General features: G+C 39.9%; 4 protein-coding genes across 4 annotated transcripts; 3 read left to right on the top strand and 1 right to left on the bottom strand.

Moving 5' to 3' along the window:
• The first annotated feature begins 19,307 nt into the window (after nt 1-19,307).
• Nucleotides 19,308-21,906, top strand: irx4b (iroquois homeobox 4b). Its single transcript, XM_074687392.1, has 6 exons — nt 19,308-19,597; nt 19,853-20,026; nt 20,322-20,434; nt 20,632-20,788; nt 20,954-21,107; nt 21,216-21,906. The coding sequence occupies exons 1-6, from the start codon at nt 19,553-19,555 to the stop codon at nt 21,764-21,766; spliced, it is 1,194 nt and encodes a 397-aa protein (XP_074543493.1). The 5' UTR covers nt 19,308-19,552; the 3' UTR covers nt 21,767-21,906.
• A 6,774-nt stretch (nt 21,907-28,680) lies between these two features.
• Nucleotides 28,681-32,424, bottom strand: ndufs6 (NADH:ubiquinone oxidoreductase subunit S6). The gene is made up of 4 exons (XM_074687698.1): nt 32,236-32,424; nt 31,880-31,933; nt 31,300-31,422; nt 28,681-28,836 (listed from the first exon to the last, which is right to left on the bottom strand). Exons 1-4 carry the CDS (start codon nt 32,377-32,379, stop codon nt 28,768-28,770), a joined length of 390 nt encoding a protein of 129 aa, XP_074543799.1. The 5' UTR covers nt 32,380-32,424; the 3' UTR covers nt 28,681-28,767.
• Nucleotides 32,425-34,428: 2,004 nt separating this feature from the next.
• On the top strand, nt 34,429-34,800 carry mrpl36 (mitochondrial ribosomal protein L36). The gene has a single exon (XM_074687317.1). The coding sequence runs from the start codon at nt 34,429-34,431 to the stop codon at nt 34,798-34,800; it is 372 nt and encodes a 123-aa protein (XP_074543418.1).
• A 2,782-nt stretch (nt 34,801-37,582) lies between these two features.
• Nucleotides 37,583-63,071, top strand: lpcat1 (lysophosphatidylcholine acyltransferase 1). The gene is made up of 14 exons (XM_074686870.1): nt 37,583-37,812; nt 51,275-51,414; nt 51,852-52,066; nt 53,028-53,140; nt 53,304-53,364; nt 56,258-56,316; nt 58,229-58,263; nt 58,377-58,431; nt 58,563-58,645; nt 58,739-58,864; nt 61,042-61,198; nt 61,293-61,391; nt 61,467-61,608; nt 61,952-63,071. Exons 1-14 carry the CDS (start codon nt 37,726-37,728, stop codon nt 62,086-62,088), a joined length of 1,509 nt encoding a protein of 502 aa, XP_074542971.1. The 5' UTR covers nt 37,583-37,725; the 3' UTR covers nt 62,089-63,071.
• Nucleotides 63,072-72,089: the final 9,018 nt, after the last annotated feature.

Genomic DNA, 72,089 nt, shown 5'->3' with positions numbered 1-72,089 from the left:
TCGGCTAAACAAAGAAGAATAATGGAACATTTTACTTAAACGGTCAGAACCAAACGTCTAGTTGAGGAGATGCTAAAACAATCAGGGACTCCAGATTTGTGGACCTGGATAAAACTCAATGCTGCCACCTCACTATGAGAAAAAGTAAAGCAGTAATGTTCTTAATGCAGTCTTCATCCCAGCTGCAATTTATATTTTCTTGAGAATCCACATCTGAGGAAGAAATGAGGGAACACATGCCTTTAAAGAGTTATATTTTGATTAAAAACAAAAGAATCTCATCTGCTGATGGCTGCTGCCTTGTTAGAGCCCAAACAAAGACCTTATTAAAAATAAATGAAATAAAAGCTGACATGTAATAACTGACCCAAAATGTAATGACTTTTTGCAAAGAATGTAACAACTTGTTACATTTTGGGTTGTTTTTATAATTCTATACTTCTAATTTTATACTTCTGCTCTAACTTGCCTCAAAGAAAAAAAAAATCTCTCAATTCTGGACATTTTTGAAAATCAGATGAAGCGAAATGTGAAAAACACTCTTCTCCTTGATTTGGAATAAATAATGAAATTTAAAATTCAGAGAAGTATTCTGAAATATTTCCTAAGGTGAACATGGATTTACTCAATATATTTACAACATTGAGAGCACCATCAAACAGCAGTAAAATATAGTATAGAGTAACTGTTGTTTTACTGTCTTAAAGTTCAAATCAATATAAACTCACGCTGTATGACAGATAATGTACCATGGATATTACAGCCGACTGATTAGAAACAAGTAGTCAGCACAATTAATTTACATTAAATTAAGCATCAAAGAAATTTTGAATATTGCTATTTTTTTCCTTTTCATTTTTTCCCTTGTGTTCTTTTTTTAAAATTTTTCTTTAATTGATAGAATAGTTGGAAAGAGACAGGAAACATGGGGGAAAGAGCATAGGTAAAGACTTGCAGAAAAGAGGATGAGGCGGGGAGATGAACCATGGACTGCTGCGAAGACGACTACATCCTTGTACATGGGGTGCATACTTATACCATTAGGCCACCGTGGTCCCACTACTTTGTTTTCTTGCTGAGAATTAGAGACAAAGTATCTATTTTTTGAACATAATGTATCACTGTTATACTTTGTTTTTGCATGGATGGATGAAAAAAAAGATTCAATTTTTTTAGAAGTGCTTTCAGATGGACGTCATCTTACTCGTTCTTTATTTACACTAGTAGTATGAAAGTTGGTATAGGTGGCCTTAAAACAGGGTGGTATCTACATGATCGTAGATTACAACAAAAAACGTTGGACTGTTACTTAACATTGGAAAAATCAAAATAAGGGGTGGACAAAAAAATGAGTCTTGTTTTCGCTGCACTCTAAATTCTGCATCTTCCTTTTTCCTAAACTTTACTTTCTTAACTCATCCCACCATTTATCCGATCGTACATCTTTTCAAAAACTGAGGAAGAGTCAGAAAACAAGAGAGACGGCACCAACTTGAGTCTAAAGAGAGCAAATGAGAGAGAGAGAGAGGAAGAGAGATGATGCAGTGAGAGCTGTCATTGATGTGAGAACAGCATGGAGGGACGCCAGACACTTGAGGCCATTTTCACTTCCTCTGCCAACTCCGACAGACTGCCATCAGCACCGCTGAGGAGAATATTAGCCACTCTTTCTCATATACACACTTCAGTTTTTCTACACTTCATCCCAGCCAGATCACACTACTGTTCTTCCAAGTAGCCAAACAATATGTTATTCTTTCAAAGTTGGATAACAGTGAGCTTAGCATGATGGGGCTGAAAATGACATCAAATGGCTGTTTTATCAGTAACACAGTGTGCCCAAAACATGTTTTGTTATGAAAGGAGTGGAAAAAGTGAACAGATCCAAAATATGATTAGTGTCTCTGGCGGATGCTGCAGCAAACTTCTTCAGAGTTTCAAGTTTTTTGCTTCATGTTGGTTATTTGTCAACTAAGTGCCCACAAAGTTTTCAAAACCAGAACTAGTGCAGGGAGTGAAAAAGCCATAAGTGTGGAAAGTAACCACGGCTAATGCTCCTAAATATCACTCTTTCTGTGGAGTGTATAGAGTTGTTTCAACCCCTCAAGCTCTCAGTGTGAAAAGAGTCTTTATTGGTGCTTTGGTATTCTGATATGGACCCTTTGGTGAGCTCTAATCCCTATTAAAGAAGTAGATTATGGAAGGGATTTGTCTTTGATTCTCCTGTCCCACTGCTCTTTTCTGTCAGCGCCTCCCTCCCTCACTATCTCTCCCTCCTTCTTTCCTTTCTGCTCCTCGGCCTGTCTCGATGGCATGGTCAGGGAGTGAACAATGATTGCCTCCATGTGTCATCCCCCTCACACTCCCACCTTCAGCCATCCTCCTGTGATTACGGCCACATGTATGAGGACCCATGGTTGCCTGAAAAGATTTGTTTAAGGCCCCCACTGGATGAGAGAGGCCCGGGCTCCAAAGCCTGGCCCTCGTGCAAAGATCTTTTCCCTTTCCAGGCACTCGGCATGGGGGTGAGCTCCCTGCCAGCTCTCCCCCTACACACACACACACACACACACACACACACTCTCATCCCACTGTCCTCACCTCCTACCCCTCTCTGCTTCCCCGCCACACAGAGATAATCAGGCTTATGTAAAGACGACTTGCTCTTTTGACAGTCATCAACTCATCAGTGATCCAATCAAGCCCAAATCCACCATTGTGCAACGCTGAAAGTGTCTCAAATCCGCTTGTGCAGTAAAGAGAGGCTGGGCTCTTTATCCTGCCAATCACTCCTGACATTCCTGCCCCTGTTGCCATGGCCTGGGGTCAAAGGTTGAGAAAACACAGAGCATGAGCTGACTCACAGAGAATGGTGGGGCGCTAGAGGAGGATCTCCCTGTGCTACAGCCCCATTGGTCAGCCAACACAGGGGGTAAATGTAGACAAGTTAGGACTCTATAGGCCTGCTGAGAGGGCCAGCCGGACAGAAAGAGATGTGGGCAGAGGAGGAGAAAGAAAGAGATGATTAGGCAGAGAAAGGGGCAGAGGAAGAGAAAGAGGGCAGCCGAGGTGTGTGTGGAGAAAGGAGGCAAAAAGAGGGTTAGGGAGGGACAGTGTTTGATCACCAAATAGGCTTTACAGAGCCTGACCTTGAGGGGCATGGGGAAGAAAAAGCCTGACACACAGTGAAAGGCTGTGGAGAGAAATAATGAACATGCAAGTTAATATTTTAGAAGTTCAACATAATTTTCTGCATTTGAAACATGCAAATCGAGAAGCAAAACAACCAACTCTGACAATTCCCGTACCTCTGGAGCTGAAGCTCAAGCTGCCAGGAAGGTAAAAAGTTCAGATGTGTGCACATGCTCGCTGCCAGGCTGTAATTTGAAATGGAAATGTACCTCCCAGCGCAATGCAGCTAATGCATGTCACTGCAGGATAAGCGGGGCACTGGGTTAAATCTGTTGCAATGATGTCAAAAGAATAATTTCTGTACGCAATGTGTACGTAAGTGAGCAAATGTTTAGCCTACAGGAGATATCATAGGGAATTTAGCCCATTCTCTTTTACTCAGGGATTAGTGGAATTAAGCGATTGCACAAAAGCAAAGTATCAAAACTCATGGGTAATTCAACAAGCTCGCTATTCTGAGTTTGCAAAGTGCTGCTTCTTAGCCGGCGTTTATTGTGCTGCTGCAGCTGCAGCTACCGTACAAATAGCAAACATTGTCAGCGCCTTTTAAAGGAGACAAATTTAATATACAAGGAAAATACACACAACAAATACTATGAAAGGGTGGGAGTGATAAATCCTTTCTCTTGTTGTCGGCCCATTCATGGTAATAATCTGAGGAAAGAAGCAGATTAGGACAGAGGGAGGGTTCGTGGCTGAGTGTTCGCATCGCTGCCTCCTTTCAGCCATTTTGAAACAATGTTTGTCCTCTGGTTTGTTATAGAGTAGCAACTTAGCATAGTGTACTGCTGTGAGGGACCTGAGGGGGCGGAGGACTTGCTGTGTCTTTGTGCAGCATCTCTTTTTCACTAACACACCGGTGTAATGGACAATGCAGAGTATTACTGAATATATTCATTTGGGACATTTGCTATTTCTGTGATGTGTGAGGAGTCAATGAAATTTCTTCTTTAAATTGCAGAAAATAAACTCATTTAGTTAACAACGTATAGTGCAGTATCCAGGCAAATATGTTTGTAGACCTTTGAAAACTTTGGCATGATTACATCATGTACAACCCAACAGACGCCATTCTTCAAAGGCAGAATCCAGAAATGGAGGAATAAAGCAGGGATGGCCAACCTGTGGCTCGCGAGCTGCATGTGGCTCTTTGCCTTTCAGTGTGTGACTCTTTGATCCGTTCTTAAATTGAAATTAAATAAAAAAATATTGTTATGAGTAAAGGTGTGCCGATCCATCTAAAATATTGGTATATTGATGCCAACGTTGGATTGAGCATTGATCAGTACTTGGGTGATGAGATTGATACTTAAGTTTCAGTTTCTCTTCTCTACATGTGGTCCCCTCAATCGCTCATATGCTTAAAGCTATCTATCAAGATAGATAGATAGGTAGATAGATAGATAGATAGATAGATAGAGCTTTGTCTCTTTTGCAGTAAAAACATAAATTTGTCTTTGACAAGGCTCCAAGAATGAATTTAAACACACAAACACAATAAATTTTGCTTTGAAAATCATAAATTAATTTATTTTCATTTTATGTCATCTCGTTTATGTGTGAGAGGAAGTGTGTTTGTAAGACCATGTGTGTGGTGTGGCTCTTTGTAGTACCACGGTAATTTTTGTGGCTCTTGGTCTCTGACTGGTTGGCCACTCCTGGAATAAAGGCTTACCCCTGGGTGCGATACTGGCAGGCAGGACAACAAGTAGCAGCTACTAGATAAAACGCAGGTAAGCAGATTTAGGTCTCAAAATACACAGTTCATAACGGTGGCAAAAGGTGTATGTCTGGTTGGAGTAGAGGAACTGAGCTTGGGAGATTATGCTGACAAGAAGTGTGAACAGCAGAGTAGATGAAGAAAGGAAGAAAGCGAAAGAGAATGAGTTTAAGGAGTGCAAGGACATACTTACAAAACTGACTGTGGAAAATTTGAAATATGTCTGTTCAAAAACTTTTGTATCCTACCCATGAGAGCTATGATTTCTTTTAATAATAGTAATTAAAATAGACTAAAGATAATAATGATAAAAAACCTTTAGGGTTGTTTTGAGTGTGTCATAAGACAAATTAACCAATTAATCAATTAACTAATTAACCAGAGCAAATTCACCACAAATGTCATTTTCAACACACTTAATGTAAAAAAGCAGGTCTGGATCAATGTCCCTTTCTCCCTTAATTTCATTTTAAAATTAATTCATATTCATAATCATCACAGCAGTGTTAACAGTGGTAAGAAAAGTCATCTTCCTTTAACAGACAAACCTTGAGCAGAACCAGATTAATGTTGGACAGACAGCTGAGACCCTGATGGGATTAGATGAGAATACAGAAAGAGAAGGAAATTGATAGAAATACCAAAATCAAATACACTACAGGTCATTCAGACACATAGTTACAGCGGTGATAATAATGGTAAAAGTAGGCACACTTTTTACAGGAACAGCAAATCAAATGCTCACAGTCTTTATATTCAACATGTTAATGTTAATACTTATAGTTATGTTAACGCTAATAAGGGCAGGACTAGTAATATCAGTTAGATTAGTCAGAGTCGAACTGTTCTGACATTAGCATTTGCATTGTAGCAGTGATGATGGTGGTGAGACTGATAATAGCAGCTGAAGTCTGCAGGTCTACAGCATCAGGCTGTCTACAGCTACGATCCAGAGGAACCTACGAGACAGGAGAACTCAGAGACTCTTAAGATAGATGTGTAGTTAGCAGATAAAAGCAGTTAAGAGACAAAAGATCCTCTGTGCTACAACAAAGATTAAGTTTTTGGTCCCAGAGTTTTCTCATCAAATTCATGTATCTTTAACATGGGGCAATAAAGGTAGATCTGTAACATTCCGAACCCCTCAGCTGAGTTTTTCTGTGAAGTGATAAACAGAGTGCAATGACTTGATCACTGATTCTTTGAAACAAGTGACGGTGATGCTTTGTTTGCCTGTGGTGTTTTACTATTACTGTTCAGACGTAACTACAGTAACATTAGCTTGACCTTTGACAAGGTAACTTGTCTGCAAACTGAGGCAAATCACAAAGGAGTTCAAAGTTTATCTAAAATAATTCTTTCTTTCTTTCTTTCTTTCTTTCTTTCTTTCTTTCTTTCTTTCTTTCTTTCTTTCTTTCTTTCTTTCTTTCTTTCTTAAAATTAGTTAACAATAATCATCCTAAGACTTTCTTCTTATTAATATTAAGTTAGAAAAAAGCTTTTCTATTACATATATTCAGGTTACTGCAGGTCCTGTTCACGGAGGCAGACATAACAAATGGCGATTTTTAGTTTACGGTGGATTTGGGGGGGACCAGAAAGAGCGAAATGCAGGTTTCAATTTGAGCCTGGCTGCTGATCCTGAAGTCTACCTGAAAGTCAGGCAGAGAGGACAAGAAGAGGCAGTTGTTGTTTTTACAGAAGAAGAAGACAGCGGTTGTTGTTGTTGATGTTGAAGAAGAAAAAGAGAGAATTTATTTTTGCTGTTTTGCATTAAAGAATTCATGTTGAGAGTATTTTATGATGAACACTCACAAACATACGTTTAAATCCATCACTTTTTTGTCCAAAAATTCTAGTAAAATTATCTGATAATTGGAGAAGTAAATGAAATAGATGTGTTCAATGTCTTGAAGTGAATGTGTTTCTGGTTATAAACACATTATTTTACCCACAAAAGGCGAAACTTTCTGCCTGGTAGATAAAAGGAGATGGTGTTATAATTTATAAAGATGATGGATGTTTTAGTGTACAGTTATCTACTGTGGAGAAGGAAAAAAAATGCTCTGTCTCTTCCTGGATTTATAATGAGATGACTCATGGGTCACATATCTTCACAGTGTAATTACACATGAGATGCATGCATGTGCATTTACACACACACACACACACACACACACACACACACACACACACACACACACACACACACACACACACACACACACACACACACACACACACACACACACACACACACACAGAGTAATGTGAATCCTCATTCATCTGCCCAAGTCGTTTAGGGTAATAGAGCTTAATGGAGTATATTAACCCTGTCCAGCTTGTGCCCCCCCATTAGATGTTTTTGTGCAGTGTGTGCGTGTGTGTGTGTGTGTGTGTGTGTGTGTGTGTGTGTGTGTGTGTGTGCAATTGGGCAGGGGAAACCTGCCAACTGTTTATCTGCAAGGGACACACATAGAGGGACCAGCGCACACACGGTGGGGGAGCAGAGATCTGGTTTCCCACTGTCACAGATGCTTACCCGCCTCTCCATTAGAGACGTGATTGGAGTGGACACAGAAAACCAGCAGCCCCACTCCCACAGGAGCAATCTGAGGAAATTATTGCCCAGCTCTTCTCAGGGGAGCGTCAACGCTCAGAGAGAAGGACTTAATCTACTTCTATCACACAGAATTCACTGTCAAATGCATGGCACGTGCTTTTGAACATTTGACGTGTATTAATGCTTTGTGAAATGGCGTGTGATGATCATGGATAAGTCATGGCACACAGTGAGGGCATCTCTGAATGTGGAATCAGGGGATCAGACACTTGGGGGTGTTTATGAAGTAAGTGTCAAACTGATGACCGCTGGTGGATAAATACTGTCAGGCTTTGGGTCTGTGTTGTACTATTTTTTCTGTGACGAATGAGGAGGAAGTTCATGGTGTAAAACATTCAGAATGTAGAATCAATCCAAGTTTTGATCAAGGTGATACTGCAGAACAGAACAGGCTCAGTTGAGAGTAACAAAAACTAAGGTGGTGAAGAAAGAAAATTTGACAAAGCAAAAAGAAAAGGGAGGGGTCCAGAGATGAGGGAACTCCACCTACAAATCTGCAGGAGGAAGATCTGTCATTTATCAGACACAGAAAATAAGAGTGACCTCTTCACCCAGGTCAATAACAACTGCAGGTTGAGCCCTCAGTGCCCTCAGGCCAACAGTCTATTACCACCATGGACACACACAAACACACCCATTATAAGCTTGTAGTTCCCTAAATCACCAGAGGATGGCACCTAAACTCTAAGCAGTGGACTGCAGCATTCACAGGGCGTTCACTTATAGCTCTGAATTTCTTTTTATGGTTTGCCCCAACAGAGACTATTACTCTGAGGTTGAATTAGGCCACCCCTCTCAGAATAAATATTCACTTTGAAACCTCAGGTGGCTTATTGAAGAAATTCCATTTTCCTTCCTCTTTCTGACCAAAACTAGCAATTAAAGTGCAAAAATGTAAATATTAATGAACTGATATGCTTAGAAAGCCTCTTATGAGCCTGTTTATTCTGTTATTTGGCTCAAATCATCAACACTAACTGATAACTAACAGTGTAAACAAAAGCAGGTAAATTAAAAGTACATAGTAGCACTTTTAGTATAGTATTTTAGATACATGTTAATTATATATACATTTTACATTTAGCAATCTTTTTCTCTTTTTTTTTTGTTAGCAATCTTTTCACCTGTAGCCTGTCATTACATTTTGAGGCTCATTTGTTGGTCATCGACACCAATCAAGTTGTGTTTGCGGTGATGATTTTACTTTGTGTTGTTGTTGTTGTTCCTGTGTGTGTGCAGAGATCTCACATGCAACCATGGTACCATTGTTCACTCGCAAGATTTCAGCTGTTAGCAGCCTGTAGCATGTCAGTGCTAACCAGTGCTAGGGCCAATGTTCCCCATGAGCTGAAGAAAAGGAGGCGAGGACGACAAGCTGGTACTGTGGTGTGAGCTACACAGTTCAGATCAGTCTCGGGTTGGTCCGTCGAAGACTATATCTAGATGTCAGAGCAACGTGCAAAACAGGTACAAATTTTGACATCTAAATTTGACTTTTTTTGGATGTTGTAATGACGTTCGACATTTGGACATCATTTGCAGACCAAATCTAGACGTCAAAGAGATGTTCAGAATGGATCCAAACATTTTTTAATCTGACCTCCATACGACATCCATAAAAGACGTAATAAAATCTTTCATTCTGCACCTTCAGGAGAAGAGATGACATCTACCCGTCCTTCCATTCGTCATAATGGGGAATGCAAGACATGTCTCTAACAGGATGGAAGAGATAGCAATGCTAACCATCAGAAAAAAATACCAGAGAGCAGAGTAGCATCATGCTTTTCACAGAGACATGGCTAAAGGGGCTATCACTGGACATAAACAACACGTTGGAAGAATTTCCCCTGCTGTGAGCGGAAAGGATTGAGGAGACAGAGACTGATCAGACTGCTGAAGAAGTCCAGTTCAGTCCTGAACCCTGTGGAGGTGAAGGCTGGCTGAACTGGACCATGATGGACACACTGTCATCTCTGAGGGACATTTTGTTTGGTTCTTTCTCCAGTTGACAGGTATTATATTTATTGATTTATATATACTCTTGAATGTTTTGCACTATATACTTTTGTACTGCTGCTGTGACTTTGAATTTCCCTTCAGGGATTATTAAGGTACATTCTATTTTATTCTATTCTATGTAAACAAGTGCCTCAAAATTGCTCTTTAACATAAGTTTCACCTCATTTCATTCTTTCTCGTCATAGGACTTTATCCAACTAAAGAATGGTCAACAAACCTCCTGCATGAGTTTATTTACGAATCGCTCACTGCGCACATGAGCTACTCCAGACAACATGTCATACATTTATCTGTCAAGGAATTCCAAGTAGTAGAAATAAAGAAACATTATGCTGGAGTGCTTAGGGAAGAACAAAGTTGTTTTTTACACTTTTTACTCCAGTGTGAATTACTCATCATCAAAACATCTTTCAGTAGTCATTCCTCCATTTAATTGAAGCCTACAGTGTTGGCTTGAAATGTGCATTCCTGTCATTTTCAAACTGATTGTAACAGAGAGATGATCAACTATCAAAGACACTGACATATTGTGACATTCAATACCATCCAGGAGATGTTTGTCACACACTATGGGGTTCTTTGTCACCATGTTATTTTAATGGGGAAAATGTTATAGGAAGGGTAAAAAGGCAGAACTAAATTTAAAGCTTAATTGAATTGACTAGTTGACAAATACACAACACCAAAAGTCCTCTCAACTTAAGTTCAGCTCTCCTACTCCAGGGAAGACTATGTAGGAGAGTGCTGGCCACATTTCCTTTAATTTCCATACCACAACTTGAAACACAGCGCCCTCTGGTAGCAATATATAAAAAGTGTGACAACCAACCCATGTGTCAACTAACCCCGGTCTACCCTTGCGGTCACTTCTAATAATACAATAAAATGTCAACAACTTGGATGTTTTTTTTTTTAATTTTTTTTTACATAAAGTAAGAAGAGCAAGAGATGAGGGGAAAAGAGGAAAGGCAACCAAACAGGAAGAGAAGGTAGGAGAGGAGAGGAGAAGAGATGGGAGGAGAGGAGAGAAGGGGACAAACAAGCATAATTATAAAATATTTAAAGCAGCTATAGTCAATGCTTTGTTACAAATGTTCAGTGAAAAGTGACAGAGTTCAAATGGAAGACTGGTCTGAGGAGTCTGCAACAAGAACAGTTAATATCTGCAGCTGTCTCTGTCTTTACCGTGGATTACAGCCTAAATTTCTACGGTCCACACTGGGATGTGAGTGTCCTGATTTACATTTTTAGCTCTCATAGTGTTGTTTCAAGCTACAAAAAAAAAAAAAAGGAATTATCATAAATTATCTGCTCAGCACCAAACAGAAAACAGCCATGGTTAGGACTATACAGGTAAATAAGAGTGGTAAACAGTGGGCTCAAAGAGGGAAAGTGCTTCACATTGTAATAGGTGTAGTTTTCTCAGTTGGTCATAAAGCTTTTTTCATTATCGGGTAAAATAATTGATTGGTCTTGTAAAACAGTTACCAACTATTAAGGAAACAGGCAGAAATAAAAGAGTTAAATTGAAGATTGATGGATAAAGACAAAGCAGGATGGACACTGATAAAGATTTGGTAACAGGAGGATAGAGGATCAGTCAGGGAGTTAGGATGGGTTAAAGTGTTTGTTAAAGCCTCTATCGCTCCCTGTGGACTGAGGCTTGAAGAGCTGAATTATGTATGTGCGCTCCTGGAGTAATGAAGTGGAAGTGATGGGGAGGAATACGGCTAGCCTCTCAGGGCTCAAAGCAAACTGTATTCACTCTTAAGAGCTGCTGGTAGCCTAAACCTGTCTCCCTCTCTGGCTCCGTCTGTCTCTGTCCACTTCTTCCCTACACACAAACTGCACAGCAGCTAAGAGGCTAAGCTTGTTTCTCTTCCCGTATCCTACATCATTGATGAGGAGGGCCAGGGCATTTATAGTAACCCACTCAGAGTTAAGCAGCTCCAGATCCTTCATGAAGCTCTTATGAGAGTGGAGCGGAGGAACAGTGGATGGCTGCTGCTCAGTGGTCAGACAGACACTTGGTGTTGGCAGCCTTGTTTGTGGATCAGACCGAGCTTGGTTTGCACTTGTTCTCAGTCGATGCAAACTTGTGCTTAACAAGAAGCAGCCGCAGAAGGCCGTGCCTTGTGGTAAAAGGAAGGGACTATGTTTGAATCAAAATGTTCTACCTGCAGGCGGGTAGAACAACAGCCCTGATCTGCCCCGTTAGCTGTGCCGTTAGTGTGTGAAGGGAATCAGTGTTTGCTCCAGTGTAGAATCATAGTTTTAATGTCAGCATTATCAAATCTCTGTTCAAGCAGTTGCATTTCCATCCATCCATCCATCCATCCATCCATCCATCCATCCATCCATCCATCCATCCATCCACCCACCCATATCCCACCTCTTATCAGGGTCTGAGGGGCAGGAATGTCATTGGTGAAGACCAGTGTCTCTGGTTGGGCAAACTCCCATGCCCCCTCTAACACTCTTGGCAAGGGAATAGAGCTGATCTAGTCTTCCACATCCAGGACAAAAACTCAAAATCCGTATTGTTCCCCTGGAATCAGTGGTTTCACCACCTGTCATACTCTCCTATGGTCGGAGATCAGCCAATACAACCACTAAGTAGATCATGGATCTGCGACCTAGGGTGTCCTGGTGCCAGGTGCACTTGGTGTTAGGTATTGATATACCATGACTAGCACAGAAGTCCAACAACTGAACACTTCTCTGGTTCTCCCAATAACACCCTTGCAGGTCACACTGTACTGCCAACGTTGAAGACCACCCAGGACAATGGAGTCCCCAGTTCAGGCGCTTCCCAGCACCTGTCCCAAGGACTTTAAAAAGGGTGGGTACTCTGAACTGCTGTGTAGTGCATAAGAACATACAACAGTCAGGACCCATTCTCCAACCCCGAAGGAGCGAAGAAACACTTCTACGGTATGACGTAGCTTATTTGGTCCGCTGCTGAGAAACAATAGACAAACAACTACAGGAACACAAGAAACAGCTGTGATAATGGCGTAAGGCGACTGCTGCCGTTTTTGTAAAGTTAACTTAAGAATCAAAGGAAAATTAACAAGTATGAAAGTCTGCTGATGTCACGTCTTCTCGTCACTTCCCCTGCTCTCACAGCTCCTGCCTCTCTTCCCTGATTGGGCCAGTCAGAATTTAGCCAAGTGAATGGCTGTTTTCCAAACCGCCTACTACACTAGCACTGCCTACTATTTTGGCTGATATTTAGTATGTGAAAACTTGCAAAATCTGCAGAATGCTAAAAATCCCTGGATGTCCTACTGATCCAGGAAAATTTATTTTATGCAATGGACCAATCTATCTGGCAAACTGTTTCCCACAATGCACAGTGCTAATGCTGTTTGTCTATACGGGTGGCAGGTTTTAGTGAATTACTGCCATCTACTGGAATGAGTCAGCAATATAATTACAACACAACACTAGCGTTAGACCGTCCATGAGATAGAAGTGAAGTGATGTGGAGAAACACCAGTAAATCTGGTCACTTCCAGTTGTAAATAGGTGTTTACTTTTACAAGTTCATTAGCCCATATAAACCACTAATTCACTTTTTAAACCATAAATGGATTATATAGAAGTGGTTTTTCCATCAACTGTAAAAATAAAAAATCCTTTCAGATTTATTTTCAGTAAACTATATAACTTTTGGGGGGCTGCACGGTGGCGCAATGGTTAGCGCTGCAGCCCCACAGCAAGAAGGTCACCGGTTCAAATCCCCACCTTGGCCGGTGGGCCTTTCTGTGTGGAGTTTGCATGTTCTCCCCGTGCATGCGTGGGTTCTCACCGGGTACTCCGGCTTCCTCCCACAGTCCAAAAACATGCTCATCAGGTTAATTGGTCACACCAAATTGTCCCTAGGTGTGAGTGTGTGCGTGCATGGTTGTCTGTCTATGTGTCAGCCCTGCGATTGACTGGCGACCAGTCCAGGGTGTACCCCGCCTCTCGCCCAATGATTGCTGGGATAGGCTCCAGCCACCCGCGACCCTAAAACAGGCTAAGCGGTATAGAAAATGGATGGATGGATGGATATATAACTTTTGGTGTAAGATTAGAAATCAAGAATGATGATTCTGTGTGACATGATTAACAAAATAACTAAATGCCAAGATCTGCCATTTGCTTGTTTTGTACATTTATATTAAAGGCAAAAAACCAAACATCATCTGTAGTTCCACCTTCTGAAACTGTAAACGAGTAGTTACAAAACAGACCCAACAGATCAGTCATACCTCATACTACAAGCAGAAGCAGTAGGTAGTATGTAGTGCCTACTACATAATATATTCACATATAGTATGTAGAAGGTGGTTTGGAAAACAGCCTGAATCAGGCAGGTCCATCCTCTGCATGTCCAGGCTCTGCAAGGTTAGGACTGCAGCACACCAGCAGAGAGCTGGGGAGCTATTAGTAAGCCCACACCTGCCGTCCACCTCTCATCTGGAGTAACTCCAGCAAAGAAGAGAATCCAGAACATCCCGAGAAGGTTAAATCCAAAACCTGAGCTGTGCTGAGGTGAGCCTGACTATATCTAGCTGGTATCTCTCCACCTCCCGCACCAGCTCCTTCCCTACCAGAGAGACGACGTTCTATGTCCCAAAAGCTTGTTTCTGTTAATGTTAGTTTCTGCTGCGTGGATTCAGCATACTCAAATCTCCAAGAACTGAAACTAGAGTTTGCTGGCACTTTAGCATCCATATGAGCAATGTATAATGATGGATCATCAGAAGCTGTCTCATTAAATAAAGTAGGTTTAGCTCACCTAGGAAGAACTTAGTTTTTCCTTGCTTTTTAGGGATTAAATGAATGTTAAAAGAAGGTGCTGGCAAGAGATGTAACTGACTATTTTTGCTGTTTCCATTCGTAATTACTCCGTTCAGCTAATGGGATCATGGCTTAATACTGAGAGAAAGAGCCAGTTAAGAAAAAAAGGAAATGTGCTTTTTCTTCACGCACTCTTTCTGCACCACCTACTGAGATGTTTCTTGAAGATGAAACAGCCAAACTAAGATGAAGACTCAAAAAGCATCCAAATGTTAAATAGTGATTAAAATTGCATAAGTTTCAGACTTAGAAGCAGGAAATATTTAAATGCCGTGCAATGTGATTGAAAGAAGTTGTGATTGGAGTTGTTTGGCCCTCTGTTACGAACACTTTCTGCTCCTTCTCTCTTGCATTAACAAGCTTTTATCTTTAACCTCTCTCCTCACCTCATGCACAAAAGCTTGGGGGTATGCAGGAACGGAAGGAGCGGATAAGAATGGGCTTTCTTTTTTCTTCTTCAGGAGCATCTTGAATGAATGATTGATGTTAAGGGAGCAAGATCAGAAAGATATAATCATGGTCTAACGAACTGCCAGCCTTAAGAAGTATATACTGGAGGAATGCCATAAATTTACAAACACACCATATATTAATATGTAAGTAGTCTATTGAATATTCAGGAGGAGGAAATAACACCTCTCCACCTCCATGAGCACGTTTTATATTCTGCTTTGAGTTACAGAAGCTTGGAAGTTAAACCCTGACTCATGTCAGCTCTTTCATCCGTACCTCACACATTACTCTGCTCACAAACATTGAGAAAACTATTATATACTGTCGTGTTCATGGTCACTGACTGAATGAGTTGCCATTCTTTGTGAGTGATATGGGTGATATGTGGGGTTGTGCAGTGTCAGTGTCGGTAGATATTTTTGCTTCAAAGCTCTGATCACAGATGAGCAGGAGGCTGTAGGTCTGTGTTGGGGATGTGAGCACCTTTCACGGTGGATTGGAATAAAGTGGAATGTCAATCATGAGCTGGTGGGCCTGAGATGCTTTCTGGTGATGCAGCTCTGTTGTTCTAACCCTACTCCAGGGGCTCTGGGAATATTTTTCTCTTTTACCTCACCACATCCCTTAGCTTCATTCCAGTCCTCTTGTCTATTAATGATTTCCTCTGCAGCCAGAGTTTGTCCCTTCATGCTGCCCATCGTGTCCTAAACTGGGTGGTAATCTAACACACCAAGTTTGTTATCCTTGATTTTTCTCACAGATTTGTTTCGTTTTCGTTTTCTTTTTCTTTTTATACCCAGCACATTTATTACTTATTTAAAATTATCTGCCTCATGTCTTCTGATTTACAAGGGTGTGCAACAAACAGACATTACTTACTGCAGCATACCACAGTATAATGCTATGCTAATGCTAAGTTTATATTATGCAACCCCCCCCCCCCCCAAAAAAAAAATAAATAAAAAAAAATGTCATATTTGGTGCTATTGATATTTGAAAGAACATGAAATCATATTGTTTAAGTGTGTGTGTTCAAATGTCTGCATTCATGGTAGTGAGGATACCTAAGTGCCCATTGTATATGGGAAAGCACAATTAATGCAGAATGACATGTGCATGTTGCAGCTATCAAATTTCTAATATATAGATAAAAAAAAAAAACTTAATAAATGATAAAAACTTACAAGAACACCCTTGTTTTCTTCAATTTCTTGTTCATTTTACTGCCTGGTACAAGTTAAGGTACATTTGTTAAGACAAATTTAATGATAACAAAAAAAGATCATAAGAGTTTAATTCAAGAACTGATAACTCGCCATTTTCCATCTCTTTCTTGATATTAACCAAATTCACTTAGGTTCTTACATTAACAGCTATGGCATTGCACTGTCAAAAACATAGCTTTCAGGCATTCCATGTTTTTTCTTTCTGTTTTAGTCACATGAAACAAACAGGAGTTAGCACTTGATCGCAGAACCATTGTTTTAAATGACTGCAGCCATGCGTCTGAGCGTTCTCTCCACCAGCTTCTGCAATGCTGTTACAGCAGACCAATCATGTTGCTAAAATTCAAACAGATCTGCTTTATTTTGGGGGCTTGGTGTTCTCTGTTTTGAGTTTGATGATGTTCCATAGGTTTTTAAGTGGATTAAGATTTGGTTACTGAGCTGGCCAAGGCGTGGTTTGAACATTTTTGAACATCCAGGCTTTAGCTGACCTTGCTGTGTTGCAAGGGGCAGTGTCTTGTTGGAAACTGCAGAGTTTCCAGCTGATGGAAACCACTTCTGAGATGTGCTAAAGCTTGAATGTAAGCAGGAAACCACTCTTTGCCTTTGCATGTGCAGTGCTTATGAAATGAAATGGCCTCTTATATACCCTGGGAGTACAATAAAGCTTAAGCATGTCAAATAGGACATAAAATTTGGACTTTATATATTTCTAGATGCTTTTCCTCAGCTTCCTGAGCAGATCAAGACCGGGTTGATGAACAGCACAAGGAATTCCCAACACAACATTAAATTATAGTACGAACTGAGTTTATGTTGTATCCAGTAAAAAGTTGTTCAACAACGGAAATAAGTGTTAAAAAGATCTGCGCTCCATTCCTATTCTGCAAAAAAGATGCAGATTTGAAGGTAGTTCCAATTCGGCCGAGGACAGAGGAGACAGCAGGAAAGAGCTTAGTGACTTGACCTAAGACTTGGAGCGTGGTCACATTGGCCCTCCAAATCGTGCCGTGCTTGAGCACGATTGCCCCCCCGCAGTGCTGTTCCCCAGCTGGAGAGTATGGCCAGCAGTCACACTACCCCTACGTGAACCAGACTTTAGCGGGTATCACATACGCACACGGCCTGCCTACGTCATCGTGAAGCATCTGTTTACATGAAGCACGACCTCATCAGAGTCAGCACAATGAGACACAGAGAGCACTGCTACAACTTTAGAGACTTCTAGACTTGTGGTGAGCCGTTTTCGCCCGACACAGCCCTCTAACACCCCCGCTTTGTTTAAAATGATTGTCGAGAGATGCGCTCGCGGTGATTATACGTAATGGATCGCACACGCTGTCTGCGTGCTTGTGCTCGTGCATGAAGTAAACCATGCCCAAGCCCACCTCTCTGAAGTGTGCTGAAGCACGGAAGCGAATCGTGCTCAAGCACGGCACAGTTGCGGTCACACTGGCCCTTCCAAACGTGCTTTGGGGCTGAAGCGTGCTTAGGCATGGCATGATTGGCCAGTGTGACCGCGTCCTTAAGTATACCACTTGGTTATGCCTGACCCTGTCACTTTCACCCATTTTTTAGGCTGGCTGTATTAGCAAAGTGATTTGAAATCAGTGAGGAAAAAAGGCATCATATTTTGAATCCACCATAAGTCATGGGATTTTATCTGCATTGTGGCCAAACAAAATATAGTCTTGGTCAAGTGAACACTTTTTTCTCTCTTTTTCCTTTTTTTTCCGTCGAGACTACGGGCAGCTGCTTTCAGTCTTGAAAATGACCATTGGGGTAAGGAAAAAGGAACATAAAATAAAAACTCTCCACATGTCACCGCCATACCTGGTCTCCCCTATTTGTCGTCTGATAAGTTTCTGAGCATTATCATTCCTCAGTCACTGACTTGGAAGCAGACAAAGCTGAACACAAAATATTGACCACTTGGAGTCATTTGACTCCTCAAGTTCATGGGAACAGGCTTCACTTGTCGTGGCAGTTCTAATTTTAGTTTTTTTTTTTTTTTCAGATTTTGGACCACTTGAGAAAGTTTTGCAAAGTCAGTGCTTTTGTCATCTTAAAGCTGGTCATGCCTGGTGTAAAAGCTTTCTGGTTTAAAGAGTTCTGAGCAAAAATCTCCTTCCTTTCTTTCTCAAAATCCAATCACTGATCTTGATTTTTCTCACTGGCTTATTGTCTCAATAGATTAATTGTTAATGGAGCAGCAGTGTTTTTAAAATTTACTTCTTAAACAAGGGAACTTATTTGAAAAAAAGAAGGTTTATAGACAATAAATATGTCAATAAAGAAAATTAGAGATTAAAAACTCCACATGTCAAGTTCATGTGGCTCATTGCTGACCTCTGAAGCATGAATAACATTTCTGTTCAGCCCCTGACTCCTCTGCTCTCTCCTCCTTTCAGCACCTTTAAATTAGGCCTGACATTTCTGCACAAATGTATGTAATTTCATTTCATTTAAGATCACAGACTCCTCTCACGACCCTTTATCTAGACCCCAGCCTCCTATAAGAAAAAAATGACTACTTAAAGGAGAAAACATTTTCACTATGCAAGGGTAACGACTTCATTAAAAACATGACAAGCTATTCAGTTGGTAAAGGTGCTTACTCAAGGGAATGCAGAGTGTTTATTCTTTGATTAATTTGCTCGGAGGAGACCTGAAACCTCCCCACTCATGAATGCGTGGATGACAGGGAGATTTCTCCGTGGTGACAAGTTATCTAAACTACAGGGCAAAACGATTATGCTAATATCAGGTTGTAGTCATCAATCATCTCGTGTCAATGGGGTGCCAAGGCATCACGTTCCCTGTCCCCCTCTGGCCATAGCACTGTGCGTGTGCGTGTGCGTGTGAGTGTGTGAGAGTGTGTGTGAGTGTGTGTGCCTTGAAAGGAAAATTGATCTCATTCTCATTACGCCTGGGGATTGCTGTGGGTGCGTGGGGAGTTGCACTTGCGCTTGGGTGGAGCTGTTCTCCCGGAGAAGAGAGCTGCGAGAAAACTAGGAGGGTATCCATTGGGCGGGTTTCTTCATCTTGATCTGAGAAGCGGGACACACACGTTGAGTCCGAGCTGACGTCACACACGGACGCACCTTAAAACCAAAGAGCGCACCACAAGGAGATGCGTGGCTCGATCGGGCACACATACACTCACTTTGGATTGATAGACCGCGGGGATACAGTCTCAGATGAAGCAGGTTAACAAGGCGGAGCTATGTGGGATGCGAGGAACTACCTTTAAAGAGTGTTAACTGCGCGCATATCATGAAAGTGCTGAGTAAAAAAAGCTGTTCCTCTCTTTGATTTAGCTGGTGGATTATAATTTCAAATAGAAAAAAATAAATAATTGAAGTTGGCTGAAAACTTTGAGGTGCTGTCGGTGGAAGAAGTTCAGCACGGATGCTGTTGGAAGAGTCTGCGCTCCCGCTTCCGTCTCTCTGATCTCTTTGAATCATGGCTTACACCCAGCTGGGATACTCCTACCCCACCACACCCCAGGTACAGTCAGTGTTTTAGTCTGTTAAGTTTTTGGACAAAGATATGTATAAAGTTTTTCCTTTTTTTTCCCCAAAACAACATAATATCTGAGCTCCTAACAATTAAAATTTGTATGAATTTGGTCTCAAGACTTATGTTTGAAACAAGTCTTGATGGGCAATGATAAAATAACTTTATACCGGTGGAAAATTTGTAGCAGAAACCTTATTCATTTATTTATTGGTAATGATATAATGTTTGATTTTCTTGCCAAAGTTTTTGATGGCCTCCAGCTCTCTGTCTGGCTGTTTGGAGCCGGGAACACCTCCGTCACACCCGGGCCATCAGCTCAACTCAAGCCCCGGCTCTGGAGTCTTCAGCGGCCCGTATACAAAGAGCCAAAGTTACGCTAATACCTGCGCAAGCGACGCCACTGCTCTTTATAGCAGGGTGAGTTTCAATTTTTTTTTTTAGCTTATTTGTTTTATATTTTTCCATCTGCAGCAAAATGCTTAATTTCTTGTCTTTATCAAATGTGAATCCTCAAAATCGAAAATTGCTCATGTCATGAAATGTCATTCAGCAGAATTTATCATTTTGGTGATGGGCCTGAACGTTTCAGATTTCTTTTTAAGTTAATTTTAATCATGTAAAGTTAGTTTTGCAGTGCAGTGTGCCATCAGACAAGACTGTTTGAGGGGTTTTTACACAGCTAGTATTCATACCAGTTATTTGTCATTTTCAGGGACCATCAGATCACAAGAGCGGAGCTGCATCAGTGCCTGTGAGAACACCTCAGACCCCTGCCTACTATCCCTATGAATACAGCTTCGAACAGTATCCCTACGACAGATACGGGTATGCACAGATTTAGCTTTCAAATTAAACTCTATTTTTGTATTCAAAACTTTCAGATATACATTTATTCTCTATTTTGCACTTACACGTTTCGACACTAGTAATACATTAATTCAAATAAAATGACTCTTAAAGGGAAAAGGCCTTTAGCATGAGTCCCTATCCTCGTACTATTTGACAGCCTTTTACTTCCACAGGTATTCCTGCTCCGATGGCGCTTCTCGTCGTAAAAATGCAACCAGAGAGACCACCAGCACGCTTAAAGCTTGGCTCCAGGAGCACCAGAAGAATCCTTATCCCACAAAAGGAGAGAAGATCATGCTTGCGATCATTACCAGGATGACGCTCACACAGGTAAGATTTCATCAAGTCAAGTGGCCAAGTGAAAATGCATCACTCCTTGTGATATCTTTATTTATTCAGAGATGTCTCACACACCTTCCATATAGATATAGTTTTTTCCTCATCCTGATTGTTCAGTTTGATGTTGATTTCTGAGCTCCTTGCTTCCTCCCTCAGGTTTCAACTTGGTTCGCCAATGCACGCAGGAGGCTGAAGAAGGAGAACAAGGTGACATGGTCACCGCGGGCTTGTAAAAGCTCCGATGACCGAGGCTGTGATGATGACAGCGACGAGGCAGAGAAGCCTCTAAAAGCAGACAAAGACCATCCAGGTAAGCAGTGTTTAAATGAATCATATCAGCACTTTTTGCTTGTTTCCATGTTTGCTCCAAGTATGACTGATGTAACTGACGTAGTGTGATCTGCATCCCTCTCTGCAGACCTGCAGAGTGACCTGGAGGACTTTGATCTGCTGGAATCAGACGGCTCTGACTGTGAACGGAAGCCACAGTTTCGACCCAAGGACAAGAATGCAAACCCAAGCACAGACCCCTCACGTGGACACTTCACACACAACCCTGATACGCTGCTCAGAAAAGAGGGATCATCTTCAGACTGCTCTGAACTCTCACCGGGCCAGCAGCAAAAACATGACCTTTATCCCAATCCAGACCCCAGAAGTACAGACACTAAGCCCAAAATCTGGTCCATCGCTCACACTGCTGTGTCTTTGGACGGCAGGTTGGATCCAGAATACCCTCCCTGCATGCTGGCATCCTCTGGCTCTGGGTATCCATCAAACATGGCGCTGACCAAAGCAGACAGACAACAAGAATCACCCGTAGCATCACTCAAAGAATGGGTGGACGGAGTTTTCCATGGTCCTTCTTTCCATCAGGTCAAACCAGCTGACGTGTGGAAAGGTCTGAATGACTCTGACAGCAGAACAAAGGGACAGTCCTTTGAAGTGACCAGGGCGATGCCTTTGTAGTCCAACAGACACGCTCAGAGGAAGGTTTAAGAGACTGCTTGGTTCGGGACACAAAGTCAATATGTGTGTTATGGCTTGACCAGTTGACTGTTCACGATGGTCCAGCCCCTCTTTGTTCATGTTTGCTATCATGTCTGTCTATCCGCCACTCTCACATGACATTTACAGTAAAACATGGACTGTTAGACACAAGCAGTCTTCTTGCCTCTGACGAACAACCATCCGTTTTTCCTGCTGGCTCAGTCAACAAGCTCCAGCTAGCTAATCCAGTTACCATGTAACTAAAGCATTGCATCTTTTTGTTTCCAGCTGAAAAGAGGTTCTAAATGTGCAAGTGGTGCTGAAATGAACCTGATGGGATCAGACTAGAGCTTTGAGCCTCATGTTAGTTTGTACTCATCAGTGTTGAAGACATGGAGGCTTTTAGGACGGAAACCAACTGATGTATGAGTCAAATCTTAGGGCATTACCTCTTATCCAGAAAGAAAAGGGAAAAGCTGCTAAATAACAAAAACCAACCCAACAGATTGAATTGGAGTAAACTGGCCTCTTCTTAATCTGGATTGTACAAAAAAAGTAATAATGTATTGTTGATGAGCAGGTTTCTATTACAGATCGGAATCCAAACAGGGTGAGCAGGACCCAGGAGAGGTGTTGTGTTACTCTGAATGCTTTACAGTCTGCTCACCGTAAATTATTCCACTTATTAAATTGCTACGACTCAGTGGCAGACTGGGACTGAAAAACAGCCCTGGACTTTGACTCGGCCCGGCCCTCAACAAAGGGACATGTCCCCTGCACGCCCCTGCCCCCCCCAGCAGCACTGGGGGGGCAGGTATTCTCCAGAACGTCCAGATGACCAGTCCGCCCCTGACGTTATTAATTAAAAAAAAAAACAAAAAAAAAAAACGCTTTGACCACGGGCCGGTTAGGGTCTGAAATAGACCGGCAAAAGTCCCGAATTTCCCAATGGCCAGCCTGCCCCAGCTGCTACTTACAAAAAGGTAAATTTCAACAAACATTGGTTTTGAATTTCTTTTTCTGATTTAAAAATTTGGATTTCTTTCTTTGAAAATGGACTGTTGCTCTAAGAGCATGAGTCACTGAAAGACTGTGCTACAAAAACTGTTCAAATGAGCCAAATCCTCTCGTTATTAGGAATTAAGCAGGGTTTAAACTGCTGCATAAATTGATGCAGTAGCTGACAACATGGGTCTATGTAGACTTTAAACCAATCAAACTTAAATTAAAATGCGCCAAATCAAAAAACTTTCCTAAAACACAGGCCTTTTACAACACAGAAGCCCATGCTCATAGCCTGACACGCACCTCCTCTACACTACATGTCCAAAACATCACAGACAGCGAGCCCTGTGATTGGTCTGTTGGACAGGATTGTGTTGCCTGAATTTATTTTTGGTGGAGTTGATCTTCTCCAGCATCTCCTCTGTACAATGCCTGGTAATACTTGCTGTAAGATATATGGCAACATGTCTCAGCCTCAGTAAAACATAAAACACTCTAAGTTGCAGTGAGAAAAGCAAGAAGAAGATGTTGCGGGATCATAAACAGACAATCTGATGATCGTACAGACTGCAATGTCTTTATGTGCTTTTGCTGAGTTTGAAGAAGTGTGCAGTTGCCACAATTACGGCGTAGGATCAACGCAGAGGTGTATACCAGGCTTTATGTGCGAAAGTGGAGCAGACACAGGAAAACAAGTTGCAACTCTTTGTGTTGTTGGTGTCGGCAGTCTATTCTAGAGTGAATTCCCCTCTAAATTCAAGAGTTGCTTATTCTTCACCCTCCATGTAGACACTATAAAATGAGTTAATTAAGCTGTGATCTCACACAGTAAAGGGACATTTTTTTAAATGAGCTGTTGTAGATCATATCAAACTAAATATTCCCTCTGATAGCAAAGCATATCATGATGAACAGGACTATACTTATCTGAGCAGCAGCTTCTCCTTTCTCATTTTGACTTTTTTTTCTCTGTCCCCAAGTTCTGTTCAGGCTTCATGTGCCTTCTTCAGTTTAGCACATTTCAACCCTCAGTTTTTTGTCTTTCTTTACTTTTTAAAGTCTTTATTGTTGGTTACTCCATTATGTACAAACAGACCTCGAAATAACTGGACTTCTTTTAGCAGACTGATACGAGGGGTTGATGTGAGTCAGTAAATCAGTCATCTGCGTCTATTTGGAAAATTTGAAATTTAAACAATCTCTAAGCATTTTCACTGTGGTCCCATCTTTGTTGAGGAGGCACCCACATTCAGTCAATAACTCAACATGTAGTTTTGGGTTCATCAGTTAACCAGCAAGTAAAAATGAATCTCTGACGTGTAATTGTCCTGCCTCTGAACTTACAAACTGCTACAGCCCGTTACTGATCAACTGTCTGAAAGCAAACAAGTGTCACTTCACATTTTCCTTCAGCAGGGTTTGTATGATTCCACACATGAAAAATATACCGTATTGTTCACATGCACTATAGTCTGCACTGAGCCACGAATAAAAGAAGCAGTATTCTGTAGCACGGTGCTTTCTCTGAGTGTGTCCTTACATTAGCCGCCCTCTGTGCTGCAGCCACAGATCTCAGATCAGATCCGATGATACGATCTGTCCAGGAACAGTGAAATATAGCAAAGCTTGTGCGTGTATGAGGCTAAGTGTTTGTGTGCGTGTGTGTGTGTGTGTTTCGAGGGAGTGAAAAAGGGGGAAGTGGATGGTATTCAGCCGTGACTAATGGAAACACACAGAGGAGGCTGCTGCTAAATTGTTAAATCGATGCCACTTCCACCTCGGCTCCGGATATAGCTGCAATCAACGATGCGTCTCTTTTCATTAGACAGCTTTTGACTCTGTCAACCTGGGACTGCTCAAAAAAAACACAACCGGTATAAAATGCTTCATAAAAACTATGAGTATTCTAAGTGTTGCATGTTTATCCACTTGAGTAAGTTTTTAATCAAATCAAAACTTAGACAATCACTGATTAAAACAGAAATATGACTGGTAAGACTAATATTCAATGTTTTATGAAGGATTTATTCCCTTAAACTTTCAACTATTTAGCAGCAAAACATTTAACCAAACACTTTTTAAAACAAAGAAAACAAGATGACTTTTTTTTCCTCCCAACCCCGTCTTTCTCTTCCTGTTTTCGATTTAGGAAGAGTGATAAAGTATTTATCACAACAGAGGAGGGATCTGCCCCGGCTTTGTATGGAATTAACCATTTCAGATTAAATAATTCAGGATGAATTCAACCGAGAATTTCATTCTGTTTCTGCCTCATAAATAAGTCAGATCTGAGATGATAAATAATGACATCTGACTTCTTTTTTTCTGGAAAGTTCTCTTTCTCGCACTTTGCTGTTTGACAGGATCCCATCCCTGCTGGCTGCAGATAAATATATATTTACATTTTTCTCACATTAATGACTCAGATTTGAAGGGTTTAAACTAACACAGAGATGAATTTGACTTTCAGACGGCAGGAGGAAGTGTCACGAAGAATAAAGAATGTCACTCAGATAAGAGGTTGAGCCGATGCTGAGTGGGGCTAAGAGATATAAGGCTTCACTTGTTCTCACCTTCAGCTGTGTGAAACATGACGTGTCTCTGGGAGAGAGCTGGAGGTAAAACAAAGTTTGAATATGTTCATGTAATTTCACTATTCATGGAGGGTCAACCTGAGGATTTTGCTCTACACTTTTCTTTTACAAATGAATTTTTCCAGATAAAAGTACTCAGTTCTTTCAGGATAGTTTGAACAATTTGAAAACATAAAACTACATCAAATGCAGGAGATTTTACAAACAGTAGTAGGCCTAAACTAAGCTTCAGTATAAACAAATGAGAGTTAAATTAAATATAATAATGATAGATGATTTTCTTTTAGGTGCTTCTTGATTTTGCCATTTTACACCAGCCAGTTGTGGTTTCTCATTTTTCTCCTGTGCTGGTTTGTTCGGTTTTTAGGGCTTTTATGATTCAAATACCTCCCTGCAGTCAGTAGAATTAAAAAAGAAAAAAATATATATAAGATTTACTCACAGTTTAGTAGTTGAAATTAATGACCTGAATTTTGTAAATAATTGTAATTGATAATTTTTTCCACACACTTATTATGGCAAATTTAAGGGAATCAACACAACCTACATGTGGGAAATTCGGGTTAAACAAATGTCCATCGCTGCTGTTTTTTCAAAATAAAATCAACAGTCCCTTCAAAAACGCGTTAAGTTGTGTGACCTTTAAAATAAGTGAGAATTCATTGCATGCGACCATCAAAGCTGGGAATAAGACAGTTTTTGCGGTTGGCTAACATTCCCTGCGTGTAAGGGTGACCATCTATTGTTTCTTTCACCTCACTCTCTCAGTCTGACCCCATCAGATTCTTCCCTCCACTTGTCTCACCTCACCTCTTCCTGCTCTTTACACAAAGCAAGCCGCTCAAGCATCAGTCTGACATGAAGGCCCGCTCCCTGCAGGGGCCGCCTCGTATTGTTCAGCCTCGCACTGTTTCTGTTCCTGTACAGGAATGTTAGAGCTGTGTTTACTGGTTACATCACCAGAAAGTTTTATGGCTCAAAGGACTTGCGGGAACATTGACACAGGTGTGATGGAGAAAAGTACTTTTATCAAGTCAGAAAGAAACCTTTTTGGATCACTCTGAGATTTTCAATGGAATGTCGGCACAAGAAGTATTGACAACTTCAAATTGCTCGTCTCTGCACCCTGTCTGACACCTATTCCCTTTCAACACTGTCTGCGTCTCTGTCGCACACTCTCACTCACACACACTGGCGCACACACACACACACACACACACACACACAGATATCCACAAAGTTAAGTCTGAGTCTCTTGTGTCTTGTCACACACACTTTGGTTTCCGGGGCTATCAAAGTGCTGAGTGCAAACTCTCTCTCCTCCAAAAACTGTCACATGTCACCAGAGGTGTCTCGCTCCCTGTGGTAACCCTCTGAGCTCCTGGCACAAGAACAAGTCATTATTTCCATGGTAAAGGTCAGAAGCTCTGTCACCTGACTCTAAAGTGGAGCTGAGTGGAGCCGCCTCGAGACATTGACCAAAGGTCAGTTTCCTGTTTTGCCTCTCGTACAGTAAGTGTGGATTGCGGAGGACGGGCAGCTCCCAGATCAGCTCATGAGCTCCTCTTGGTCACGGCAGCTCCCAGAACATGGCGCTTCAGATAATTGGCTGCAGGGAGCTCCATAATGAGCCTAAGGGTGTGTAATATGACACATCTTTGAGAGGAGAATTATTTTAATAGGGCAATTACAGCATCAAGGTGGATGTTTTACGCAAAGTAAATGATTGTTTTGGATGAGCTATGATAAGTACTCATTGACATTTAACTATATCATATACTGTGTGGCCCTGTGGTGAGGATAGATGTGATATGATTTGGTGTTTTCCTGATCATTCTGACTCAAAGGTAGGGTCATATCATGCTCTCAAGTTGTGTTTGCACCACAGCGTTGATTTAACATTTAAAGTTAAACCATAAATAAGTCAATGATCAAATTGTCTGAGTTTATCGGGGGGATCTAGAGATACTTCACACACCGACTGAGATGTTGAAGAATAATCTATCTTGCTGGCTGATGCATTTAATGGAAGTGAATTATTAAACAGTGCAGTTTAATCCAGAAACACAGCACTGTTTAATTCAGAGCGATTCATATGCTCAGTTTCATCTGAAGACGATGCCTCCGGCAATGCCTCTAACTCAACCAACCAACCACCACCTCTGAACCACTCAGTCTTACCAACCGCAGGAGCAGCCAGTCAGCTCTCTGACAGCGACCCAGCCTCATTTTAACAATGCACCTCTCTCCCCTTCAATCATCCAAAGTAGTCTGACTGTAGATAAGGTTAACTACAGCGTAAGCCTCACTTCAAGAAGTCACCAGGGCCAATTATATCAGCCTGACTACTCTTCCCAACCTGAGCTCCATGGTGTGGAAAATGCGGCTCCACTAGCTGCATCACTGGGGACAGAACAGGCTAGTGCTGTCTGGAGCCGGAGCCCAGCGCAGGCCAATTTGGCTTGCATAGGTCTATGGAGACTACGTCTAATGAAATATATATATGATCTTCTTCAAACATGTATTGTTCTGCGCTGCTGTGTCTCCTGCTGGCTCCCTCCTGATGACTTCTTGACGAGGCAGAGCGAGGCTCAACACTGCAGATTGTGTGGGCCCAGTGCACAAGGAATGCCGAGTTTCTCTCAGTGCTGCTGGAGTTCACCGCAGAGACGATCAATAATCTTTCAAAGAAGTTCAGAGCACTGGTATCAGATGTGGCTCTTTGTGTATTTGAACGGACAAGTGAGATAAATTTAGATCTTAAAATATCAACAACGCAGATTTTTTTTTCTACCAGAGTACAACTTCCAGCAGATATTTTTCAGACCAGCTGCATGTTTATAACTGACAGCTTGTAAAAAATAAACTCCTTTGGTTTAAACTTTGATAAAAACATGATGTTCAAAGCGTGCACGGACTGATCAGTGCAGCATTACGAATCCATCTGCAGGACGCTGCTGACCTCTGCCTGTGAAGGAAGGAAACTGCATCAAGTGAATCAAACTAGATGCAGCCATCCTACAGGCTTGAGTCTGGTACTGAGAGCGACCCCTCCTCTTCATGTTTTACACAGAATTAAATTAAGTCACCTTCATTTGAAATTTTGATTAAAGGTCCATACATACAGAGCAGAAAGCTCTTCACAAGTGTTGTCAATATAAACCAAAATGTGTGAAAACTTTGTACAAACCCTTTTAACAGAGTTAATGAAGCACTAATAAATACAGAGGTGTAATGTGTAAGAGGGTTGTGGACAGATGTATTAACTTGATATTGAATACAACAAAACAAACAAACATATCACTCTCCGATGAAGAGACGGCATATACTTTATTAACTAATGTGTAATTTATACAGAGAAGCAAAGATGAAAGAAAGGATTTAGTGGTTGTGCTTCTGCTTGAACTGTAATCCACAGTAGCCACATGTGCCCACTTTAGTATCTTTATCCTGGAAAAGAGAAGAAAAAAGATGAGGAAAAAGGTAAGTAGTCTGCTGTCGTTAGGAATAGCAATTTCATTATTTTACAACAAAAATATGAGAGATGTTTGGCTCAGCTTTTTGTAGCCCTGATTCCATTTTTTAAATATCAAATATCCAATGTCTAATTCACGTAACCAAGTCTGGGACCCATGAACTGGTGTGCCTGCTCTGAGGCATGCTTAAAGGGGCTGTGAGGAGTTTCTGAGTGATCTTGAAAAAGTCTGTCTTCTAGATATCTGCCTGATCATAATTCACACTTTAGAATGAGATTATCCGCACCAATATAGGTTATTTAGAAAAGCTACTTCTTAGCTTCCCAATCTGGTCGAGCAGGACTGGATTGATTTACGACATGTCCAAGGCTTTATAACAACATCACGTCAGCTGACTAAGTTTTGTAGTGAGAAGAGAGATCTGTGTTTTTCTTTGGTCGAAACGATTTTTGTGATTAATTTTGTAGTGATGGTGGACACTGGAGCTGAACCGTCAGACAGAAAATGGAAAAAGAGTAGAGGAAAGCTAAACAGCATGAGCTAATGGCTAAAACACAGGACAGCACAGGACATAACAAGGATTTACTAAGACTACCCATTACTGACATGTATCAGAGCACCGGACTGTCAGTAGCACTAAATACAGACGGCTACTAAACTAGGGTACAAAGTGACGGTGTTTTCTTGATGTGACATTTCAAACCGTAGTGCTGCTTAACTGTTAATAAATACCTTACCTTGTCACGTTGTATCCGGTAAGAAACGTTTTTCTGATTCGATCTCCATTTATTTCCAAAACAAACGCACACCTCATTACAGTGTGCGTGAGACTCCGGGCCAAAAGGTGGCGCTGCAGTCCAAATAAAAGTCTTCCTCACAGCATCTTTAAATCTGAGGCTGCTCCGAACATAACTCTCATGGAACGGCTGCGTCAAGTGGTAATGTTACAAGAAAAGAGTCATAAACTACACAAGGCAAGCATTATTACTTTGAGCTTCGATAAGTCAGAATGCCCTTTTGAAGGGACAGATCAGAGGAGCAGCCTGCAGCTGCCCAAACTTTAATAAGAAATACAGAGCATCTTGGGAAATTTTTTTAAATGTAATTTTATTTTAGACCAGGAGCTGACCTTTTGATAACCTCCCGTATGATATATCAGCATTTATCAAAGTTTGCCTGAAAATAAGTCTTGTTTTTCATAAAATATCTTAATTCTCACATGCACATAATGCGATACTATATTTACTGACCTGGATTACCCCCAGCTCAAAGCAAAGGAAACAATCCAGGTGTATCAATACTGTGGGACAAATATCTAATGGAAAACTAGTATGTTGTCAAAGACTGTGCTGTACAGTTCCAGTCAGGCAGTATGTAAATGTATGAAGTATGAAATGTAATGTCAGGAAGAAAGGACATACCGTGGATCAAGAGCACAAAGTTTGTTGCTTCAGCAGAGCAGCCTGTTAGTGAGCCCTGCATGTTAAGTTTTTAGATGTTGTATCAAGTTGTCAGCATTGAATTCAACGTTACTGCTACTGCCTTGGTAAACTGCATACCAGTTTTAGTGTGGCTGGAGTTGAACATCAGTTTCATGTTTAACATTGTATCATTTTCTCATTAAGCATTTAAAGAGTTAGGAGAAGAGTTGGGAGCATGCTTGGCTAGGGATAGGTACCGAGTTAGGTACTTTTATAGGGACCAACCAAATTTGGTTTGTAGTACTGAGTACCAATCCTTGTAAAATCAAATGGCACCATGTTTCAGTATCTAAACACCTTGTGACTGTGAGGGAGTGAGACAGCAGGCGATTTTCCATGCTGGACATGAACACAGCATTGCAAGTTTATATATTAAGAAATTAATATACTAAATTGAAAAACTTTGTGATTTTATTACGAAATAAATTACAAACAAAATTGCAGATACCGATTGCCAGGTACCAGGCATTGGTACTGTATCGTTTAAAGTATGAAAGGTACCCATCCCTATGCTTGGCTACTCTTGGTTATTAACGCTCAGCTGCAAATTGTGCTCAGTGATGCAAGATGTAAATGACCAGATGAGATGATTGGTTCAAAAGGTGATCATTAAAAAATGCCCAGGTCAGCTCAGACTAAAGACTGATGGTGGAAAATGTACCCAACTTTATTGAGTTAATAATTTTACTATGAGAAACACCATACCAAAACCATAAACATGCAGACAGCATGTTTATGCAGCCTCCCAGTATTCAGCATGTTTGGATGTCATTGTGTATAAAACTGCTCTTAGTAAAGGCACTATACTTTAAAACATCCCACACACTGATACTGCTGTGCATTTAGATATTTAGATATTGTTTATAGGCTTCAAAACTTTCAAGCCTTGGAAGCGAATACTCTCTAAATTGACTTTTTCTAACCATTGGAACATAGGAGTGTTATAGGGCTCTAACCAGGTTGATGTAGACTTTTGGATGGCCCAGGGCTCCTCCACCACCATCGCAGGACACCACTCTGGCTTCAATGTCAGTCACTGGCTCCTCTGCCACCAATTTGATGGCAAAATTCGGATTCACCTGAGACATTCAAAGCAATATTGGTAAATGAAATGATGTGAACGAGGAAAAAAGCTGAGATTAGATCTAAGTTCTGACGATTACAATCAATGTGTACAATTTATTCACATTCCAGCATTCCTCTGTTTTTTTTTTTAAAGGCATACAAGAGGTGAGTTAATACGTTTTCGCAATTACAAACCAACCAACACATTACAAAGTTTGCTGAAGCAATGTAAGAAGTGAGATGTGTACAGGTCTGAGCTGAAACTGATTTATCCTGCATCACTTTAAAAGTTTTTGTAGGAAAACAAGACTTTAAAAGTTTGAAAAATGAAAAAAAAAAAAAAAAAAAAACTTTACCCACATTTGTAGGTTGAGCTTTGTGGATGTTATTACTTTAAGCACAACAAGATGTGACTTAAATTAAGCAAAGTATAAATACGCACATGTCAAACTTCTTTTAGTTTCATCTTACCTCCTTCTGTCGACCAACGAATCTGGCTCTCCTGTGGTCTTTTTCATCATACACCTAAGTTAATAAAATACACGTCATTTAAGGTAGACCGCACAAGTGGTACACAGCATCCCATACAAGTAGTGGACTTGGGTCTCGGAGTAAGTAAAAATGCATCAACTATTTTTTTCTAAACTAGAATATATTCAGTGTTACAATCTAGGACTGAAAATGAAATATTAAAAATACATTGCATTGAGGGTTGTCTGATAATGGCCTGACTTAACTCTTCGGCTGCTCCTGCGCCAGGCTAAGCTAGCGTTAGGATATGCAGGGATAACACAATGACAGCCCCTGGAGAACGTTCTGGAGCTTACCTGTCCGGTGTGAGTTACTGTCTCACCGGTACCGGAGACTTGCAAGCTGTATCGCTGAAGGGGTACAGCAGTGAGCTTCAAAGGTGACGCGAGCACCTTTACATTTTTATTGAAGGACAGAAGTCTACCCACCACAGCCGCCATGTTTACAACATACAATCTACCCAAGCTGCATTGCAGGCTACGCAGGCATTTGTTGTCTACTATCCCCGAGTTTTGCCTATCAGGTTCCTAATTACTACTATTGCGCATCAATTCCTGTAAGTTTTCTGGATAAGTCCTTAGATTTTATCAAATTTAACTCAAATTAGGTGAATTCATACACAATATTTGAAGGTTGAATCCGCCAAATGCACGAGAAATAACATTTCATCAGGGCAGAAAAAATCTCAAAGCCAGTACCGAGGGCAGAAATACACTCTGCGCTCGACTCGCACCGGAAGTGTTTGTATCACTGCTACAGGCGAAGCACAGCGGTTCTGGTGCGGTGGTTAAAATTCAATTTCAAGGCCATAATCTTCGATTTATACCGTCGTTGGTGCTGCAACGGTATGTTAGCATTTTTATGATTTCGTGAGAAATGTTTGTCAGGTCAGAGACAAGTGTAAGTGGGATATTCAGACCTCGTGCTAGCCCGATTAGGTCAACTCAAGTCTCCTTGGAACGTATCACAGCTAACGTTCACTAGCATTTAGAAGTGCTTACATGTGTAACTGTTTTCAGGTGCTAAATTTAGTTTTTAAGTTTTACTACATCAATTCATGACTTTGTCTGGAAACAGGTGCTGAAAAAGTTCATTGTTTTTAAATGTTTCCAGAGGCATGAGGGCGCAAATATTACGTTTTTTTTTGTTTGTTTTTAGCCGAACTACGTTTTTTAATCATTCAATTAACACCACATTGTTCTTTAAAATAAAATTTAGAGGGATACTTCCTTATTTTGTGAATTTCTGATACAAATAAGAACATTTAACCACAATACACGCAAACGTAAAGAGCTTAGATCATCCATAAATGGATGAAAGGCATTCTCAATTCATAAATAGCTCTGCAATGGCTTACAGGAAATTATAAGCTTGTCCTCTCAGAATATTCAAGTAACCCAATCACTGATAATTCCCATTAAATGCAATGCAAATGAGTTTATCTGGAAGTTAATGTGTAGTTCATGGTTAAATGGAAGCTTATCTATCTATCTATCTATCTATCTATCTATCTATCTATCTATCTATCTATCTATCTATCTATCTATCTATCTGATTCAGGTACCATCTAATATAAGCTTTATATTGCAATATGGAGATGTATCAGCCACAATATTACCTGTTGTGAACTTAATCGGACTGGATGTTAGTGCATCAAAGGCAACAACATATTCCTTTAGCATTTCATATATCAGAGGAAATTCACTATAAGTTACAAGATTTCAGTTCCTTTACCTTTACCAATACCTGTTAAAACTTTGCGCTCATTATCTATTAGGATTGTTGTACCATCTGCAAATTGACAGCAGCTTGCCAGTTATGATAGTTATGAAACTTTGCCATCATAACACTGTAGTACATCACATCAGGAACTCAGACTCTCCCATATCCTATGCTCAAAGTAAACGATTACAGGTTCAAAATATTGGCAGACTTTAACAATATAAACAAAAACCCATGTAACAAAATATTAAGACCCCATCATCACTTTTTTATTCTGTCCTCTACCGTGCAACCCCATCTGCTTGTCTTTATCTCTCTGTCTTTACTTACAAAAGCCTTAGAAAACTGCATGAAAGAAAATAATAAGATGCAGACATTATGACCTACAGGTGCAGTGTAGAGAAAGATATGAACTGAAGTTACACCTTTACACAAAGTCGTTACTTTAGAAATGTGGCAAGGTAAGTATGAAAACGATGTGTGAGGTAGTGATTCATGGAATAGTTTTCGCTGTACAGTGCATACCTTGGGTGTATACTGCTGTATGAAAAATATTTGTGGAATGATTGCTTTTACAAAAGCTGCACCACCTAACACTGGATGAGTGAGTTTTTGTTGTGGCCCTTCAGTCGAAGTCAAAGATGCCCATTAATCATATCATTATTTTTATAATCTAACAAGAAACAATGCAGCTGTGAGGAGGAAAACACATTGACTGTTTTTGCTTAATATCATCTCTGTTTGTCTCACTCTGCAGCTCGAGCACCATGACGCCCCTTCTCCTGAAGCACCTTGTTAGCGCTGTATCTCGCCAGGTGGCCAACATGAGCCGGTTAAACCTGACCTCAACGTCGCCAGCAGCCAGTGTGTACAGAAGTTTCTACACCCTCACCACAGCTCCTCGTGCCCTGTTCCCGTCGTCAGTGAGGATCAGCTTCATCCAGCCCCCCTCGTCTTCCTCCTCTGGATCACCTCTGTTGAAGGAGTGCCGTCATCTTCCGTGGGTCCAGCCCTTTGGAGGGATGAAAACAAAGACAGCCCTGAGGAGGCGCTGTAAAGACTGTTTCTTTGTTCGACGGAGAGGACATTTGTATGTGTTTTGCAAGACAAACCCGAGACATAAGCAACGTCAGGGGTAAAATTAAGAATTATTGTGAAGTGTGTTCAGATAATGGATGCTTAAAAGAACTGTGCTGTAATAAAGATGTTTGGATGGAAAAAAGCCTAGCTGATTTCATAAATACACTCTTTACCTCTTAACAGCCTCTTTAAAAAATGTTTACTCAGTAAGGATCTCAATAACTTTCTGAAATTTATACATTTTAAATTGTGAATGTGGTTACTATGAGGTGGCACACTTCATGAATCAGGGCATAACTTCATCCTGTTCAATTCATGAGGGCAGTTGGCAATGTTTTACAGACCATCTAAATCCGTATTGACCACTGCACTGAACAGTTCAGTGTACGACATCAACCAAATTAAAATGTTTGTTCTATACACAACACTTAACACCATTACATTGATTTACTTTTGTTATGAACTGTTTCTCCTATACTTAATCTAACATAATGTTATCTTATTTGTCGTGACAGCCTGTTTGTATTCTTCTGCATGACAAAACACAAAAGCCATGACAAAAATTGATGATACTTAAATATATATATATATATTAAAAGTGATGACTTTGGACCTGACATCTTAAATTCATAAAAGAAGTAATGACACCAAAACATGATAATAAAAGTGATAGAGGTTGACTCGAGTCACTTGCTAGCTGTTTTTTCTGTTTATGAAAACATTTTTATTAATTATTATTATTCATTTATTAATTCTTCTGCATGACAAAGCCAAAACCTTTTAGCCTGCAACTCCTCAAAAAAGTGCAAGAGACATATCCCCCTGTTATGGGACCCCCCCACCCCCACCCCAAGGTCAGTGTTTTGTGGCCCCACAGAGGGTTAGGGTCCTGTTAACCTAGAGCTTGTACACAAAATAATTAAACAATATTACTAACTCTGGATAGAGTGTTGAAAGTCATCAAGCTCACACAATCTTCATGCTAAGCTAAAAATCTCCCTCCTTGGCTACCTTTGTGTCATTGTATCATTACAGGATGAAAAAACACCATTGACTGTAACATGCAGAGTGGAAGCAATGGAAACCTGAGTGGTATGAAATATGTTTGGCAACAAACACCAAGCCTACAACTGCCACCCTGCTCAAATAGGTTTTAAAGGTTAATGTTGACTGATGGAGGAGCGAGAGACACCTTTCCTGCTAGTGTGCGCTTGTTCCACTTTTTCCGCAAAATTTTTCTGTAATTACCTCCTAAGGGCACAGCAGAAAGGTGTTCACTCTGAAAATATTTCACAACAATATATGGTTAAGGACAAAATAGAGAAGAAAATGCTTTCTGTGTAACTTCAAATGTACATTATTCTACAATAAGAATCCCAGCCCCTGCCTGGTCATCATGAAAGACAGTCATCATGTGCAAACGAGTCATCTATGGCACTGATTAAATAAAAGAAGTCAGCCTATAAAACAGGCAGCTGCTGTGAACAAAAAGTGAAAGACGCTCAGGGGGACTTTATGGGCAGATTGCATAGACACAGCTCCATTTCAAAAGCACAGTGAGCCTCATGTCACACAAATCATTGTTGTCAAAGACACATTCCTCAGGCACATCTTTTCTAGGGTGTATCACAGCGTATAGGTGTTCTCCTCGTTTTTACCTTTTAAATTTGTAAAATAAACGCTATTTTTTTATTTCTTTTTTTTTGTTTGAACGTCTGTTACCAGAATTTTCTATTGTCACGAGGATGATCCCATCATTTTCCATTTTGTACAACATGCGTTTGCAGCTATGAAACGCTCTCATGAGACTTTTCTTGTTTATTTATTTGTTTATCAGGTTCTGTGATGATTATGTTGTTCTAAATAATAAAAATAATTTGCCCTTATTAAAATATTTTGTTGAGGTTTAATGTTACTGCTACGTACGCTAGACTCAAGTACGTGAGACACACGAGGATGTGGGTGTGCCTGCATATATCCGGTTTTCAGACTCATACTTTCAAAATAAAAGCTCGGGCAGTGTTGACAGTCCCCTGAATACTTTTGTGTAAAAAAAATATTTTCAATGTAAAAATGTAAGATAAGGGCTATTTATGGAGGTATTTTTCTATTGACTAAAACTGTAACTGATATAGTGCACATGGGTCTTCTGGCATGGGGAATTTGAATTACTTGTCCTTCTTTAGGTTTTTGTAGAAAGAGCCACACTATAAAACGGTTCAGAAAAGACACAGAGAGCCGCTAACGAAAAGAAGCCTCAAGAACCACATAGATACGTTAAACAAACAACCAAGCAGAAAGTTTAAACAACTACACAAATGCAAAAACATCAATCAAACAAACATTCATAAGACCTGACGGGATATTCTGCTGTCTGGTTAAACGATCTTACGTTTTTCTAGAGCCTTAAAAAAAATCAATACTCAGAGGACAAAATTGAAAATTCGAGTTTGAATGACAAAACTTTACATCTTTCTCTAAAAAACAAATCCAAACTTTGTCGCTGTTTTTTTTATCCCAGTATTTGTCAAATCGTCGGGTTTTTGTTCTAGTCATTTTTATATGGAAAATCAGAACACTATTATGTTACACTTTTAAAATTCAACAACAAAAATTAATGTAAAAAATATTTTGAACTCTGCAAGGGTAAGTTAATATATCTCAGCATCTGCAAACACTGGGACATGTTGTTATCATTGTAAAATTTCAATGGATTAGTTTTGTTGCTTCTTCCAAAGCTAACGGTGCTTTAGTTTGTCCTACCACCGGAAGTCGCGTGTTTCCTCTCTCGCCTGTTGTAGTCCGCCCTCCTCCCCGCCCCAGCCTCACATTTGTCTCTCCTGTTATGAAAGGAGGATGGTCTGACGACTGGAGAAGATACCACTGTGGGGGCTCTACCAAACACGAACTCGGAAAACGTTACTGGAAGATTCGCACACGGTTTTTTTTCTTTTGCTCTAAAGTTGATTTTTAGGTCGAGAGCCATGAAGTCATCCAACAGTCGTCCCTCCAGAGTGGGTAGAAACCCCTTCGTCCACGAGCTGAAATTCACGATGACAGAAAAAGTGAAGGTAAGACGTTTTTTTTTAAAGAATGATCCTGCTCCTATCTGTAGGTAAACAAAATTGTACCAACTTCTGGCAAACGCTGTGCCAGCGGTGTCGCTCAGCAGTGAGTTTACTATCTAAACTTTACACATCCAGTGTGTGCTAACCAACACTTTAATGATGCCCGGCTCTGCTGAATGTTATGCAACAGGAAAAAACATTGGGAAGAAGTCCCTCAAAGTGAAGGAAGTGTCAGATATTATCATGAAAAAATGCTTCCCTGGTGTTTTGTATGTTGTGAATGTGAAGGGAATAATTAAGATGCTGTCAGTCACTGAATAAGTTAATCCTTATTTACACATGACCAATTCATAACAAACTGTATCTAAACTCTTTATATGCTTTCGTATCTGCTAAAGTTAAGATGTACAATGAGACATGTGTTGCTACACTAGAGCCATCTCTTCTTTTGTACTTTTGTGAATAGATTTTAAATTTTGATGTGAATCAAATTTGCTATTTAGCTGTAAAACTGGCATAATAAAGTGCAGAATACACTTTATTTTCCAGCGTGCAGAGATCCTTCAAGTTATTTTTATATTCTGTTCATCCAGTGTATGTAAGTGTGCATAAAAGCTCACAGCATTCACCCTCAGTGAGCATAGTGGATAAACAAGGAAGCAGGTTTCATGTGTTCTCAAAAAGTCCCCTTCTTGGACTCACAGTATTATTGATAATTGAGTTTCATTTAATGATAGGATCTCCCAGGTTGGCTAACAGGTGGGTGCTTTAGGAATAAAATGTTAAGTAAGGTGTGCACTCTGGAGAAATCAGAGAAGTGATGCATGACTCTGCTTTTTGAAGGATATCCGTGGGAACATACTGACTCATTCAGCCACTGAAATTGATAGTTTTTCATGACTGGAGGTTGCCAGTCTAGCTGAAATACTTCCTCATCAATCAACCCAGAGATCAATGTGCTATCAGTGATTGGTGGAGTCTGGCTTGGAAACTGATATCCTGAATGCACACTTTTTATATCCCACCTGAGGTTTTGTGATATAAAACATTGAGTTATTCACAAAGGGTTTGTTATAAAGGAAAGATAAAGCATTTTTTTTTCATCTGCTTGTCTTATTTTGTGCCCCAAAATAAGTGACACCGATACCGGGTGAGGCCCAGTCACAGTCGGACAGTCTAAAGAGAGGAGGAAGTAGACTCCCTCCAGTCTACCCCATCCAGTTTATGTTTCCACAAAGCACAAGGGCCTGAAGTGCAAGCATTCAGTTACAGCAAAACACACAAAGCACATGACTCAGACATACAGACCACTCCACAAAAGGAGTACCTGGTGGTTTCATAAATACAGACCTAACCAGCACTTGTATTTGTTCGTTTTGATTTTACCTGGAAGAATCTCTCTTTGCACCTGTTAACAGCTGAGACAGTGACCATCTTGTGAATGTTAGCTGTCTTCTACATCTCCTGCTTGACATGGAAACATTGCTCTGACCTCAACCATGTCTGTGTAAACTGGCAGGACAGGCCACAGCTAGAGTGTATGTTCTTGTGTATGTGTGTGTGTGTGTGTGTCACTATTGCTGTTGTTGACACAGAAATATTTGCAGGATTTTCTTTTTGTTGTTAGATCTCTGTATACATTTTCTGGTTTACATCTCTCGCTGCCTGCTTTTAATTTGGTAGTGAGTTGTGTTTTTTCAAACTCACAAACACTTGTGAGTTGAGTCATAACCCACAAGTCCTATGTAAACAAACAAGAAGAGTACTATAACAACAAGTTTTTTTTTCTTAATCATAGAATCAAAGGCCAAGCAGAAAGGGAGTCACTTTTTTAAAGCGGACATTGCAGCTATCAATGAAAAAAATCAAAGCTTAACGCGCGAGGGTTTTCACAACAGATTAGTTAACTGAGTGACAGGAACAGTTTTATGCACAGCCAATGCCACTGCTGATAATGAAAGGGCAGGTGGGCTGGTGGCTCATAAATGACACTCAGTTCACATTTTTGTTGTAGTTTTCTTGCGTTCAACACAGTACCATAAAACAGAAAGCGTTGCGTTCCATGCCTATTACACCATGATAAACATGGTTATCCTATTCAGTCACATGTTTTAGATGGATCTATCCCCCCAAAATAATAATACATTGGGTTATGCTGTAGATTTCTGAACACGACCGATGTTTAAGCCAGATTTGTTGCTACACTTTTCTAAATATCACGACAGACTTTTCATTAAACACCAGACAATTGTAGATTTTATAAGCTGTCATTTAGGATCAAGATGCACTAAGCAATTTTTTTAAGTCTTGATACCAATACAAATGCCTGGGATTAGTTATCTGTTACTGATCTATTCTAATCACTAGTATTGATTCAACATTCATTGTATCATAACAAGCTTAAATTACCTCCAAACTAGAGCTGAAAAGATTCCTCGAAGGATTCGAGGTACTCGATTAAAAAATACTCGAGTAATTTTCTCTGCCTCAAGGAATCGTTTAATTTTGAAAAAGATCAAAGAGTGGTATTTCAAATAGAGCTGAGGCCATATTAAGAAAGTTTTCAGACCCCTCAAGCTACCTCTTATACAAAATAGCAACTAGCAACAAATCTAGCTTCTTTTCTGGGGTTTGGAGACTAATGGGTCATTCTACGAAACAGGTGCCATTTGGGTCTGCAACATCTGATGAGATGTACAAGGCACAAAAAATGTGTCAAAGTGTGTTTACAAATTTTGGAGCTACCAAAGCAAGTGCTCTTATTGACATGCTGTATCAAAAATTCTATTTCTCAAAGAGAAAAAATTTCATTTGAAAAATAACTGCTGTTTAACTAAACAAAAATGTATTTTATCTGATTACTCGATTAATCGATGGGATTTTCAGTAGAATACTCGAATACTAAAATATTCCATAGCTGCAGCCCTACTCCAAACTGCTGCCTTCATGATACTTTAGCTCAGCCTAACAAAAGGTACAGACCTACTGATGTTAATGACACGGTACACAAACATGGTTGTTGTAAACGCGAAAGAGCATAGAAGTTAGTTGAACAGATCTGCCCTAAGGACTGGTCCTTTGTTATCGATATCCAAGCTAACTTTTTTGAGTTAGTATTGGACTCGAAACCAATACCAGGAGAGGTGTATAGTTTAAGTATAGTAAAAACAAAAATAACCAACAACAAGTTAAAAAAATCCCTATGTACAGAAAAGTGTTTGACTTGAGTTATAAGCAGGTTATTAACTACAAGCTCATATGAGCAGCCCTACCCTCCAACTAGCTCTGGAAGTGACACAGACAGTAATACTCTTTCCAGCTGAGTCACACATTGCTGAACAGTTTGCTCTGTACAGTTATGGCTGCCAGCTCTCCAGCTTTCAGACAAAACAGGCTTCCTGTCACATTTGAAAAAAAAAAAACTGCTCTGACAGGACCAGAGTGGCTGGAGACTTGCCTTAAATCTGTCAACATCTAAAAAGATAACAAAACAAAAGATCTAAAGAAATGGAAGATTTACTGGATAATTCAGAGGCATAACCAGTGTGCATTTTATTGAAAATAGACTGTATGATATGTAGATGAGGTGTCTGTGACATCACCCATTTGTTTGTGATACAGAGTTTTGAAGCCTATTGTCAGTGTAACCATATCAAAAAATACTGCCACACGGCCATGTTGAAAAACTGAACTTAAACTAGCTTTGTTTGAGTTTGGATGAGGAAAAGAGGCAGGCTACTTTTCTCTTGGACCGACTCTATTATTTGCCAGAGTCAGTTTCCTTTGTTTTAAAGTCTGGTTAATGCTTGTCCATACCTCACACCTGACACTCAACCTTGATCTTTACACAAACAAAAGAACAAACAACAGGACATGCTGAGTGCCTCCAGAGCCTCCAGGGAGAGCAACCGAAGCTAATTCAAAACAATTAACCCTGGGCAATAAGCCTTCACCACATGCTGGGTAGAGCAGTCCAAACTGTTCTAGGCCACATTTGCACACTTGGGAGTTTGTTGTTAAATGGTGTAACCAGGGTAAAGCACGTCATTGTGCAGGTATATATATATATGGAAAATACAGGATAGTCCCACCAAAATGCACTGTCAGTATATGGTGTTATAGTGTTCATCTCTTGAGTGGCATTATTGGATCCTGCCGTGGTTAAGATTGGGAAACTAGTCATAATATATGCTGGTCGTAGTGAAATTTTTTTTTTTTTGGATCTTTGCAGGTACATGTGAGAAAAGGTGCCTAGACCACTAGGCTATACTTAGGCCCTTATTTGGTATTTCTTTACAGGGTGAACATTTGTTGGCACTTCACTTCAACTTAAACTTCTTCCTGTACTCAGCTCCTCTTGATGTACGTTGTATAAATTTAAAGCTGATGGAATGTGTCAGATATTTGCTTTGCATGACATTTATTGTATTCTTTGTTTGTACAAGTGAGCGGCTGCTGCTGTGCATTGCCTGAGGGCTGTATATCTTTAGTGGCTTTATTCTTTTATGGCACATGAAAGATTTTTTGTTTCCCTTTTTTAACAAAGTAGGTTTGGCTTAGGTGTGTTTCAGGCGTCAATGAGACCTTTGTAGTTCACTTGGTTCATTAAATATTTAACATACAGCATGAGGCTTAAAAAAATGGCTAAAAAAATCCTTGGAATTTAGCCTCGGGGTTGACACAAAGCACTTTGACTGCCACTACCAACCACATGTATGTAATGTTTAAAAAAGATAAGATATAAACATACTTGTTATTGTGATCAGGGCTGCACAATGTTGGGGAAAAATACATCACGATAATTTTGTGTCCTGAAATATTTCCTTAAGTTTACTGCTTCAATCTGTTCAGATGAATTCTCTCTTGACTTACCCTGAAGTGACGGTAACAGACTCTGACGTAACTGATTCTGTCTCTCTCTGCCTCGGTGAGCACTATTTGCGTTTTGCAAAGAGTCTTAATCGTGTTGACATCTGTTAATTATTGATTTTGAGTTGTAATATTTCCTGATTCTTCCCACATCAGGTCAGACTTTTTAACAACACACAGCTGCACAGAGGTTTAAGTTTCTCTCCACTACCAAATTATATTACAGGGATATTTATTTAATATTTCAACATCAGGGGTGTAACTATTCATTTCAACACCGATTGATCTGTATTATGATTTGTGGTTCCCGATATGATTCATGGACGATATTGGTTCATTGAGAATGATACGATCCAAAGCAGTTCAGTGACTTGAAATTGATTCAGTTGCTTTTTTGCCAAAAATTCAACCAGTGTGAATGTGAAATAAATACCTGGATAATGGACGGTGCAAGTGAAGTTTCTTAGATATCTGGTGTTTCTTTTCAGAGAATCAGGCATAAATTAAATATGGAGAAACCAAGAAACAAGTTAACAAATAATGGCAAATAAAGTGCAACCAACACTCAAGGTTAAATTAAGAAGAGGTTAACATTTTCTCCTCTTATTTTTAAAGTTCAATACATTTTGAGTAAAAGCACAGAAAGTGCAAGAAACATTTCAACAGTAGGTTTACTAGCTACTCTACTTTTTTTCTCAACATAAAATAAGACAATAGAATATCATGAATTGTAACACCCTCATTAACATGCTGCACTCCTCCAGCCTGCACGCAAAAACCAGACCGACACACAGCTGGAATGTGGACATACATACAGGCTGAGCAGAGGCGCAGTGGCACAGAGTTTGTCCTAGTCAGGTTATATTCCTTTGCGAATGTGCACCTTGCAATGACAATGTTGAAATAACATATTGTGCACCCCTGATTGTGTCTGGTTTGTTCTTTTCATGAATCAAGTCAATAAATATTTTTTTAAAGCTATGTGGATTATTAAAAAAAAAGATAAAAACATTGGAGCTTAAATATTTAAGAAAAGTGATAAAAAGTTGACTGTTTGAAATATTAACTCCTGGAACAAATACAGAAAGCCTTCATTACATTTGAACCTGATCTTAGCATTGAAGCAGAACGTGAGGAATTCAGTACATGTTATTTTAATTTATGATGCTTTATATCATCCATTTTCAATTAGTGTGTTTAATATGTAGTGCTTAACAGATTTATGGGACCACCACCCAGTGCCCTAAATGAACAGTATATTTCTGATAACTAAAATATATTTATGTGTCTGTTATGGGTAATACACCACTTTGTGCAAGCTCTTTAATCAAAATGACATCTTTACAGCTAATAGAGAAGAGTTTAAGGAAATTTTATTTCTATTTTTTCCAGTAAATTTGAAGGAACTTTTAAGTTCAAATGATAAGTTATATAATATCTGGGACACTCCACAGATTTTAACACAAAGAGATGTTTGTGGGTACCTGCCTAGAATGGCATGTTTCATGAAGCCTTAATGTGTCAGAGTGGGGTGAAAAAATGAGATACATTGCCTTAAACCAAGTTGCTTGAGTTGGTGTTGAGTTTGTCTCAAGCAGCAACCTCCGGTCTAAAATTATGAGGCAACGTGAAAGTGCTAGAATCTGCAGTTTCATTGAGTGTCCACTTGAGGCTTGCTCTGGAAGTACCAGAAACCACACACACCAAGCCAATACACAGTTTTGACAGCAGAATTAAACATGTTTACAACCTGGTACTAAAAATGACTCCGGTCTGAATCACTGATTTTTGTATCAGCACACACTGTGCGTATGTGATTTTTTTCTAATGCAGCAGTTTAGAAGATATTGAGATGACAAGTTTGTCCAACCAGAGGGAAAGCTCAGCTGATGGCAGGCAGGCGCCCCGTCTGTTTGTGTGTTGGCACAAAGCTAGTCCCATTTCCAATATGGCTGCTGCTGACGAATTGCTTCAAAACTCTGTTTCAGAAACAAAGGGATGACATCATGGAGACTACATCCACACAATAGACGCTCTTGGTTTCGCTTGTCAGGAATGGGTCAAAGTTGTGAAACAATGGGTTCGACAAGCTCTTTCACGCAATCACTGCTTTTGTAAAAACCTTCTTGTAGAGACTAAAAATCCCAAGCTGGTAACATGATGGCATCAGAGGGAGGACAGATACCAGTTCAACACAGACAGAGGGGGCCTTTGGGATCAAAAATACAAAAACTAATCATTGCTCGGTGAGAATACAACACTCAGTCTGTTTTTGATTCAAGGTAGAGTGTGCTGCATGGGTGAGCCTGTGACTGCAGAAGCACATATTAACATAAAATTTCATGTCATCAGCAGTGGATGTGTTAGTGCTCTTATAAAGCTGGAGCAATCTTCCTCCGTACACCACACACCTGCTCATTTTATGCCACCTATTGAGAAAATGTCAGTGGATGCTCCCAGATGGATTCGTTAAGCTCTGATGATGAGTGAACTGTGCATCAGGAATGGGGGTTGGAAGGCGTTCTGGCATCATAAATCAACCCCATAACTGTTTATTTATTAATAAAGCCCTGGAAAGTGCACCTGGGCTCTTCCGGAGAAAGACACACAGGAAACACATGACAGGACTGGACAGGGAGAGATGCAATTCCCAAGAGTGGTAAAGAGCAACACATCAATGCATGGAGGAAAACAGCTGAAGGGAGAGTAGAGTGATAAATGAAGCAGCTGAGCAGCTACAGAGACAGAGAGAATGATAGCTGGGTGGAGAGGAATCCCCTTGGGACTGGAAATTACTGCTGGGCAGGTCCGGACGTTGCTGAAAAGGTATCAAGAGGTCAGGATGAAAGTGTTGGATGAAGACATCAAGCTGTGGTCTGACAAAGAGGAGGAAGCAGAGGGGACTGTAATTCAGTTAGTTTATACACTGCAGGCTGTGACTTTGTGACCCTGAAGCACAGAAGCACTCTCTCTCACACACACACACACACACACACACACACACACACACACACACACACACACACACACACACACACACACACACACACACACACACACACCACATCCCTACACCATGAGAGGGGAGCTATGGCAGGTTGATCAGCTGACTCCTCGTCCCTACTGAGATGTGGCGCTTCAGCATCAACTGATTCAGGTTCAGTGACAACACGTACAGTTTGTCCAGTGTGAGACAACTGTCAATCAGTGACAGACATTTCTGTTAAAGTGAGTTTTCTTAAGCTAACCTCTTTAAGGCCCTTTCACATATTTCCCTGTTTATAATCCCCACTTAAATTAAATCATCATTATAAATGCTATTTCTCAGTATCTGTGCTCAGGTTTAATTTTACACCGAACAGATAGTCTGCTCACCTGCTAGACACTTAACTACAAACTGAGTTTACAAATTGTGATTGTTGATATATTATAGAGCCTGGCCGATATGGGATTTTTGGGGCTGATGCCGATACTGGGGGCAAAAAAAAGCAGATATCCGATATACAGACTGATATATCGGCTGATATTTATAATAAATTCATTATATACAGGATAAATACTGTATACACAAACACAAATTATTACTAGCTATTGAAAAGGTCCATCTTCCATTTAATGCACGGGACTAAACCAGATTTTAAGTAACAATGTAGCTGCTTTCAAAACATGCAATAAATACAATTACAACAAAACACATTGAAACATTTTCAAAAATTGTTTCAATGAAGACAATAACTTGCCCAGGTTAATCCTGCATGGCATTATGAAGTGAGACACTGTGTAGTAGTCTTATATTAACGGTGGATATGGGAGGTGACAGTTGCATAATTCATCACAAAGATGCAACTTACACAACGTTAAAATGCCGTATAATTAGGAATGGGTGCCGAATTAGGTACTTTTATAGGTACCGACAGAATTCTGTCAAAAGTACCGAGTACCAATTCACATAAAACCAAAAGGTACCATGTTAAGGTACCTAAATGCATCCTCCTGACTGTGAGATAGTGGAAGAGTGTGTAATTTTCCATTCTAGACATGAACACGGTATTACAAGGTTATATAACAAAAAATAAATATGTTAAATTTAGAGCTGCACGATTTGGGGAAAAGGTGCGATTTGCGATTAGGTGGACAATATTGCGATTGCGATTGTGCTTGCGATTTAATAAAAAAAGTTGTGTCATGATGAGTCTACAGACTTGCTTGGTTATTATGGAGAAAAATCTGAATTGCATGTGCTGACATTGCGATTGCGATTGCGATAATCGTGCAGCCCTAGTTAAATTAAAGAACTTTCATACTTTATCATTTTAAAAAACATGGTATTTTTTACCACATAAACACAAAAAAAGTACCAAAAATTGGTACCATTGAGCACCGGTACCAATTGCCAAGTACCAGGCACCGGTACCGTATCATTTCAAATGTGAAAGGTACCCATCACTACGTATAATACTCTTATATTAGATTATGGTGGACGTGTGAATAAATAGTTGCATTTGTTTATTTAAAAAAAAAAAAGCAACTTTTGCAGCATTAAAACACCATACTAGTCTTATATCAGATAATAGTGGAAGGGTGAATTAACAGTATCATTTATCTGTCTATCTCACAAAAAAAGCAACTTACACGGCGTTAAAACGCCGTATCATAGTCTTTCATTAGATAATGGTGGGCATGTGAATTTACTGTTACAAACGTCTTTGTTTATTTCACTAAAGTGCAACTTACACAACGTTAAACATTGTTACACACTCCCACATTGTTTTGCAAAGTCACAGCTTATCATGGAGTAAATCAAATTGTTGCTGTCCTCTTCTGTAGCCGACTGAGTGTGAGTGGGGGAGAGGAGAGGCTGCAAAGCATGGTCTGCGTGTGAGGGGGAGGGGCCGGGCACTCGGGCAGTGTGCAGCCCAACACACAGGAGCAGGAGCGACAGAATCTCCGCGGATATTTTTTAATATAATCAGCTACATTTTGGCCTATGTTGATTAATCAGTGACAGGCTATAATCGGCCCGATTAATCGGCCCTGGCTCCACCCCCTCCGCCCCTCTGAACTAAGGAGATGTGTTAGAAGTACACTCATGTCTTTTCAATAGTGGGTAATAGTGCACATGGGAAATGGGGTCTTTAACATGGAAAAACACTTCTAGTCCTCACAGCGCCTTTAAGAGGCTTCACTGCCTTTATGGTAAGGGTCTTGGCAAGTCCAATACAGCTGCTTGACAGTGCTCACAAAACACATCATAATTCACAAACATCAAATGTATTTTCAAGAAGTATTTGTCTGATATTTATCGATTTCAAGACTACTATCTGTTGTCGTCAAGTTTTTACTGAACCTGTAAAATGCAAAACCCACTTTGTGTACCAGCAACCTCAAAGAGCTGCTTGTGCAGAAGTAGAGTCATTGGATCCTTCCCAAACAAAGTCAAGCACATGATTTAATGTGCATGTGGTCATTCATTTAGGGCACAGCCAACTCTTTAGATTTGGTATTTGGTTGCTTGGGGTGTTATATGGGCTTCTCATGAAAATGACCAAGCTCCATGAGGTGCAGACGGGAATGAAAGAGGAAAGCATGCGTGTGTTTTGGTGTGTGTCCTCATCTTTTAGAAACAGCAAAACCGTTGAATGTCATGGAGAGTGGTAGACTTACATCATTCAGAAACTAGACAGCCTGCGTGCCAGCTAGACATAGAGATGAACAGAAGAACATTGAAGACTTGCACGAGAAAGTGATGATTTTGTAAACATCTTAAAGGATAAGAAATGTTGCAATGACTGTTCCACTGCACTCTATGGCTCTTCTATTGACAGACGGTTGAAGCTTATGGGATTGTGTCAATAAACAAAGACTGTATATCAGCTTTAAATTAATATCTCTATATTAACAACAAAATAAGGTCTGGTTTGCTACAGCCTTAGTTTCTACATTCTGCCCAAGCATTGGATGAGGACACTATCCCTCACTGTCTTCGTTGGTAGCTGTGTAGATGGGTCCCTTGATGTCTTTCGGTTGCTGATTCCTTAATTAGATTTGTTGAAGTCCCGAATGGGTTACCCATGATCTACTTGGGGAAGAAAATACTCCGCACAGCTGACAAGGGAATTAGGGGTTTCCTGCTTTCTCCGTCACCAGTCTTTTCAAGAAACTGTCTCTGGAAAATAAATAGCCTGTACATAGCCATCACCCACAGTTCATAAGCACCTTCATCAGGGAGGGAAAAGCAACAAAACTACCTTCTTAATGGATCAATCTGCAGATAAGTAATTCATAATTCTTTTAAAAGTTTATTTATGGTGTAGTGGTTTTGTAACTCCAAACTTACAAGGGGTGAAAACTGAAAAAAAATCGAGAATGGTTTGATTTTAAAACACAAGTTATACCTCAGTTTGTCTTCATGTTGATTTGTATTTCCCTCTGTCTAAGACAAGCTGATCGCGCAGGGACAACCACAGCCTCGCAGACACAGACGCTACATTATTACATGCATGTGAAACACCATGCATGCAACTTAATTTGCTGTGTCACTTGACAATCTTTACAGTTTGTTCATCTGTGAAGTTTATGAACTCCACCACAGACTTTAGGTTCTGTCAACAGTCAACATAGAAATTATAAAAAACACACACAAATAACTCATAGGTACAAGTTATCCAACATTTATTTGATATTCAAAGCCCCTGTATTAGAATAAACTATGACACACTGTGTTTGGCTCTCTTTCGAAGGTATGGGACATAGTTTGTACTTGATAGTGGGTTGTGCATGGAAATACCATAAAGATCGAGCCCCTTATTTTGTGTGGAACGGAGCATGGAAAACAGACGAACAGATCAGGGTCCAGGACGTTTTAAGGACACAATAAATACCTGTCACCTGTCAGGGTGTGCGCTAATAAAAGGTTTGAACACGGCTATAAACTCCTTTTTTTAAAAGTGGGTCCACTGTTGCTTGACTGCAGTCATGCAGTCAAGTTGTGCAGCAAACATGTAATTCAGGCTTTTCCAAACAAAGAGAAAGTAAAGTTTGTGATATCAAAATTAGTATTGTGTCATGCTATTTGCTGTTTGTTTTTTTTGTTTTTATTTCCAGTACAAATTTTAAGACAATGTTCTTGGTTAAACTAGAGTTTATGCATGAAATTGATGTATTTTACTGTAGTATACATGCTGTCAGTTGACACAAATATACTGACTTAAAAGTTGTGGTGTTACAGTAACCATGTAGGATTTCAAGTAATGTAAGAAGATACAGCACATGACTGTGATTTAATAAGATACTTTGTGGTTTCACAGTAATGGGGTCAGACAAAGTTAGAATTAAGCACAGTGCTGTGAAATTACTGTGAGGTGTTGTAAATTTACAGTAACTACAGGTAATTGTTACAACATCAATCATCTCTTACAGTACATTACTGTAAATTTAGCATGTCAGGGTTTCTGTGGACATTTTTAAAACTACTGTGATTTGCTGTGAAATAACTACAATATGCTACTGTGAATTTACTACTTTCATTAGTCAGTACTCAAAAATATTTTAACAGTGTAACTAACAGCTTTCACTTTGTATGAGACTAATAAGAAAACTTCAATAGAAAAACTTTTTTGGTAACAGCACTGTTTTTAAACACAAACAGGTCTAAACAGAATAATTGTTATAACCCTCAGGCATGGCAGCATTTACTATAACATAAAAAGGAAGGGTTGTGTTTGTGTGTTTTCTGTGTGTGTGTGTGTGTTCAGTTGTGTAGTGGAGCCTAGCTGTTTATCTACTCTTTATATACAAATAGTTCAACTCAACCACCTGAAATGTCTATCCATGGCTGCTTGCTGCTTGCTCTTGCCTTTTTGTTTGAATCTTTACCTCCATCAAAGAGGTTATTATTTTGGGAGAGTTTGTCTGTCTGTTTGTTTGTGAACAACATAACTCAAAAAGTAACAAACAGCTCTTGATGAAATTTTCAGGAAATGTTCAAAATGAGATAAGGAAGAAGTGATTACATTTTGGAGGTGATCCGGATCATTGTCTGGATCCAGTAATTTTTTTAAAGGATTCTTTATCATTGTGAGATAGGGCCGTTTTTCCCCACATGTGTATATAACGCCATGATAAATGGTCAGATTGATTTGCAAAACAATACAAGACAAGGTCACCATAATTTCTGATAGATGTAAACGTACAATCCAGATCCTGCCAATATTCTCGATACTAAGATCCAGAACATGAAATATGTTCTGGGTCATCATCATTTTCAACACTGTCAGGAAACAAATTATCGTACAAACCTGCAACTAACACCAAATTGTAGCAGACGGTCTGCTGAAAGGGAGTATAACATTAAAGTAGGACTGAAGTGTTGGTTGCGCTCTCTGAGTGCTTCTCTTGTGACTTTTGTTTTTGTGTGTTCCCTCATTGTTTTCCTGTTGTTGTTTCTGTTTTATTAACAGTTTTTCTCTTCCTGTTTAGACAGTATGAAGTATTATGTATTGTTTTGCTATCAAAGCCCGTACTCTTTGTATTTGTTTGTCTTTACTGTGAAGTGATTTATCTAATCTCTCTTCCTCTCCTGTTAATCTCTCCACAGATTGGACTCATGTCTGTCACAGTGTTCCCCGTGCGCTTGCTGCTGGTGTCCTTTCTCATGCTGCTGGCGTGGCCCTTCGCCTTCACTGCTTCGCTCGGACGCTCTGAGTTTGTTATTGAACCGCAGTCATGGTGGAGGAGGTGTGTGTGTGTCTGTGGGCTTGGATACATGAAAAGCATGTCTTTGTGAAGGAATGTGTGAAAATTTCAATTTGCTACTGAGACAGAATGGATCCCATAGAAGTATGTGAAAATGATGTGATAAACAAAGCCAAACAAAAAAGCACTTCATAACAATAGTTTCTCATTGATTTATGTAGAGTAAAGAGTTTTACATGTCTGTTTATCTTAATCAAATAAATAAACAGGAATGTTACAGACCTTTTCAGTTTAATAAAAGTCATTTTAAGGAACATTTGTACATAAATCAGACACAGATGTGAGAAAATGTGTCGATTATGTACAGGATGTTTTTGGTTCAAGAGCAGATAAACAGCAATGGACAAATCCAGGTTTTATGTCTTAACTGCAAAAAAGAAAACACATTTTATGTAAACTGTCTGCGTTTTCTTTCTCAGGTGCATAGATGTGTGCTTGCGTGTGATCATGCGAGCCATGTGGTTTTGTGGGGGTTTCCACTGGATCAAGGTGAAAGGGCAGCAGGCGACGCCCTCTGAAGCTCCCATTCTCACTGTGGCTCCACACTCCTCCTACTTTGATGCCATACCGGTCACCATGACCATGTGCTCCATCGTCACCAAACTGGAGAGCAGAAGCATCCCTGTGTGGGGCAGTGAGTTATACACATTTCCTAACCTCTGTCAAACATGGATTAAGCTAATAACTCATATTTCTGTTCCTTACATTGCAATCATAACATGCACCTTAGTGTAAAACCTACTTGACTAAGATCAATGACATAAATTTGGCTAAAGAAAATGGGACCAAGGATTAGGGCCACACTGAAGAAAAATTGTTTTGTGTTTTAGAGCCAGAGGTCGGCTGATGTGTTAAATTTTTTTTCCCATGATATCATACTCATATAGATCAGTCATCATTTTTTATTAAGACTTTTCATAAAATAACAGCTTTATTTCAACTGTAGTCCAAAATTTTTCAGCCCAACTTATATTTCTATTAATCCTGTATATAAAAACTTTATTTGACTATAATTTTGTGTGTTTCGACTGTGCATTCAGATTTTTATCAACTTAAATCATGAACATTATGATGTTATTTTAACTTTAATCTTATGTTTTTTAATTTTTTTTTCAACTTTAATTTGGTACATTATGACCTTTATTCCCTTTAATCCAGTACCTACAAAGTAAAGTACCTTTTACTTTTATGCTGTACAGTACATATTTATTTTTAAATTCCCTTTATTTTAGCCATAATCCTTTGTCATAAATACTATCCTTGTGTAGTTTAGAATACTCTTCAGACTGATTCCCTCCTGCTGAAAAAAGTTCAGAAATCAATCATAACAAAAATAATGTTCTTTTAAGTTGATGAAAATTCATTAATTCATCATTATTATTGCCAAGTGATTCCTGATTGTCTGACTTGCTTCTCTTTTGCTTTGTACGCTACACGAATGCCTTGGATCTGACTGTTAACATTTCTTACATAACAGAACCATCATCACCATCAGCCTAAACTGTTCAAATGAGTTTCCTAGAGTTTTAGTGCTATGTTTGTTTTTGTCTTTTGTTCTGAATTTACCCAATCATCTATTTCTTATGTCCTCCCAGCTTTGATCAGCTACATCAGGCCAGTGTTTGTGTTTCGGTCTGATCAGGACTCCAGAAAAAAAACTGTTGAGGAAATTAAGCGGAGAGCCCAGTCTGGAGGCAAGTGGCCTCAGGTAACATCAACATACTAATCCTAAATCCAGTACTGCTCCAGTACCATCTTAATTACAACTTATTAGATAAAGTTCACACCAGTTGGGACAAATTAAGAACAATGGGCAAGATACATCTGTTGTTGTTTGTGAATGTGCACCTTAAAGTGTTTGTTTGTTTCAGATCATGATATTCCCAGAGGGGACATGTACCAACAGGTCTGGTCTCATCCTATACAAGGCTGGTATGTATTCAGTCGACCCCTCCCATAGGTGTTAAAATACAGGAGGACATGTGCCTTGCTTGTGTGCTGTGTCTGTTTAGGTATGTAAGTAGAAATGTGTGAATGTTTGTTTGTTCAAACCTACACGTAGAAGATTTGTCCAATAATCTTAGAGACAAATTGTCATTTGAAGTTAACTCTTCAAGAACCACTATGTTGGCCTGTTATCTTTATTTTAAAGTCAAGCTGGTCAACAAAGATGTGGTTCCTGACCACTTTCAAAAAGGATTTGGTGTTGTGTTACCAGTGAGGCCATGCAAATAATCATTTATGTATGAAATTCACCGCATAGCTGCCAAATCCCGCCGTAGATGTCTGTGAAAATAACTTTTCCCTGACGTCTACACTGGGACACATAACTGCTGCGCTCAAACACTTTTGGTGTTATTTAAGCACGTGTGTTTGTGTGTGTGTGTGTGTGTGTGTTTGTGTGTGTGTGTGTGTGTGTGTGTGTGTGTGTGTGTGTGTGTGTGTGTGTGTGTGTGTGTGTGTGTGTGTGTGTGCGTGCGTGCGTGCGTGCGTGCGTGCGTGCGTGCGCCCTCAGCCATTGTGCCCTGCCTGTTCTGTCAAATCCTCTTTCTTCCTGTTTGTAATTCTCTTGTTCCTCATCGTCCCCTGTTGGACACATTCTCCTTTGGTTGTGTTAGTGAGCACGTTTGCGTGTGTATGTTTGCCTAGCTTGATCTGTCCATTGTGTGTAGCCAGTTTTTGGGGATTTGTCTCCTCTTGTTAGAGCTCTTCATTGGCTCCCACAATGAAACAACTGTGTGTGTGATTTGAGTGCATTATACCACCTCTGCATGAGGTGCTGTACGGATACTTAGAATGTTTTTTACATCTTTTGATAGAGCTGTCACTAGTATATTCACACTTTTCTTCCTGCCTGTCTCATTGATTTCATCACAGTTTCATTCAGTGGTCAGGGACAGTGATCACTTTTTTGTCCCTCATGTGCAGCCAGACCAGTTTGTGTTTTGTACTCAGCCATTAAAAATGTCAGCCACTCATTATGTTTAATGATGAATGATTTGATGATGAATGAACGTTTTTGAAAGTGCTGGTCAGGGTTGATGTGATCTGTGCCCTTTCACAGTAATCTTGTCTAATTTTAGCACTTCTCCAAGAAATGGGTGTTTACTCTGCCATCCTCTTAGATGTCCTGCCAAAACTGGGATTGATGCTGGCCTACTGTTGTCTTAACCACCACCTATTGTCACATATACTGCATCAGTTTACAGTTTTATAAAAGTTTTTTAAAAAGTTGTCTTAAACAAGGACAATATGTCCCAAAACAAACACACTCCTGGTTAAAAGTCACATCTTTAAAACAGTGTGTGTGAGAATCCAGGCCAGAAGGTGGCGAGGCAGTCCAATTAAAAAACAGATCCTCCTCATAGCATCTTCAACCTCTGAACCTCTGAGACTATGGCAGTTCGAGCGACCTCATAAACGATGAGGACAGACTTGTCAGACACTGTTGTCATTTCACCCAGATTACCTTGCATTTCTTGTGGTGGTTGCACCGGTATTTTTCCCAACTCTGCTCAATACAGTGTGTGCTCGACAATGTAGGGACAGAAATGACATCCTATCATGGAATTAAGATCAATAACATAAGGCCATTTTGTCTGTTGAATAAAGCCGTGTTTCCACCAAGCAGTCCGGTTCAGTTTGTCAGTTTGGTACAGTTAAGCCTGATCCCGTTTGCATTTCCACAGCAAACTGTGCCCTCTCGTGGTAGGCGGCGTGTAAGCCGTAGCTGTTAAACAATAGCGCGACGCCAAAGCAGCGTGACACAGTTTACCCCGCAAATAAATCCAATGAAAAAGAAAAACACGACACAGTAAACAAAGAGCACAGATGGAAGACATGCAGCATTTCGTCCTCTCTGTGATTGTCATGTAGCTCTTTGATACAAAGTGCAATCAAGCTTTGTTTCAGAGAAGTCTGTGTGCCGCCAGCAGAAATGCAGCCGCTGTTGCGGTAACTGACGATTCTATTGACTAATCAACGGTCTTCAGTGTTGTAGCTCCACCTTCCGAGAGCGGATCAGTTTAGTCTGGCACCCATACGAAAGGGTCCCAAAAAGTGGGACAGCTCGTCTTGGTTATTTGGGGATCTGTCCCGGGATAAGTCAGTGGAAACGCCACAAAATGCGTGCCTTACCGAGACGAACCAAACCAGTCTGCTTGGTGGAAACGCAGCTTAAGAGAGCAAGGTATACACTTGATCGATAAGAGAGGTTACCTGAAATTTATTCTGCTATATAGAAAACAAAATTAAATATAAAAATTTTTGATCTCATGATCTCGTTAAAAAATAAATAATGTTTTTTTATTATTTGAGGGGAGTTGATACAAAGAAAAGAGGGCTTTGCCTTCGACATAAGTAGAAGTTGCTCTTGTTCTCAGACTTTAGCAATGTACAGTTTGCGGTTTGTTGCTGCTCCCACAAAGAAACATATTAAAACTGTTCTCTCAATGGTTATCCTACATTCACCTTTGTAAAACTTAGAGTACCATTGCAGGGCAGTGCTCCACATAGTATACTGACAGTTTCTTGTCACCTCGTCTGTCAGCAGCACATAAAGAACTTCATTTAGAAGCATTCATGCCAGGTGTGGAGGTTAGTGTAAGGTTGTGCCTGTCATACATCTTGTGCCTGTCATAGATTCAGTCTAAGTCTTTCCGAGCTGCACCCAGTCAAAGTTTTTACAAAGCCTGCTGTAGGGACAATATACAGTACAATTCTTACTAATCACATAGGCATGCAGAGGTTAAAACCAGCAGCAGATAAATACAGTGTCTTAAACTTTACAAGCAACGATGATTACTGACTGTTTTGCTTTCTTCAGGAGCTTTCATACCAGGACTCCCCGTGCAGCCTGTGGTGCTACGGTACTCCAACAAACTGGTAAAAACACATTCTTTAAATCTTTTCACGTCAGTCTTTCACTTACTGTAACCTTGAACATATAAAGCTCAACCTGACCCCGTGAATAGAGCACGTACACATACGAGCACACACCTGTGATGTCATGGTTTCTCTTGTGTTGAGTGACCTCATGTTCGGCGAGGATGATATTTCATCCCTCTCTTTTATATGTCTCCCTCTCTTCCTCTCGCACACACAGGTGTCATGTCTTTCTCTCTGCACTTGTCCTTGCTCTCATGAATTAGTGAAATCATGTAACAACCCTTATTATCCGCATTTTTCGTGTTTCTGTTGCAGAAGTTTTTGACACAGATTCAATATGTGGCAAATTCGGTCAAAGTGATGATCTAAGACACAACATAATAGGCTGTCAGTTTATACAATAGACTGTATATGGAATGTGCAGCATGGCTCCGCCTTTTGGTATTGTACTGCTTTGATGCCATAATACCCCTGTCAGATGCGCTGCCAGAGTCTGTGCAGTAGAGAATCTGTGTGAAGCCAGGTGACAGATATAATACATAGATCTATCGTTTTTTCGAAGGTCTTATCTCATCTTGACTGTCCTAATTCTGAAAAAAAAAAAAAAAAAACGACACAAGAACAGCAGCTGTTAATCCCTGTTAAACCTGACACCATCCCGTTTCTGACGTCTGGTAACTAATGGAAAAGAAACTTTTCAGAAAAGAGGTACTTCATTACAATGCAGCCCAATAATATCTTCATATCACCACAGCATACAGATCTGAGAAAAATATCTCCAAGATGTATTCATTTTTTAAAGTTTGACCACAGCTTATCTGGAATGACTGGGGAGAATGAGTTTTTGACCTGTACTGCTGCCAGCCACCAGGGGGAGCAGTTCCTGTGGCGACTTCACTTTGGGCTGAGCAAGATGACATCCATTTTTATTTTAAAGGCTACAGCTTATACAACCAGGCTCAAAGCTGGCAGATGTTGATTAATTAACTAATTAATTAACTAATTAATTGATCAATTCATCTTCTAGTCATATTTTAGTATTCATAGAGATAAGCTTGAGTCTTTAGACTTCTTCATAAGATTATCACCTAATTCTCCAAAATAACAACTTAAATCTAGTAACATCACCATGAATCACCATGTTGGTCTCAAAAGCTCATGTCATTTTTTGTTCTCTGTATCTCTAATCCTTCACTGTTTACTTATGACTGAAATGTCTACTCTATTTTTGTCTTAAATCTTATATGCTTCCATTATTATGTATTTTCTTGAAATAATCCTAATGTCTCCTTTTCTGCTCAATGCTTCTGTGATTTGATTTTTAAAAATTTATTTTATGTACTCATGTTTGTATTTGTATGCTTTTTTTCAACCACTGAAGGTATTGCTTTAAGGATTGTTAATTTTCCTTTTTCTATTGTCATGGCACAATGGACCTCTTGTTCTCTTGAGAGCTACATCCTGAAACACTGGTCATTGTAAACTGAAACTTAGCTAGTTATCAAAGGCCTAATATCCCCAGGCTGCAGTTCTTTTGATCCAACAGATCAGCAAACAGTCACTCCTTCATTTATCAAACTTTACAACTTCCCTGTAGAGCCACAGTCAACAATTTTACCTTGTAAGCTCTCTGATGTGTTAAGTCAGTGATTTCCCTGTTATACAATAAAAACTGCTGTCATGTCACAGAGTTTGACTGCTCAGTTTGGAAGTTTACAGCATTTGGAGATTCCTGACAATGAGTTACGCTGCATAACAACACTGAATAAGAATCACTGGGAGCCACACCCTGACACAAAAAGAGAACTCACGAACCTCAGTCCAAGGAAAGTTGGAGAAGTTTGATGATCTTTTGTAAGGGTTTTTGAAACTCAGCCATTTCCTGTTTTTTCTCTTCTTTTTCTTTCAGGACACTGTTACATGGACATGGCAAGGCCCTGGAGCGTGAGTGCCTCTGTTTTTACACAATACACCTTCATTCTAAGATGCCCCACAGACCATGAAATACACACTTCACAGCTCCTTTTTCTGCTTTCTCCAATTCTTGTGTCCTCCAGGTTCAAGATCCTCTGGCTGACTTTGTGCCAACCGCATAACTCCATGGAAATAGAAGTGAGTGGTTCAGTCACCAGAAGTCAGTTTAACTTGATTGACTTTGTCTACACAGCTCCCTCGATGTTTATTCCTCTTAGAGAGCAGTGTCAGTCTGAAACATATTGTCCACCTTGTTTCTCTCTTCTCAGTACCTTCCTATTTACACGCCATCAGATGAGGAGAAGGAAAACTCTGCCCTGTTTGCCAACAATGTCAGGAAGCTCATGGCCGAGTAAGTGTGTCAGTGAGACCGTAGAAGTGTCTTAGATCAACACTCTTAACTTTAACTTTGACTTTAACATTAAAATTCTTTGCATACTACCAGAGCCCTGGGGCTGCCGCTCACAGACCTGTCCTTTGATGACCGTTACATCTGCCTGTCAAAAGGCCCCCTGGAAATATTTGACCTCTGCAGCCTGCTGGAGTTCAACCGGCTGGTGTGTCGTTTGGGGTGAGTGAGAGATGTGCTGACGAGGAATGAGGAAAGGTGTTCTCCTACACTGTGAGGTGCAAACACCTGTAGGTGGCAGTGCAGAAACACTCTCAGAGGGATTAGTAGAAAAATGAATTCAACCTTTTACATCAGGTTTTATGCGCATGATGTAAATAAAAGTAGACAAAATACACGCTGGATATATGAAGATCTTAGTTAAAAAAATAGTCAATCCTTCTTTTTTGCAACTGAAGAGCTTTCAAGGTTTTTTTTTTTTTTGGAAACAGCACAGATCTTCGCACCTCTACTCCTCGGGCAGGTGCTTCAGATGAAGACAAAAGAGTCCAAATTTAAAAGAAGAAAACTAAAAATCCAGCAGGTCATAGACCTTTGTCAAGCAAATGTTTGTGCCAGCCAACGAAGCCATCTTAAATAGGAGTGGCTGTGTGGCTCCAACCAGTCGCTTCTCTACACGTAAGAGGTTTAAAAGTTAAAATACAGTTAGAACTCATTGATAAATTACAAAACATTTAAAAGGAACTATTTCAAAACATGCCGTGACTGAGTACATTGATAAAATCTCTTCAGTCGGAAAGAAATAAGACATGAGCAATCTCATCATAGGATAAGAGACCAAAAGAGGAAGTATTACTCATAACTGCAAGAATCTGAAAAACACTTGCAGTATTTGCTTACACATGTTGGAGCCACACAGCCACTCCGAATTAAGACGGCTTTGTTGGCTGGCACAAACATTTGCTTGACAAAGGTCTATGACCGAAACGTTGCATTATTAAAGTTTTTTCTCTCTGGAAGTTGGCCTGTGTGCAGGATTTTTAATTTTCTTCTGTTTCTAAGCAAACCACATTGAAGATGCCAATGAGAAATGATTTTCACCTTCTTTGCTAAGAAGACAAATATAAATGCGATGAAGTTGCTGAAATAGTCAAAGATAAATTTCACCAGATCCATGTCCAGTCTGTCTCTGCTCCGTCAGGATACTGGAGCTGATACGTTTCATTTCTTGTCAAAATGAGAACTTGCAGTGAATCCTCTACATGAGCTGCACTACAGATCCTGCAGATCAGACCCCTCTGGAAAAGACAGACATCATTTCTAGATCACATTTTTTTGCTCCCCGATCAGATTCCGATTTTTTTTTATTTTGTGTATCTGCCAATCCTGATATTTCCCGATCCGATCTTTCAGCAATGTATTAAGAAAAAAGAAAAGAAAAAAACTCCTACAAGTTTTCTTTTGAGTTTTTTATTTTATTTTATTTAAATGAAGGTATCATTCTATCCAACATGGATATAGCTTTTTTTCTCCACTTAGTGCAGCATTGGATCGATAAAATAAAAATAAAGCTTCTCAGTGGTGCACCACAAGATTACCTTGTCTGTGTGTGACAATAAGGTTGCAATTTCTTGTTCGCAATATCGTTGTACTTGTTATAATGACAAAGTTTTATTCTAAAATGAATGATGATGTGCTATTATACACATTTTAATTAAAAACAAGAACTAAGGCCCCAGGCTTTTTCCGATTTCTTCTCCCTCGATCTCGGATCGTTAAAAAATGCCTTGATCAGCCCCGATTCCCATCACTTGATCGGATCGGGACATCCCTCATTTCTAGTTTTGCTGGATGCCAGAGCGACAATGCACTCATTTACACAGAGCAGATCAAGCAGGACAGGAAGCCAGGCACAGAAACAACAAAGCACCTGCCTTATTCCCAGAATAAAACACTCCATGTTGGCGCCAGATCATATTTCACTTTACTATGTGAAATAACTATGACACTAACTATGACAACAAATCATCTTAACAAGTCAAGCCAGGCCAGAAGTCAGCAGGTTTGAGGTTTTTTGAGCGCAATAGAGACAAATGAGGAGGGTTTCATCAGTTAGGAGAGAAATGTGGGAAATCATCAGTTATGTGACATGTCCGAGGGCATCTGTGGACAAAGCCACTAGTTTGTCAGTCAGCTCTTTAAGTCCTAATGGGAAAGAAACCAACCCTGATGTAACCTCCACAGGCGTGTGTGGATGTATACTAAATGGATGTAATGATGACCCTTGCAACTGTTTAACTTTTTGTGGCTGCTTATGGTAGCCTAATATTGAAAATAGTTCAGTCACATCACTTGTGTGGTATGTTAAACTAAACTGTTTTTTTTTTTTACATGAATAGCCTGAAATCAAAAGCTAACAGGGACTCACTGGAGGAGCAGGCCAGAAGAGCCAGGAAGCTGCAGGAGGAGGTCAGGCTCAGTTCGGACGACTTTGCCTCATTTCTCAACCTTCCAGTTACAGACACGCTCACACAAGTCCACAGCCTCTTCAACAAGGTGAACACTGAGACTCCTGGCATGATAATGTTTTTTTAAGGGTTTGTCTTGTTTACTTTTGTTGCATATGCTAATACAATTATTTTATTTACAGCACGAAGATGGATTAATAGATATCAGACATTACATCATTGCACTGTCAACCGTATATCAACCATCAAAATCCATGGAGACCCTCAGATTAGCCTTCATGGTGAGAACATTTACCAATTCATGTCTTTTGACATCAGTTTTTTAGTCATTTATCTGAAGACTCATTTCTGTGCAGATGTATGAGAGCGAAGAGAGCGGAGAAGTCCAAGAAGAAGATTTGGCCACCATCCTGGAAATCATGTTGGGAGTTGAAGAAGTGGAGCTGTCTGGTTTCTTTTTGTCACTTGATGGAGGCGACAAAGGAAAGATCACATATGGTAAGACACTGTGCCAGTTCGTCATGAGAACTTTTTTAATGCTATCATTTACTAAATCGAATCAATGTTGTTTTGTTGATGAAAAAATATCTAACATGTTCAAAGATCCTTTTCATCCACCATCTGCCGTGTTCACTGATTGTGGAAAGAGAGGGCTTATTGATTGATTATTCTCATACCCTCCCTTTTTTTCCTCATTTAGTAATTTCTCCTTCAATCTTTTTTTACAGCCTGGAGCCATCAGAGCGATTATGCAAATTTAGATGATTTTCTTTTGTTTGTAACTGTGATTTATATGTATATATCCTGTATTTAACCTTTCTCTTTATTCCTCCTTGTAAAGATGAACTTCACAGCTTCATAGAGCAGCATCCAAACTTTGTCCAGGATTACCTTGACTTTAAAAACCATCCACGCCATTTTTGCGTTGGTCATCCAGAGAAGAGCTGCAACGGCGAGAACCACAACAAAGACGTGTGAAGAAATGCAGATCCACAGACCCTCCGGTGACTTTCTCAGCCCAACACTTTCTCCAGTGCAGGTTTCCCACTACCTCTGTTGCCTTCAGCTGCATGTGGAGAGGACTCAACGGCGCGAAGTGTTACCTCTCGGGATAAGGATGCTTAAGTTTAGCCCAGATGATGACAAAAAGACTTCCTTTTTCCTTCTGAACACTTTCTGCCTTACTTAGTTTTCACCCACATCATGGTCTTTAAAATTTCTTCTTTTCTCTCCATATATATTTATTTATGTTTTTCTTTTATGTTCAGATGAGATCTTTAAGAGATTTTCTGTTCAAAGGAAGGATGTTACTATTTCTTTGAGTTTGTGTGAAAGGTAAGTGGTCACACAAGGACTCTATAGCACAATGCTGCTCTATAATAAGAGTACAAGGAATATAAAAAATGTACTTACAGTAAAAAAGGATGAAGATATCAAATGCTGGAATGTTACCAAATCAAACTGTGAAACAAATATCAGGTAAAGCATCAAAAAGCTGCAACCAAAGAAATTATTTATTGAAGCAGCTGTCACTGCCATACATATCCAAACCAAAAGCTCATGGACCAGTTAAAGACTCATTCTGCCTCATTTTGACTAAAGACTGGGCAACATATAAATATAGTTTTTTCATCTTAATTTTGTTAAAAAAATAAAATTCAATTAAAAAAATCTAAGAATGTTGTTTTTGCTTTGCTAATATGTAATGTTTCATTTCTTTTCTAAAAATATTGTTGTCACTCTTCAGGGAACCTTCATTTAAATAGTCTGACTTTGAGTAAATAGAGAAGGAAATTAAAAGAAAATATGTGTAATCCTCTAAGATTGAATCCTACTTCTGATTAAATATTTCATATATTTAGGTTTCTTCGTCTGTGACTTTTCCATGCAGGTTGAAACATTTCTATCAGGTGAACTGACCAATTTTGTATCCAATGGCTGAAATTTTCTTGTAATATTTAACTTTTCAACTAATGCTGAATTAAACAGTCCTTTCTTTTATATAAATCAATTGTGAGGAGTATTTCTTGTGTTGTCACTTCTGTCAGTGTCCACTAGTTGGAGCTCTGCTTGTACATATTCGGGTTAAGGTGTCTTGACTTTTTGGAGGGCTTTAATAGCAATTCAGTACCTGTGGAAATCAAGTCAAAGGTTTTCAAAATAAAAGCCTCACTTTTTTTTTTTTTTTTTGAAGCGGTTTATTGTGTTTCCTTTTGATCATTTGAGTAATAGGAACATCAATGAAGGCTTTTCCTCTGTGGGACTGTTTTTATATCGGTTCATCTCTAAACTCTCCACAAGGTGGTGCTGGCTCCCTAAATTATACACACCACAGAAGCCACGCACTGCTGCCCACCTGACAGACAGGAAAAGCATTACCTCATCCTTTCCTTTCATTCCTTCAGGTAAAAATAGACAGATTAAGACTGGGCTTTGATGAGAAAAACCTACAGAGGAGGTGTGAAAGCAGGGAGAGAGGGATAGAGGAGGAGAGAGACTAAATGGATCGTTCTGCTCCAAATCCAATTCCTAATAGCTGGAGGGAAGGTGGGTGTGAGGAGGGAGTAGAAAACAGTCAAAGAAAGAGAAGAGGGGGAGTGGGGATATCATGTTGAACAATTAAGACCTGCCTCCAGGGTCTTGGGAAGAAGCTTTGTTGAGAACATATAAATTGCTCATTGAGACTGGCTTTCTGCAGTCTCTCTTGGAAACTGCTGCCTCAAAGGAATCAGTCGTAAAGATAGCAGCTGCAGCCCGCAACCCACCATCAAAGAGGACTGGAATCTGTTCACAGTATTTAGAGATCCATCTCCAGCAGTCATCCTGGCAAAGCTAACACCCTCATACTGTAAACACAAACATGAAGTTAATCCAAGGGACTGTGGAGGACGCTTTGTGGATCCCATGTGGCTGACTGTACTTTTCAGGATTATAGAGCCATCTCAATTTACTTTAAACAGACTGCATGTAAACATTTCCTGGATGTAGTCTAGAGTTTAGCCTGCTTGCTTTTCTTTGGACTGAGTGGTGTGTGTAATGTAAGAAAAAGAGATACCTTTAACCAAATGGGACCTATCATAAAAACTTCCAATACAATCATTTTTAGCCAAGGAGTGTTCAGTATCAGGGCCCAGAGGACCAGAAAAATATTGTGATTGAAGAAGGAAGATCCACAAGTCAATAACTATTTAATTAAAAATATGAATATAGGAGTTAGATACCTGTGATTACAAATGCAATGAGGACAATCTGTTTTAATTGGACTGCCTGGCCACCTTCTGGTCTGGAGTCTCATGCACACTGTCGTAAAGATGTGACTTTTAACAACACGTGTTTGTTTTGGAACAAATTTTCTCTCCTAAGACAACTTTTTACGGGATACAACACAACAAGGTAAGGTATCAGTACAGCTACATAAGTCTAGTGGCCGTCTATATGTAGTGCGACTAGCAACCCGGTGCTATGACGTGTCCGTAGGCTAACGTAACAAACAGCAAACTGTCAGTTTGTACAGTAGTTTAGTAGCCATCCATACGTAGCGCTGACAGCCTGGTGCTGTGAGACATGTCTGTAATGTGTAACGTTAGTGAATCCTGGTTATGTCCTGCCAGTCATCTACCAATCAGAGCTAACATAACCTCACTCTTCATTTTATTGATTGACTCTCAAGTTTGAACAGACCACTGCAGAATAACTGCTGACTGTGGGTTGGAATGAACATTATCACAAACAGATTAGCCACTGTGTTAGCCTTTAGCTCGATTACTCTCCAGTTTAGCTTTCTTTAGCTCTTCTGTCCTTTTTCTGTCTGACAGTTAGGCTCTAGTGTCCATCATCACTACAAAATTAATCACAGAAATCGTTCTCTCTTCGCACTACTAAACTTTGCCACCTGGCCTGGTGTTGTCATAGAGACTTAGACTTTCAGTAAATCGATCCGGTCCTGCTCAGCTCTGTGAAGCTAAGAAGTAGCATTAAGGAATAACCTGTAACCTGTAATATTGGTGCTGATAATCTCATTTTTATGTGTTGATTACAACCAGGCAGATATCTAGAAGAGAGACTTTATCAAGATCGTCTCAAAACTCTTCTCAGCCCCTTAAATTTTAAAATTTGATAACGACAACTTTAACTGTATAATGAAATAGAATCCAACTCCACTAGGGATTTTTTAAATGATTTGTTTTCACATATTCAACTTTTATTTAACTTTACGCCCACTCTCAAGAACTGAAAACCAGGGGTGCAAACGACCACAAAGATACAACAGAACTGTTAAACTATATTCAAACAGTATGTATCATACGGTACATACTGCATTTGGTCTGCAGTTTCCAAATTCAGCCTCAGTTTGTCTCTACATGTTAACTGGGATTGGCTGATTAACCTGTCCAAGGTGTTCCCAACCTCTTATTCAATCCAAACAGCTGGGATAGGCTCCAGCCTGACCCCACCCCCCACAATTTCAAGTTCAGATAAATGTCAGAGATTAAAGGATTATATTGCAGGGTAAAAGTGATTGATAAAAAGTGACAATTGGAGTAATAGATTACTGGTTAATGTAGCCATGTAAGAGTCCTCAATAAACCAATGATAGTGCACAAATACGTAGATTATAGTTGGAGGTAAACCCAGGAACCTTGAGAAGTCATGGTATACTGATCCTAATTTCTCTTAATCTTCCTTCCAGCTACTTTTCTTTGCTTTCATTTTCTAATTTGTGTTAAGCTGAAATTACTAACTCAAGCCGTACAGTATCTCTGTGGGTTTTAGCTGTGACCTGATTCTGTTTGACAATTCACTGCAAGTGTGACACATATTTCTGTGGGAGTGATTGATGACACATCAAAGCAAACTCATCTCCTGCCCCTTAGCTTTTTGTGTTTCATCACACCCATCAGCTAAGCACTGAGTTCACTGACAAATATAGAACATGAAATCATCACTCAAAACTTATTGTTTAATTTTATTTATTCATTAAGAATCACCGGCACTTCTACTTCACACCCAGGCCGCCTGTTTGGGAAGTAAACTACGTAAAACATTGTGCAAGATTTCACACAAATGTGAAATATTGAGTGATGGTTTGAATTTGTTTCTTTTATTCTGAAGGGATGAGTCTAGTTCAAGGGGATTGAGCTTTCAGGTGTGGTTTAAAGAAAGTGATCCAATTGGGATTGAAAAGCATTCTGGGTAATATTTTATTCCAAATATTTTTATTAAATGTGGTTTAGAAATAGAATGAAATAATGTGCTTGCTTTTCAAACCACCATCTGGAGGAGTTTTTACCCCAAGTTTTAAAGAGAGGGGTCAAGACTAGGCTGGTGGTGTATTAGATCTGTTCTTATGTTGTCCCCAGAGAGCTAGCTGGACCTGACTCTGTACTGGTAAAACTAAGTCCAATCCAACAACCAACCTGTTAACCAAGCCAATAACTCAACCAACCAAGCATTCAAACAAACAACAAATATGAGCAAATCCAACCCAGATTTCTGCTTGGAATGACACTTGCACTTTCATCCTCTGGTTAATTTGTTGGAAGTTAAACTTGTTTCATTTAAGATTTTTTTTTTTTTTTTTTTTTTTTTTTTTTTATCCTTGAAAAAAAAATATGTACGGTAAGACTTTTTTCATCAAAACTACATATGTCAACTTTGAGGGCCAGTTGTTCAAAGAATTTAATCTGGATCAAAATGATCCAGATTTGGAAATCACATTTCTTACTATCCAGGATCTGGTAATCTGAGTTTTGTGCCGGTTTTTCAAAGCAACATTGGATTGGATCACCCTGATTCGGATACACAGTTTTTGAGATCACCAAATCCGGATTACCAGTGGTCTTAATGGGACAACGTATCACAATGTGGGCTACCAGCTCTGTAAAGAACAACAGGTAGAAGAGCCAACATGAGGTCATTGTTGGTGGGTTTTTTTTAATTTGAGAGAAAAAAAATCAACATTAACATCCACTTCTATTTTTTATTTCTTTTATGAGCCGTCATCTGCGCCACAGCAAATTAATAACAAATATACAAAAAAAAGGGGGATATTTTGCAAAGGTACAAAATGTTAAAAAGAGGCTAAATGTCCAATATTTAGCAAAATAATAACAATAATAATAATAATAATAATAATAATAATAATAATAATAATAATAATAATAATAATAAAAATTGTTCAGGGTTCTTCTTCAGCATTCTTAAGCTCTGCTTTTAGAAGGTGGGTCTGAAGTTTTTCTCTGGTTTGCTGCAGTTTGGTTGGCTTGATTTGTTCCTCTGCCGGTAATATCTGTGCTTCCGCTCTTTCAGTTTCTCATTGTTTTTACTTTACTACACTGAAAGGCTTCATTGGTAGCCTAAGGTGACTTTATCTCCCTTATTACTGTAACGGTTAAACAAGTCAAGTTCAAAATAAAAATCAAAGTATGGAAACTAAATTGTCCAAATGTTGTATTATATGACCAACTTTTAAGTTTTACTACATCTTCTCCTGAATCCACCTTGAAATCCTGCCCCCTGTTGGGATCAGGATAATCCAGCATTTTTGGATCAAAGTGATCCAAATCCTGCTGAAAAGTTCTGAACAACACAAATTGAAGATTTGATACATATTAATACTAGGATTGGATTACGTGATCTAACCTGATTTTGAAATCCTTCTTTCCCTTTTGAACAACCCATTTTCAGGATATAATCCAATCTGATTACCAAAATCTGATTGGATTACCTTTGAACAACTGTCCCTAAGTGATAGGGGCCACAAGGTCCTTAACATCCAATAAACACAACCAGTTTACCAAGTAGTCTCACTATAAAGGTACAAGAGATAGATTTGACCTCACAAAGGTGACAGAGGTAGATATATTTGATGATCAAGAACACCATTACTTGTTAAGATACTATTATTGGCTTCTTCCTTGTATAGTTCACAGAACTGTTTATTGAGAAAATGTCAGAAGGTATCATGGTTTGTTCTATATTTGAGCAAGAGTGGAAGTAAAAACATTCACTCCTGTTATTCTAATTAAATAACTTCTGTGCACTTTAACATGGTAATCCAGTTATCAGTCAAAACTTAAAAACTCACTAATTTAAACCCAAATACACTAACCAGACACTTTATTTGGTGCATCTTCTTATTACTTTCAGAGCTGTCTTGATCCTTGGTGTTATAGATTCAACAAGCTGATGGAAACATACCTTAGAGATTTTCTCCATATTGGCATGATAGCATCACACAGTTGCTGCAGATTTGTCGGCTGAACATCCATGATGAGAAGCCCACATCCTGAAGGAGCTCTACTGGATTGAGATCTGGTGACTGTGGAGCTTGTGTGAATTGTAGCCTCGGTTTCCTGTTCTTAGCTGACAGGAGGGTCACCCGGTGTGGTCTTCTGCTGCTGTAGACCATCTGCCTCAAGGTTGGACGTGTTGTGTGTTCAGAGATGCTCTTCTGCAGACCTCGGTTGTATCCAGTGGTTATTTAAGTTACTGTTGTCTTTCTATCAGCTCCAACCAGTCTGTCCATTCTCCTCTGACCTCTGGCATCAACAAGGCATTTTGGCCCACAGAACTGCGGCTCACTGGATATTTTCTCTTTTTGGGACCATTCTCTGTAAACTCTGGAGATGGTTGTTGGTGAAAATCCCAGAAGATCAGGAGTCTGAAAAATACTCTGACCAACAACCATGCCACATTTTTGCCTTAAAATTACCTTTCTTCTTCATTCTGATGCTCAGTTTGAACTTCAGCGGGCTGTCTTCACCATGTCAACACGATTAAACCCACTGGGCTGCTGCCATATGATTGGCTGATTGGCTGATTGGATATTCATGTTAACGAGCAGCTGAACAGGTGTGCCTTATTAAGTGGCTGGTGAGCGTATGTGTTGTGTCAAAAATCTCTTATACTAATGGTCCCCCTGGGGTAGACTTTGAATGTCATTTCTTCCTTACATCCTTCTAGTTTTGAATTTGTTGTGCCTTCCAAAACATACTTCTCTCTTTCTTTGCCAATAGTGGTAGCATAAACTCCATTTAAGTAGTAAAGATTTAAATGTGTGTTTCTTTTATTGTAACTATTCATTGACTTTAAAAAGCAGCTTATGAAGCCCTTGTCTAACAGCACTTTTTGTGATTCTGCTGTTAAAGTAAAAAAAAAAAAAAAATCAGCTAAGAACACTATAAGAAGCCACTGCTTTGTCTATCGAACTTCATGTTGCGTTTTCTCATCCATTGACTTTACAGCTGTGATAAATAGAAATCATTTCACTGAGAGCATATTAGTAAGCAGTACCGCCATGCTCAACAAGAAGGTTTAGAATTTTAAAAACAGCAGATGTTTCAGCTCCCTGCTGATAGAAAGCATCCTTCTATAAAGAGCTCCTGGAAATGGGTCTGTGCATGTGCCCGCTCTCTGAGTCATACAGCGATGGTTGATGGGTTGAACCCACAGAATTCTGCCACTGAAGTGTAATTCATCCTTTATGTTTTTCTCTTTGTTGAATGTAGTGCATTGAAACATGCACTTGATCAAAAAGCCCGCACAGTGTAAGGCACAGTGCTACATGGAGTCCATTAGCCATTGAGACAAGCAGGGAGGCAACACTTGAGATGGAGAGATGTAAAGAGAGCGTGATTGTAGCTGAAAGGTTCAAGGCGAGTACCAAGAAAATAAATCAGAACTGGGCTGACGTGATCTTCAGAGTGAAAGCAGGATACAAAGCCTATCAGGTAGAACAGGCTGTGAGCAACATCTGAGAGCAGCTACCAGGAGGAGGAATCCTCAGACAAGGACAAGTATTGTAATCACAAACACAATAAATGGAGATGAGTCTCAGTAGACGTGGATGCAAGCAGTCAGAGTGAGCTCTTGTCATGTTTTCATTTGTTTACCACAGGTAATGGGATCTATCTACCGCTGCAGACAGTACATGCTATGTGTCTTAGAGTACTGAGTGAGTACTTCCAACCTCCTGAACAAAACAGAGATAGACTGATGAAGTACCATTCTATGTTTTTATAAACAACATACATACATACACCGAAAAAACAAAAACATCACAAAATCAAACACAACTGGCATCAGGCCAGGCACAAACTAGATGACTTTTAATTCTTCACTGATCTCAAAGTTGGTGACCACACATATAGATGGTTCACAATGTTTTTAACATGACAATCCTCGGATCAAACCTGTTAAATGATCTAGTAAAAGTGATGGACCACTCTTTTAATATTTGGGGCAACAGTTCTACAAATATGAGATCACAACTTCTGGAGATAAACACAAAATCATTTGGCACACAACCACGCCCCAATTCATCTATCGAAAGGACATCTGTTAGAGGCATCAGGAGGAGGTGTCATCGACCTCGACATCTGCTTTGCCAGCGTCAGCCACACAGTCCACTCCCACGGCCTCGCACAGGAAGTCTTTACGAGGGGATCAATAATCAGCGTCTGCTAAGTGAAATTGAACATTGTACAGGAAACACTATAGTACAAGATAAAATTAGAAACAATGAAAACAAGCACTTGCTAAGAGCACTGAGAAACTTCAGTATTGAATAAACACCTAAAAAAAAGACAAACCTGGAGACAACACAACAAAATAAAGACAAAAAAAGAAGACAAACACATTATTAGGTAGAAGTTACTGAATATTTTAGTGTAATCTTTGTTTCCCTGTTGCACCTCCCGTTGGTTTACACCCTGTGACCACAATAAGTCTTGATTTCCCAATCATGCCATAGGGGCTGGTGTTAACAGCATCTGGTGTTTTACGGGTTAAGCTTGACTTTGTTATGTGACTAATCCAACCTTATGCCCAGTTTGTTAAAAGTACACTGCTCAAAACAATAAAGGGAACACTTCAACAACACAGTGTAACTTCAAGTCAATCACATTCCTGTGAAATCAAACGGTCCACTTAGGAAGCAACACTGGTTGACAATCAGTTTCACATGTTGTTGTGCAAATGGAAAAGACAACAGGTGGTATTATAAGCAATTAGCAAGACCCCCCATTAAAGGAGTAGTTCTGCAGGTGGTGACCACAGACCACTTCTCAGTTCCTGAGCTTTCTGGATGATGTTTTGGTCACTTTTGAACGCTGGCGGTGCTTTCACTCTAGTGGTAGCATGAGACGGAGTCTACAACCCACACAAGTGGCTCAGGTAGTGCAGCTCATCCAGGATGGCTCATCAATGTGAGCTGTGGCAAGAAGGTTTGCTGTGTCTGTCAGCGTAGTGTCCAGAGCATGGAGGCGCTACCAGGAGACAGGCCAGTACATCAGGAGATGTGGAGGAGGCCGTAGGAGGGCAACGACCCAGCAGCAGGACCACTATCTCTTCCTTTGTGCAAGGAGGAACAGGAGGATCATTGACAGAGCCCTGCAAAATGAGCTCCAGCAGGCCACAAATGTGCATGTGTCTGCTCAAAGGGTCAGAAACAGACTCCATGAGGGTGGTGTGAGGGCCTGATGTCCACAGGTGGGGGTTGTACTCACAGTCCAGCACCATGCAGGATGTTTGGCGTTTGCCAGAGAACACCAAGATTGTCAAATTGGCCACTTCTTCACTGAGGGTAGCAGGTTCACACTGAGCACATGTGACAGACGTGACAGAGTCTGGAGACGCTGTGGAGAACGTTCTGCTGCCTGCAACATCCTCCATCATGACCGCTTTGACAGTGGGTCAGTAATGGTGTGGGGTGGCATTTCTTTGTAGGGCGCACAGTCCTCCATGTGCTCTCCAGAGGTAGCCTGACTGCCATTAGGTACTGAGATAAGATCCTCAGACCCTTTGTGAGACCATATGCTGGTGCGGTTGGCCCTGGGTTCCTCCTAATGTAAGACAATGCTAGAGTTCATGTGGCTGGAGTGTGTCAGCAGTTCCTGCAAGACCAAGGCATTGATGCTATGGACCGGCCTGCCCGTTCCCCAGACCTGAATCCAACTGAGCACATCAGGGACATCATG

This window comes from Halichoeres trimaculatus, unplaced genomic scaffold (assembly GCF_033239565.1).
Source record: "Halichoeres trimaculatus isolate MK-OKI-2021-1 unplaced genomic scaffold, fHalTri1.1 fHalTri1_scaffold_14, whole genome shotgun sequence".
NCBI lineage: Eukaryota > Metazoa > Chordata > Actinopteri > Labriformes > Labridae > Halichoeres > Halichoeres trimaculatus.
Note: the sequence above shows the minus strand (reverse complement) of the source record. Positions and strands in the feature narration are given on the sequence as shown.

What these genes read in the sequence shown, in the direction of transcription:
- lpcat1 (XM_074686870.1), top strand. Translation starts at nt 37,726, where the DNA reads ATGAAGTCATCCAACAGTCGTCCCTCCAGAGTGGGTAGAAACCCCTTC. An exon ending in CGATGACAGAAAAAGTGAAG is followed by an intron (nt 37,813 to 51,274) that starts GTAAGACGTTTT and finishes ATCTCTCCACAG; the next exon opens with ATTGGACTCATGTCTGTCAC. An exon ending in CTGGAGGCAAGTGGCCTCAG is followed by an intron (nt 53,141 to 53,303) that starts GTAACATCAACA and finishes TGTTTGTTTCAG; the next exon opens with ATCATGATATTCCCAGAGGG.
- mrpl36 (XM_074687317.1), top strand. Translation starts at nt 34,429, where the DNA reads ATGACGCCCCTTCTCCTGAAGCACCTTGTTAGCGCTGTATCTCGCCAG.
- irx4b (XM_074687392.1), top strand. Translation starts at nt 19,553, where the DNA reads ATGGCTTACACCCAGCTGGGATACTCCTACCCCACCACACCCCAG. An exon ending in CCACTGCTCTTTATAGCAGG is followed by an intron (nt 20,027 to 20,321) that starts GTGAGTTTCAAT and finishes TGTCATTTTCAG; the next exon opens with GGACCATCAGATCACAAGAG. An exon ending in TATCCCTACGACAGATACGG is followed by an intron (nt 20,435 to 20,631) that starts GTATGCACAGAT and finishes TTACTTCCACAG; the next exon opens with GTATTCCTGCTCCGATGGCG.
- ndufs6 (XM_074687698.1), bottom strand. Translation starts at nt 32,379, where the DNA reads ATGGCGGCTGTGGTGGGTAGACTTCTGTCCTTCAATAAAAATGTAAAG. An exon ending in CAGTAACTCACACCGGACAG is followed by an intron (nt 31,934 to 32,235) that starts GTAAGCTCCAGA and finishes TTATTAACTTAG; the next exon opens with GTGTATGATGAAAAAGACCA. An exon ending in CAAAAGTCTACATCAACCTG is followed by an intron (nt 28,837 to 31,299) that starts GTTAGAGCCCTA and finishes TCTCTTTTCCAG; the next exon opens with GATAAAGATACTAAAGTGGG.